General features: G+C 33.3%; 8 protein-coding genes, 2 long non-coding RNA genes and 1 pseudogene across 12 annotated transcripts; 4 read left to right on the top strand and 7 right to left on the bottom strand.

Moving 5' to 3' along the window:
• The first annotated feature begins 656 nt into the window (after positions 1 to 656).
• Positions 657 to 4,307, top strand: LOC103834665 (protein PAT1 homolog 1). 2 transcript variants are annotated; one of them, XM_009110740.3, is made up of 5 exons: positions 657 to 931; positions 1,280 to 1,443; positions 1,542 to 1,598; positions 1,708 to 1,783; positions 1,890 to 4,307. In XM_009110740.3, the coding sequence occupies exons 1-5, from the start codon at positions 880 to 882 to the stop codon at positions 3,860 to 3,862; spliced, it is 2,322 nt and encodes a 773-aa protein (XP_009108988.1). In that variant the 5' UTR covers positions 657 to 879; the 3' UTR covers positions 3,863 to 4,307. The 2 variants fall into 2 exon arrangements, with proteins under 2 accessions (XP_009108988.1, XP_009108983.1); XM_009110735.3 differs by having other exon boundaries at positions 659 to 931; positions 1,277 to 1,443.
• A 3,732-nt stretch (positions 4,308 to 8,039) lies between these two features.
• LOC103834655 (myrosinase MA1) lies at positions 8,040 to 10,964 on the bottom strand. Of its 2 annotated transcripts, none has more exons than XM_009110723.3 (12): positions 10,726 to 10,964; positions 10,545 to 10,605; positions 10,391 to 10,452; positions 10,205 to 10,280; positions 9,939 to 10,104; positions 9,590 to 9,845; positions 9,391 to 9,506; positions 9,078 to 9,298; positions 8,955 to 8,989; positions 8,745 to 8,865; positions 8,550 to 8,652; positions 8,040 to 8,456 (listed from the first exon to the last, which is right to left on the bottom strand). In XM_009110723.3, the coding sequence occupies exons 1-12, from the start codon at positions 10,897 to 10,899 to the stop codon at positions 8,216 to 8,218; spliced, it is 1,632 nt and encodes a 543-aa protein (XP_009108971.2). In that variant the 5' UTR covers positions 10,900 to 10,964; the 3' UTR covers positions 8,040 to 8,215. The 2 variants fall into 2 exon arrangements, with proteins under 2 accessions (XP_009108971.2, XP_033142783.1); XM_033286892.1 differs by having other exon boundaries at positions 8,216 to 8,456; positions 10,599 to 10,605; positions 10,726 to 10,945.
• A 3,090-nt stretch (positions 10,965 to 14,054) lies between these two features.
• LOC117132528 lies at positions 14,055 to 21,187 on the bottom strand (annotated as a pseudogene).
• On the bottom strand, positions 17,867 to 19,671 carry LOC103836370 (DEAD-box ATP-dependent RNA helicase 53, mitochondrial). Its single transcript, XM_033276303.1, has 6 exons — positions 19,600 to 19,671; positions 18,978 to 19,313; positions 18,775 to 18,834; positions 18,431 to 18,655; positions 18,180 to 18,341; positions 17,867 to 18,088 (listed from the first exon to the last, which is right to left on the bottom strand). Exons 1-6 carry the CDS (start codon positions 19,669 to 19,671, stop codon positions 17,867 to 17,869), a joined length of 1,077 nt encoding a protein of 358 aa, XP_033132194.1.
• On the top strand, positions 21,187 to 24,389 carry LOC103834627 (DEAD-box ATP-dependent RNA helicase 53, mitochondrial). The gene is made up of 7 exons (XM_009110699.3): positions 21,187 to 21,567; positions 21,662 to 21,789; positions 21,868 to 22,279; positions 22,430 to 22,528; positions 22,600 to 22,824; positions 22,914 to 23,075; positions 23,167 to 24,389. The coding sequence occupies exons 1-7, from the start codon at positions 21,187 to 21,189 to the stop codon at positions 23,611 to 23,613; spliced, it is 1,854 nt and encodes a 617-aa protein (XP_009108947.1). The 3' UTR covers positions 23,614 to 24,389.
• On the bottom strand, positions 23,363 to 24,518 carry LOC103834638. Its single transcript, XR_626531.3, has 2 exons — positions 24,271 to 24,518; positions 23,363 to 23,695 (listed from the first exon to the last, which is right to left on the bottom strand). It is a non-coding gene; the product is annotated as an uncharacterized LOC103834638 (long non-coding RNA).
• Positions 24,519 to 24,557: 39 nt separating this feature from the next.
• On the top strand, positions 24,558 to 29,705 carry LOC103834617 (ubiquinol oxidase 1b, mitochondrial). The gene is made up of 5 exons (XM_009110687.3): positions 24,558 to 24,912; positions 25,032 to 25,160; positions 25,787 to 26,275; positions 26,360 to 28,013; positions 29,487 to 29,705. Exons 1-4 carry the CDS (start codon positions 24,616 to 24,618, stop codon positions 26,417 to 26,419), a joined length of 975 nt encoding a protein of 324 aa, XP_009108935.1. The 5' UTR covers positions 24,558 to 24,615; the 3' UTR covers positions 26,420 to 28,013; positions 29,487 to 29,705.
• LOC103834607 (ubiquitin-like protein 5) lies at positions 27,711 to 29,717 on the top strand. Its single transcript, XM_009110679.3, has 2 exons — positions 27,711 to 28,013; positions 29,487 to 29,717. The coding sequence occupies exon 1, from the start codon at positions 27,791 to 27,793 to the stop codon at positions 28,010 to 28,012; it is 222 nt and encodes a 73-aa protein (XP_009108927.1). The 5' UTR covers positions 27,711 to 27,790; the 3' UTR covers position 28,013; positions 29,487 to 29,717.
• A 12,334-nt stretch (positions 29,718 to 42,051) lies between these two features.
• Positions 42,052 to 44,493, bottom strand: LOC103834599. The gene is made up of 2 exons (XR_626521.3): positions 43,045 to 44,493; positions 42,052 to 42,563 (listed from the first exon to the last, which is right to left on the bottom strand). It is a non-coding gene; the product is annotated as an uncharacterized LOC103834599 (long non-coding RNA).
• Positions 44,494 to 49,225: 4,732 nt separating this feature from the next.
• LOC117126995 lies at positions 49,226 to 50,851 on the bottom strand. Its single transcript, XM_033276302.1, has 2 exons — positions 50,543 to 50,851; positions 49,226 to 50,368 (listed from the first exon to the last, which is right to left on the bottom strand). Exons 1-2 carry the CDS (start codon positions 50,849 to 50,851, stop codon positions 49,226 to 49,228), a joined length of 1,452 nt encoding a protein of 483 aa, XP_033132193.1.
• A 6,470-nt stretch (positions 50,852 to 57,321) lies between these two features.
• On the bottom strand, positions 57,322 to 58,698 carry LOC103836353. Its single transcript, XM_009112603.3, has one exon. The coding sequence runs from the start codon at positions 58,696 to 58,698 to the stop codon at positions 57,322 to 57,324; it is 1,377 nt and encodes a 458-aa protein (XP_009110851.3).
• Positions 58,699 to 60,318: the final 1,620 nt, after the last annotated feature.

Here is a 60,318-nt window from a genome sequence, read left to right as displayed (position 1 = left end):
CAATGGCTCTTAGAGCACAAGAATAAAAGAATCAAATGGGATCGAACAGAAAGCATCATTTGCTTTTACTAATCTAAAGCATCATTTCTAGAGAGAATCAAAGTGGTAATGTGCTCTCTATATAATGCAGTTTTGTGGTCGTGCATGAGTGGTTTCTCTCTTAGTATGCTTAACTATTGATTCCATTATTGAATTGTGCTCTCGTGTGTTGAAGTTAGATTAGATTATTACCCTCTAGTAAAACTGTCATTTAACATGGTGAAGCATGTTAAACATGAATGAAAAAACATGAGTGTTGATGAAAAAACGATTAAAATCACGATTTTGAAAAAGAAAACTTCAAAGAATTCACAATTGAACAAATATTTTTAAAATGTGTATACCAACTTCTTAAATATTTGAAAATCCATATTTTCCAAAAAAAAATCAAGTAAATATGTGATTTTTTTATGTAATTTATTATATGTAAACATCAATATATGGAAATCAAAATTAAAAATCAAGAGATATGTTTCTAAAACAGAAAAATGACATTGATTACATACTTCTAAATTTTGAGAAAAACCAAGAAATCAATTAGGTAAGTTGGATTTATGTATATTTTTCACCATTTAATGATACACATTTAAGACTAGTTTATAAATAAACAGAATTGGGGAAGTGAAATAAACTGTAAAAAACAAAAATAAAAAGGGCCTCCCATCCCATCGCTTACTTCTTCTTCTCCTCCTTCATTCTCTCTCTCGCGGAGAGAGAGATCTTTCCTTGCAAGTTCACTTGCGTTGCGTGTGTGTGTCCCTTGGAAATTGAAAACCCTATCTAGCTCTCTCATTCTTTTTAGTTTGTCGAAAGCCTCTTCTTCTCTTCTAATCGTCGATCATGGAGAGATCCGATTCCAGGGATTTATACAACTTTGCTCGCGCTTCCTCAGGTCTCTCTCTCTCGGATGTTTCTTTCTTCTCCTTTTGTGCTATTAGCTGATCCGCTTTTGTCTATTGCTTGTGAGGAAAATACACAGAAAGGGAGGATATTTATATGCTAAAAAAAAACATATTTAGTTATGTTCTGTATGGTTCTAAGTCACTGTTGTTGTTCCTGTTGCTCTAATTGCATGAATGCTAAAAAGAAAAACTTACTTTTCAAGATTTGATTTTGTTTTGTGATGTTATTGTTATCGCTTTGATTTAAAGTTTTGATTTTTAATGGTCCGCAGGGTCGAGCTTGTACTTGTGTGTGTTGTTGTAACATTGGTTGCTGTGTTTGTTTGTATCTGCAGCAGATCAGAATAGTTCGGTCTTTGACGCGTCTCAGTATGATTTCTTTGGGAAAAATCTTGACGAAATGTCACTGGGAGGTTTAGACGACGATGAAGTGATCGCTCCTGTTCTTGGACATCCTGGTGCTGATGCTGATGATGAGTATCACTTGTTTGATAAAGCAGAGGTAATGTTGTTGTTCTCTTGAAGCTACCATCTTGATATTACATGTATTAAAAATGGTTGAAGATGTTTTACTGATACCTACATGCTGATGATTTCCAGGCTGGAGGTTTTGGATCATTATCTGACATGGATGATCTTGCCACTACTTTTGCAAAGGTTACCATAACTACCATGCCATGGTCATGCACATACCTGTTGCATGTTTTGAATTGTTGTCAGTATTTTTGAATCCATCTGTTCGCTCTCTTTTTTTTCTTTTTTGTAGCTAAACAGAGTTGTTACCGGACCTAAACACCCTGGAGTTATTGGTGACAGAGGTTCAGGATCCTTTTCAAGAGAGAGTGAGTTTAATTCTTCACTTCTTTACTAGTATATATACCTTTAAGTTGGAGATTCTGTATTTGCTTGTCTCAGACATCAAATGATCCTCTCTCACTTTATCTTTAGGTTCTTCTGCTACCGATTGGACACACGATGCAGAGCTCACAAGCTGGTTGGACGAACGAGATCAAGAGGCTAATAGATGGTCCTCACAGTCACAATCATCTGCTCAACCTTTGTACAGAACATCCTCCTATCCTCAGCGTCCACCGCAGCTACAACACCACAATAGTGAACCAATAATTTTACCGGAACCGACTTTCACTTCCTTTCCTCCCCCTGGTAGCAGATCTCAACAGACTTCACTTGGAAATCTCCATCGCGCTCCTTCTCTTCCTGGTGGTTCTCAGTTCAATTTTACCCCACTGTCAAGTTCTAGTTCTCATCTTTCAGGATTGCCGCAGTGGCCTCAGTACAGTGGTAATTTGACTAGACATGCCTCGTGTGGCCCCACGCTTGGTAACATGGCGCAACCTCATTGGTTCACTGATCCTGGTCTTCTGCAACAACAGCACCAACAGTTGCCTCCTCGGAATGATCTTTTGGCACAGCACATGATGGCCCTCCAGCAGAGACAATCGTATGCTCAACTTGCGGCGATACAGTCCCAACTGTGTAGTTCCTATCCTTCACCATCATCACGTAAAGTCCCTTTCGGTGTTGGTGATGTTAGGGAACAACACAAACACAAGTCATCATCTCACAGAAGTCGAAAGAACAAAGGCATCTCCCAACAGGCATCATCGGACGCAGCTAGTCAGAAGAGTGAAAGTGGATTGCAGTTTAGATCAAAATACATGACTTCTGAAGAAATAGAGAGTATACTCAAGATGAAGCACTCTAATTCGCACAGCAATGATCCTTACGTCAATGACTATTACCACCAAGCTCGCCTTGCCAAGAAGTCTAGAGCAACAATCTCACACTTCTACCCTTCTCAACTGAAGGATCACCAGCCTCGGTCTCGTAATAGTTCTGAACAGCATCAACAAGTTCATGTAGATGCTCTTGGAAAGATTACACTTCCTTATATTCGCAGGCCACGTGCGTTGCTAGAAGTTGACTCTTCCCCTGGCTCTGCTGATCAGAAAGGCTCAGGAAAACATTTGGAGCAGGAACCTCTTGTGGCAGCTAGGGTTACAATTGAAGACGCTCTTGGAGTTCTTATTGACATAGTTGACATTGACAGGCATCTCCAGTCCACAAGGCCTCAGGAAGGAGGTGCTCTTGTCAAGAGAAAGCGGCAGATTCTCCTAGAGGTATTAGCCACAGCACTCCAACTTGCTGATCCGTTCAGCAAAACCAATCAGACTGCTAAGGATGATGTTGTCTTTCTCCGTATAGCGACTCTTCCGAAGGGCCGTAAAATGCTTACAAAGTACATACAGCTTCTGGTTCCAGGCACTGAGATTGCTCGAGTTGTCTGCATGGCTATATTCCGCCACTTGAGATTTTTATTCGGCGGCTTGCCTTCAGATGGTTTAGCAGCAGAGACGGTTGTGAGTCTTGCCAAAGCAGTCACGGTCTGCGTTCAAGCCATGGACCTACGAGCGCTGAGCGCTTGCCTTGCAGCTGTAGTCTGTTCCTCAGAGCAGCCACCTCTGCGTCCTATTGGAAGCTCTGCTGGAGATGGTGCTTCAGTTGTTTTGATATCTCTTCTCGAGAGAGCTGCTGAGGTTGTGGTTGAGGTTCCTCCTCGAGTCAATCATGATGGTCTGTGGAGAGCGTCATTTGATGAGTTCTTCAACCTTCTTACCAAATACTGCAGGAGCAAGTATGAGACGATCCGCAGCCAGAACCAAGGGAGTGCAGCTGATGTTTTGGAGGTGGCGATAAAGAGGGAAATGCCTGCTGAGCTTTTACGAGCGAGCATCCGTCACACCAGTGACGACCAGAGGAACTATTTGTTGAACTTTGGCCGTAAACCGTCGGCTATTATTAGTGAGTCGGCGTCGCATGCAAGGGGTGGGCAGATCAACTCTGAATCTGTGAGGGGTTTATCAAAAAGAGAGAGAGAAGTGATAACTCTGAATCTGTGAGGGGTGTATGTGTGGACTCAGGAGCCAAACTTGTAAGTAACCTGGTGGTGTAGGAATCTTTTCACAAGGGTTTCTTTTACTTTGAACTCTTTTCTTATTATAATGGTGGACAAATGCAAACACTGCGTGGTTGTGTATTAATGATAATGGGAAAGAATGTGAAAGATGGTGTAGGTTATGGGAAGACGATATGTCTTCTCCTAGGGGAGCCATATTTTGATGCTCTTTACGTTGAAAACTCCAACATTGTTAGGGAACAAAATAGGGGTGTTTGTGTACAGAATGATGATGAGCACTGCAGGTTTAAGTTCTGGAAGCAGCTGGGAAAGGGAGTTAGAAGCTTGTTATCTGACATTGTTTCTTTAATCGTGTAATAATAATCACAACACACAAAAACCCTCTTTTGAAAACTATTGGATCCATCTCTTTCTTTCTTTCTTTCTTTCTTTCTTTACCTCTTGCATCTCTCCGTGGTTGTTTCAAGATTTCATTCTCTGTGTTCTTTTTTTTGTGAAGGAGTGGAGACTACAACACTAAATATAGAGCTGGTTTACTAGTTCCTACTAGATTCTTTGGTATTGACAGAATCTTGAAACTACCGTCTTATAATTGATTTTGTTGTTTTGAGTACAATTCTACAAAATTTGTGTATGTTTTAGCCTTTTAGGTGTTTTCAAATATTTTGAAGATTATAAACCCCTAAAATTCATCAAAAGATTATAGGAAAATTCCAAACACTCCAACTACATTTTCTTGAACTTTTTCGCTATCTAGTTTAATATTCCAACTAAATATTTTACTCAATTTATTACACAAACTTTTTTAAAATGTACCCTTTTAATATCCGATTTTTTTTATTTTAATTAAAAATACTTATAAGTTTGAACGAAATTTAAAAAATCTCCAAATTCTAAGAAAAAATATCACAAATTTCTAATTTTATTTTTAAGATTTAGGAAAAAAGTAAATAAATTATGGTAAAAATTATTGTTTTTAAAAAAAAAAATTTGTGAAGGAAAAAAATATTTTTTTTTAATTTCAGAAAACATACTAAATTCAATATTTAAAACTTAAAAATTTATTACAAATTTAACATTATACAAAATTTAGTTTTTTTTTTCAAACACAAAAACAAAAATTCTGAGCTTTTTTGTAAATTTTAGAGATTTGTTTTAATTTTTTTTTGAAACTTACTGATATTTTTATTAAAACTAGTTGATGGCCCGCACCTTGGGCGGACTATATTCCTAACAATTGTTAATCCTAATATTTATTTGTATATAAAAATTTATTTAATTAGATACACTTTTAAATTAAATACTATAAATTATAAAAATTCAATATATATATTGGTAATCAAAATATTAAATTATATTCATTTGTTTCATAGTTTTATATATGAAATGTGTATTTTGGATCAAAATCTTTTCTATAGTAATAAATAGGAAATTTAGATTTGAAATTAAAAACTTACTGTATTTGTAGACTGAAAAAATTCAGTAGTACATAAAGGATTATAAATAATCACAACCCATAAAATATCAATGTTATATATTCTCTATAATCTAGTTTTTTAAAACAGTGGAACAAAACACAAAATAATAAATTATAAAACATTATCTCTCTATTTTCTTATATTATACTTATTTTTTGTTAGATTTTTAGTGTTATTTAATGTTTTAATCTTAGTTTTTATGCTTCTATATATATTTTTTCAATGTTTATTTAACATAATTATATAATTTATATTTACGACATATTTTCAATGATGCTTTACCTTTAATCTTAACTTTAATATTGTCATAATCTATATTTGGATCAATATTTTCAATAAGAATATTAGTCATTAAAATCATAAATTAATATAAGATAAGCATAATTATGAGGAAAGGTAAAATACATTTATATTAACCACTTTTACACTCACTTTTAATGATAATATATATATATATAGACTTTTACCCTCACTTTTAATGAAAGGTAAAATTTATTTATACCCCTAAGATTAACTAATCTAGACTTAGGGTTTATAGTTGAGGAGTTTTTAGAATTTGAAATTTAGGATTCTAATAAATATATAAATAAATACTTAAAATATTTTGAAAAATTAAAAAATAAGTTCAAACATAATTTTTGATTTCAAAAAGAAATTTTGAAAAAAAAAATTCAAAAAATTAATTTATAAAAAATTTCTAATTTGAAAAAGTATAATTCAAAAACATAAAAAAAAATATATTTTTTTGATTTTTTTAATTTTTATTCATTTATATAATTATTTATTATATATATAGAGAACAAGAGTATAATAGTCTTTTGCCATTTAATGAAAAAAATATTTTTAAGAATGTCTCTTTTGTGGTGGTAAAGATAAATAATGAAAGTGGTAAACATGAAATTCCTCCATAATTATGATAATACCAGTAGATATTGTTAATATCAATTGTTAATATTTATTTATTAATTAAATGTTTTAAATATCATGATAATTATATATATTAAATATATATTTTTTAAAATAATATTATATGTATATCAGTAGAATAGGTTAATGTTTATTAATTATCTTAAATATCATGATAAATACATATATTAAAAGAAAATTTAAAATAATAATATTAATTAAACTAATAATTTATCCTAAAATCATGGAGAATATGACAACTAAGCAAATTCACTTCTCAAATAATAGTATAGATAAACAAAGTTTGGATGTTAAAATAAGCACAAGTTTTAAAAGTTTGTGTTTTAAAATGAGCAAAATAATTAGTTGGGGTATTAAACTAGGTAGTGAAAAAATTTGTGTATTAAAAAGCTTAACAAAATTTAGTTGAAATATTATATGGAATTTTCCCAAATATTATCAATAGATAATATCAGTCTATTTTTATTATGTTTTGAAACCGCAATCCATATTCCGTGGGATTTTTTTTTCAAAACTGTGTTTTGGCCGATTATAATTCATGCAGAGAATAAACTGAATTTGTCAGTCTGAGTGAATTTATGAATTTTCAACGAATAGGATATATTCATATATCGAAAATAGTTAAGTAATTCAATAAATAAAGTTTATCAGAAATTCTTTATATTTTTTTGAAAATTTGTCAGAAATTGAAATTTGTCCGGAAAAAAGAATCACCTAAACTTTTGTGAAGCACCAAATTAAAAAATTTCTAATGGATTGCAAACTTGATTCGTCAAAATATTTTAACATAAGAACCAAATAGTTTTCTTTTTCTTCTTCATTTCAACTCTCCCTCTCTCGAAAAACAGATGTGAATCCTTCCCTACAACTCTTATTAAATCATGTTAGTCATATGTTATCCTCTTAATAATCATATATGTTAATTTGTATATGTGTTTGGTTATTAGAGTTGATAGATTTTAGGGATTGAAATGTTAGAAATGAATTAGGTTGGTTGATTTAGGATTTATATGTTATATTTGTGTTAGAATTGTTTGTTTTAGGATTTCACATTTTAGATTTAGGATTTGAAAACTTATTTTATATTTTTGATGTTTTATTATTTATGTTGTTTTAAAATGTTCTTACGGTTTTATAAAACGTAAGATTTTATAAAACATTTTTATGTTCTGTAATTTATAAAAAGTTTTTATGTTTCTGGAATTTATAGAAAACATTTTTTTCACTTTCTAAAAATGTTTCTGTTTATAATATTTTTACTATTTTATAATTTATACAACTTTTTTTCACTTTTCGAAAAACGCTTTCAATTTATAAAACGTTTAATGGTTTTTCTAGAATTTATAAAAAAGTTTTTCACTTTTTAAAAAGCGTTTTTTTTTTAATTTTAATAGTTATTATATTTATATATAAGATTAAAAATTATTATAAACAATTTTTATCTAGATATGTAAATTTAGTTTGTTAAATTGTTAATTAATTTAAATATATCTTTTAATAATTTACAAAGGTTTTGACAAATATTGTCCAATTTCTGATGGATGATATTCGTTGAAAATATTACCGAATTCTTGATAATGTCTTTCGGCTATTTTTGTCAGTATCTCGTCGGGAATGCATATGTCGGAATCTGCTGGAAATTCGTCGAATTGTCCAAAAAAGTTTTATCGAATTTTTTAACGAAATAAAACCAAACGAAAAAATTTCGTTGGAAATTGCTTCTTTTTTTCCGATGAATTTCCGACAAAATTATCCATACAAAACATTTTGTTTTCTTGCAGTGTCCACTTATCCCAAATCCATATCTTCTTTTATTGAGATTTTTTATTTAGTATACAGTGGTAGGTAGATGAAGCTCCTTATCTATGGAGCAAGTAGAAAGAGGGAACATGAGATGATCTTGATGAGGTAAATATAGTGGACTGGATCTTTCATGCATCTGCGAACTTCTTCTTCTCAAAGGTGAGGCTGGAGCGCAGAAAATTTGGCTTTGCAAGGTTCTTGGTTGCAATGAACTTCTTATACCATTTGCCAGACTCTTTGAGATCTCTATCAGTGACATTGTTCCAGTCAATGTAAGTGAGTCCGAATCTGACGGTAAATCCTAGCCCGAATTCATAATTATCCCCAAGAGACCACGCACAGTATCCTTTCACCTTGACACCTGTCTCCCTAAAAGCAGGAACAATAAATCATTAGACGCCATACGTACATACAAGTATATACATAAAACACAAGAAGCAAAAGAGAGAAGCATCAACTCACTTGATGACTTTACTGAGGAAACAGAGATGACTGCAGAGATAATCAATCCGCCTGTAATCAAACTTAGCCTCCTCACGGGTTTCATCACCGGAGGTACTGAATCCTAGTTAACCGTCATAACATGAACAATTTCAACAAATTTCAAATTACATTTAACATGTAAAGATGAATTTAGAGATGAGTAGTAGAACCCACCGTTCTCGGTTATATAGATTACAGGGTCATTGTAATTGGTTTTGAAGTGATCCATCACATAATAAATGCCTTTTGGGTAGTAATAGGTGTTTTTGGTCTCGTCATCTTTGTGTTCAGTGAACTTAGAAAGGGAAGCAAATTAGTATCAGAAAACTGAATTTTGCTTAGAAAAAAAATGAAAGAATAGGGATGGTTGATGCATATATATACCACTGGGCCAATGGCATGATTACTTGCATTACGATCTGTTAACACAAATTATTGTAATTAACAAAAGGCGTTAGGTAGATATAAATTAAGGTTGTAACTAAGTCGAAATATATAGATGGATACATGTGAGCCTTGTGCCAGCGTCCATCATGGCAGTGTGACCATCCGAATCAACATGATTAGGACTTGGCTGGACATACTGAGTGAAGTAATAGTTGAGACCAAGAAAATCATATGAACCCTTTACGAGTTTGGATTCCTCTGGAGTGAACGATGGAAGCCGCTCACCCACAGTGTCTATCATGATTTGAGGGTATGTACCATTTGTTAGCGGCCCCATGTACCTGGTGTACATATAAATACATATTTTTCGTCAGTTCATATATACAGCATATATTCATGTTAAGAATATCATTTCATTTTATAAAACATATACCATCCCAAGAAGAATTCTTTCATCCTCTCGGTTGCAGCTATGGAGTCTGGATCAGTGTCATTATATGGAAGAAACCATCTAGTTATCATCACAGGTCCAATCTTACCTCCTTGATGCTGTGGTCACGCAGATATATATACCCAACGATAAGATTAATTTAGAATCAGATAATACACCTTTCATAAAATGGAGAACCTGCCTTATATTTTGTCCTGTAAAGATCGACCACCGTGGCATGAGCAAGGAGCTGGTTATGTGCAACAATATAGGGTTCCGTTGAAGAATTTCCGGCGTAACATGTAGAATCAACCTTTGGAGAACATCGACCAGGTGCATCTGATCCTAATCCATAGCCTCTCGTAGGCACTGAGTAGAGCTGGTTGATTGTGAACCAGTGCTTTACTTTATCACCATATTCTTCAAAACATAGATCCGCGAAATCTCTGAAATCATCTCTGCGAATATTATAGTCATTTCATTAATCCCAGAACAAATCTTTATATATTGTCGTCCTTCTTAATAAGCAGCATGGCATAAATATAACATACATGATCTGAGGGTCCAAGAAACCTTCATAGTCATCTTGTAGTACTTGAGGAAGGTCCCAGTGAAAGAGCGTAACTAAAGGCGTTATACCCTTGTCGATGAGGCCATTTATGAGTCCGTGGTAGTAGTTAATACCTCCTTGGTGTACTCCCCTGCTCCTCTTTCCTCCTGCTCATATGTATCCTATATTTAATCTTTCGAAAGAATCATAATCGAATATTACCATATATGATTTATATATATACATGGATCAATAACGTTCACATACTTGGAATGATTCTTGACCAGGCAATGGAGAATCTGTAGCCAGTAGCTTTGAGTTCATCCATTACCTCTATATCTTTCTGCAGTTCACATATAATCGCATGTCAATCCACACTAGGTTGGTAGTTGATAAATAATTCAGTGAGTAATATTAATATGCACACACATATATATTGAGGAATTTAATTACCTCCCAGTACGAATATGAGTTACAAGTAGTGTCTCCATTTCCATGATCGGGTCCTGCTTTATCTGATAGTAAATAAATACATAACTATAAATGCATGGAGACATATAACCGACATAATATGTATATGTGATGAGTAACCATGCAAAAAACAAACGTGGGAATCGGTGAGTGAAGCCATCCCAAACGTTAACTCCACGATTTATGCTACCTTCGATCTGAAATGAAAAGAAACAACCATGCAACGTTAGATTTTAATGTTTATATATGATGTTTTATACGTAAAATATGACGTCTGGCAACATAATACTAATGGTTGATATATATATGTTACATGCCTGGTAAGCAGAAGATGCAAGACCGAAGATGAAGTCTTTCTCGAAACTGCTACTGTTGAAACGATCAGTTTGACCACATGTGAATGGCAGGTTCTCTTCGCAAGTAATTTCTTCATCAGCTTTGCAAGTCGCCAAAGCCAATAGAAAAGCTAATGTGAGCCAAAGATGCTTCATGGTTAATTTGTAGATGTGTTTCTTATGTTGTATGGAACCTTCTGCCAATCTAGGGTTTATATAGCCATTGCAACGGAGGGTGATCTATGCATTTTTTTTTTGCAACTTGGTGATCTATGCATTTTCTTCTCTAATAAGTGTCTTGATCAATATTTTGGGAGAGGGTTAGGTGACATGAAACCCGTGGCGTTTTACAGTGGCTTGCTCTTCAATTGATCATTTCATTAAGAAAACTTTTGACTATTTCTTTTATCTCAATTGTGATTGCTAGATTACTATCATTTTTCGAAGTTAATCTGTAAATAACGATGGGGTAGATTTATTTGTAGAACGACAAACGTACTTTTTGAGTTTCTTAACCATTGAGGTTTCTCTAATACTCTTTTCTTATCAAAGAGACAGTTTTTTTTTTTACCAAAAAAAGAGAGAGTTTTTAGATCCTAGTCCTAAAAATGCATGGCATGTAATTTGCAAAAAAGAAAAAACACTTAACATACAAAGAACTATTCGTTAATTGATCGGTCAACAGTGATACGATGCAGCATGTGACAAAGGTATGCGCAAAAGCAGGCCCGGCTTAATTTTTGAGTGGACCTTGTGCAAGTTCTAACTTTCAGAAACAATAAAAGTAATTTGCAAAAAAAGGTCCTAAATTCTATAAAATTAGATCTTAAATTCTAACTAAATTTTATTTATTTTTTGGGGACCCTGTGCAAATGTGCCTTGTGCACAGGGTAAGAGCCGGCACTGCGCAAAAGTAAAAGGACATGTCTCAAGATTCCCTATAGTAAAGTTCCAAAAAACGATTCCTTGTAGTAGATGATGCTCAATGGCTCTTACGTTTGACTTGGAGTTAGAACTGACGCCCTAAGTTATTGAAAAAGTCTCCAGTAATATTATCAAGTAGTCTGGAGTAACAATGACTAAGAAAAAAAAACAATTATCATGTCATCCAAAAAGCCACACTCATCACGAGCCTCGCCGCTCACCATCACCGCATATCTTTTTGATTTTCGTTGCTCCCTGCTTTATCATACGAAAAAGGTGGACACGTATCGAATATACGAGATTTTTAAGATATTTATGATTTTATACATTTTGTTTGAATAATCAGTTATTCGATTCGATTTCCATTTACTTGAATATCCAGAAATTTTAAATTTTTAACTGGATATCCAATTTGAACAATACAAAAAAAATTAAAATTAAAATATAAATAAAAATAAAAATCCAAAAAATAATAATAATCTCATTACAAAAATTATTTTATTTTTAAATTATAATAACTAGTATAATATATTTAATACATAAATATTATAAAAATGTATAAAATATAACATTTATACAAGTTATATATATAATCCTTTAAGCATGGCTATATATATTATAATACTTCTTTTTGTTCTCTCTAGGAAGATTGTCTAAACAACATATTTTATATTAAAGAAGATTCCATTTATCATTAGGCGGTAAAAATCACTTGACCTGAAAGCCTGAACCCGGAGGCCGGAGGTCAGAAGTCGGAACCAAGATATTGGCGCCATGTTCTAACCCGCAAGCTCTTATTGTGGATAAATTATCCCCATCAATATATATATATTTAATTGTTTTCATTAAAATAATAGTTATTTTTTAAATATTGACAAACTAGTAGAAAGTTATACATGGACAAATTTATTTTAAATATGACATATTTTGCCAGTTTCCTCAAACCTCTCATTTAGGATCTAACTGGTTTATATGCTATCACTCGCAAACACATCTTTTGCGGCTGATATCAGTTGTTGGTGTTTCACAACAATCACAAAAAACAATATAAACCGCTTTACACCGTTCTAAACTTCACTAAATCAAAAGCTGGTTACAGCTAGCGTTTGTGGTTATGGGTGGTTGTGGTATGGTAATTTTTTATTTATTGTAAAATTATAAAAATATAAAAACAAATAATTTTAAATATTTTTTTAAATGAGATAATATAAATACTAATATATATATATATTATTTTTTAATACAATAATTTTATTAATATATTTTTTTATATTTACTATAATAATATGGTTTATATATATAATTTTATATTTTATTATTTTATTATTGTTTTTTAAAATTATCAATTTTATAATTAACTTTTTGTCTATTCAAAATAAATTTTTATTAATTAATTTTTGTATATATTGGATAAATCAGTCACAAATGACATGCAAACGTCATAATTTTCAAACGTTGTGCCAGTCATATGAAACATTTAATGACGCTTGAAACCGCAACCGTAACCGCACGTTTGAAGTAGTCATGCCCTAAATCTCATATACTAAACATACACCTTTTTCATATGTGATTTTTTATTTGAACTGTTTTTAAAAAACTTTATCCATTGTATTTTGTATTAACTGAATAATATTCCAACAATAAATCATGATCATTAATCAAAATAATGAATTACTAGGTAGTAACCCGCGTCTTGCGCGGAATGAGGCATATGTATCATTGTTTGAAGTTATATACTATGATTTTGTAAGACATAAGTATATATTTGAAGAGAAAGTGAAAAATACCGGAATTTCTGGTTTTTTAGTGGAACAATAACATTTGAAAAGTAATACCATAACTGCCTTAAATAAATAAAATATAGTTATTTTTATTATATAAAAAAATTTAAGAGAAAAGAAATTGAATGTGATTCCACCCTTTAAACACACATAATTTGTTTTAATATAAAAACCAAAATAACATAATTAATTGATACGATAAGAAATTATAGTCTAAATTTTTTTTGAAGTTTAATCAAAATGCACGGAATTGAATCCTGAAAGTAAAAAAAAAATCATATCTGTTAACATATAGTAACTATATCAAATTTTAAATAATTTTATACTCACATTGATTAAAAAATAATTCTTTATTTGAGCAATCTGAGGATCAAATAAAATATCCGAAAAATCTTCAAAATGTATTAAATTTCTGAAGCTATCTATAAGAAATTCAATTCTGATCCTAAACATAAATTTTTTTTTTTGCCATAGTTACTAATAGAGATAACTAATATTCATTAAAAAAATCTTACCATTACCCCTCTCAATTGACCACCATAGTTTGAGTACACAAATTAAATATCCTACGATTTCTACACTGCGATCTATAAGAAGTCATTTTAGTATATTGTCCTTATCAGTGAGATTTATATGTAATGGTCAGTTTATTTTTCTTGCATGATAATAAGAAAACAATCGTCATATCTTGAATTATGGTTTCCACTCTCTAGCTTTTGAATCTCACGAATAAGTTTTCTTTGCGCCACAACCCAAAAATTTGAGCCTTACACTATCATGGCTTAACTTATTATTCTCCATCCAGACAATAAACTTGGATTTTACTTTCTCGTGGATAATTTTTTCGAAAGGCTGCTCAATGACTGTAAATACTATATATGTCACTGTTATATTCACATTGTTCGGCCACTTTAGTCTTGCTGGAATTCGCAATTTTTTTGGAGTCCTGATACATATTTTATGAGATACATCAGATTTAGATCTATAATGAAGAGTATAATAAGCATAGAGAAAGGAAGATCACTTACATCTTCGTACAGAAAAGTCACAGTATTATGTGTAGAAGATGGCTCAATCTTCCATGTGTACCGTACCTTCACAGAATAGAAAATATGATATGACTAAAAATATAAAAAGATAACGGAAAGAAGGATCCAAACCATACTTTTTTTTTATTTCCCAAACATACTTTGACGGCTGCATGGTTTGAGTGTTTTTAAATAAGCTTGGGATAATTTGCGAACAATTATGTAGTTCTTTAGAAATGATCACCAAATATTTTGAAGAAGACGGGTATATATATCATCTACCATTGCTAAATATTCTCTTGATATATTGCGTAAATCTTGTATAATTGATACAATAATTTTAGACACTTCCCCAAGTTAAGAATATTTTAGTTTATAATAGGGGATAAGATTATTAATAGTTTAAATGCACGTACAATAATATTATATTCGATTTTAAAAAGGACAAAATATATTTGATCTCTTCTGTTTATTGTACTTGTATATAGTATGTGCTATAACAATTTGTATAGGATATTTTATAATAAGGGATATATTCATATTTACAAAGCTATAGACTATATCCATGGAAAATAAACTTTACATAAATAATGATTCCTTTTAAAGTATTTTATATTGCCCAAATATATTAGATAACTTCAACCAATTATGTCATATAAAAGTTTATATACGATCTGTAAATTAGTATAAAATTGACCAGATCAGACAAAATATGATAAGAGGGTTTATATTAAAAACAACCAACATATGCTTAGAGTACGTAAAAAGGTTAAAAAATAAAACACTTCAGACTTCCAAAATTGTTAAACAGAACCCAAAAACCAAGCATAATACGAAGATTAAAACAATTAAAATACTTATAACAATAAAAGAGAAAAGCATATCTTCATTGTAGACAGGTTTTCAATAATTCTTCAGCCATTATTTTTAGTCTTCACTTTCTTAATCGAATCCGAATGTCGATGTTCGTTAACAGTGCCCCTGTAGATAGCTGCCTCTAAACTTTCGATATGGGATCCTTCACGTTTAGCCGTTGTCTTCAGATTAGACTTAGAGCCATGCACAGAACTACCAGCTATCAGAACAGAACCCTAAAACACACGAATTTTTATGTAGATAATAAAAGGTCTACAACTTAAAACAAAATTTATAATAGACAATAAATATATTACCTCTGAGTCTTCAGAACAATTAGAAAATCTGGGTAGAACGTATTTGAACGTCCCTAATAATATCAAATTAAAAATCAAGATCATAATATAAAATCACTCTATTAAGTCCTTGGGTAGTTACTCATAAGAAATATACCTTAAGATAAGATGACACGTCAAGAAAGATTCGTATCTCTTTATGTAAATAGTATTTTCAAAAACACTCCTTACGTACGTTTCGTGATGTTCCTAGTGGGCAAGCGAGATGGTGAAGAAGGCGTCGTTTTAAGCAATCCAAGACGGTCGGTCCCAAATCGCCTGACGACTGACGTTCGAAATATACCGGAGGAGTCGCCAGGAAGTCTCCTGTAGTAACCGGAAGTTGATGAGAATGATGATCGCTGAGCAAAAGTGACGAAAAGCTTCCTTCTCTTTTATACATGACCATGGCTTTGTACAAAAATGGAATCAAGCCTTCCATTTCTTCTCTTTTTTTCTTTTCGATGGGGATTCTTTGATGTTTTCTCTTTCTGAAATAGAAGATCGTCGATGCGCCTGCTTTACTAAATCTCTTTCTTTATAGCCTTAGTAAAGAACGTCGATCACCCTCATATCGTCTTCTTCTCTGCTTCCGATACCCATCGGTGCGCCTTGTATCAAGGACATGGAACGTTGACTGCTCAAAGACTCTGTAGTCGGTCTGACAAAAATTAAAAAACGTCGACTGCTCAAGGACATGGAAAAATAGTTTGCAAAAAAAAATCATCAAAAAAGGAAACATTTAATGGTTTCACATTAAATGATTTTGTGAGAATTGATGTGAGCGCGACACATAAAAAAAAAAAATAACAAACATATAGGGGATAATTAAGAGATAATTAAGGAAAGCCTTAAAAAATACTTCTCCTTTAATATATAGGGGATGATCACATTATTAAATGCAGATATGTTCTTAGAATTTTTTGTGCCATTACTAATTTACTTATTTGCAAAAAAATTATGAAAAGTATAATCGAAAGATAAAATTTTGCACAACAAACATATTTCTGAAAAATCACACTACTTTTAACTATGATTAGAATTTTCATTAAGGTTTTTTTTAGTTTTTGGACCAAGATTAAGAAAACTTATCCAATTTAATTCAGTTCACGTAAATGATCTAATGGAACTATTCAGGAAGTTGCATCATATGTATGAACAACAAACGTCTAACTTATTTTAGAATATATAGGTTACAACTTACAATAAATAACTATTAGATATGGGTTCATTCTGAAGAAAAATAAATGTTACTCATGTTTATAACAAAATCGTTGAGGCCCCATTAACACATTACTTACTCTACATAAAGACTATCAAAACAACTTACATCATTCTAAGAATACACAAACCCATATGCCACCATAACTCTACAGGTTATTATTCATTTTCAGTTTAAAATTGTCCTTGCGCCATTCTAATTATACACCAAAGGTGAACGGAACAGACGCAAACACAACAATGGTTTCAATACAGCACCAGAGCTTATTAAGAAGATCGACAAGATTATTCGAAACAGAGTGTCCTCCTTGCGTCACAAGTATGTTGCTTTCTATGGCAGCATGATGCTTGAGTGGCTGGGAAGAACAACATAAGTTTTACTTTGTTCTCTAGTTTACCATTCTAGCTCTACAAATGTTTCCAAACTCTATTGTGCTGTAAACATTTTTTTTTTGTTGATAAATAAATTTAACATTTCAACAAAAAAAATTATGCACCAAAGCAATGCAATAATTAACTCTACAGATTATAAGGACACTTATTAATATTATCAGTTACAACATTCATAACAAATCAAGACTTTGTGGATCCTCAAATATTTTAAATGATTTTTTTTTCATTTCCTGGTTAATGCAAAATCAAAACTCATATTTTGAATACATATGATACAATTCATGTTTTATCAACTCATTATCAAACATATAAAATATATGAATATCTTACAAGTTATAATTATTTTAAAATTTTCAATATATTTTAAGACGATAATTTAGGAACCCATTAACTAACAGACCAATATAGTTACAAAATATTTTCGAATATTGAACATTGACTAATTAATTACTGAATAAAAAATTTGTTAACAAAAAAATAATTCACCGCTGCTCAAACTCTAGTCATCTATTAATATCGGTTCATACTCAGAAATTCGTTTTGAAAAAATGGCTATAGGGTCGGGTCAAAACATACCCAACACTTCTTAGTAAGACCTTTTACCATCGTTTGAACCAAAGCCACCACCAAAGCTGTTCTTTCCACTTGACTGAGAAGAACGATCTGAACCACCAGAAGAATAATGGTTGCCTGGACGGCCACTGGTACAACCGTAACCACCACCTGAACAACTACCAAAGCTTGAATCAGATCGACCACCTATTCCTTCAAACATGCTTCCACCACGTTCTACAGCAATGCTAGGGAGCTGAATATAAAACCCAATATAAGATACAAACAGTTAATCCAAGCATTCAACATAAGAAACAAAGAATACAAAGATTCACATATTATATAACCTCAGTGAAACGGCTCCCGACTTCTCCCTCAATTATTTTAATAGCCCTGGACTGATCTTGACTGTAGATGAGAACAGCACTTCCTTTCTTCCCAGCACATCCTGCTCTCCCCGTTCTGTGGACAAACGTCTCCGTGTTTTTTGGAAGCTCATAATGAATCACCTAATCAGAATCACAAAAAGATATAGTTTAGTATAGATGAGGAACATTATCTCTCGTTCAGAAAAGGTACTAGAGTAGTCTTGACTAACCAAATCGACATTGGGAACGCCAAGACCACGGGTAGCAACATCAGTGGCAACAGGAATATTGAAATGCTTATCACGGAAACCAGCAAGTGTTCTTTCCCGCTGACTCTGAGATATATCACCGTGTAAAGTTTTACATTTGAAGGTTCTTGCCAAGCCATATGAAAGGCGATCAGCATCCCGTTTTTTCCAAGTAAAAACAGTGCATTTTTCTTCTTTAGCATGCTCCTGCAAAAGAAACAATATTACAAACTATCACTATAAAGATACAAAAAAATCTTATATCGGTTAAAAGGTGACGCCGAGAAAGCATACTGTTACAAGAGGACCGATGATTGAAGCTCTACCATAAGAATCAGCCATGATAGAATACGTTGTAATTCCATCTTCTGATCAGAATCTCCAACCTATACAACACATGACAGTTGGGTAAAAGATAACACAAAAGTACACATTTTCACAAAAGATAAGGCACCTCATTAACAACCCTTATAAGCCCCAAGATCAATCATTAAAGGCTCTGAGAAATTTCAGTTACGAGGCAACTCACCATATCAATTGTCAAAGGATCATTCAGATACTTCTTGATAAGGGATCTGATCCAACTTGGCATTGTTGCAGAAAACATCATGCTCTGACGTTTCTCAGGCAACCTTTCCAATATAATCTCGACATCCTCAGCAAATCCGACTTGAAGCATCTGATCAGCTTCATCGAGAACCACAAACTGAACCTCGGAAAGATTGAGAGCTCCTCGCTTAATGAGATCAATGATACAGCCATTGGCATCTCTAATGCCTTTCTTAATTGTGATTTTGAAGAAAAATATATATGAAACTTCCACCAAGTTACACAGAGATTCATGGGGAACAAGTTTCACCAACTGCTGTTTGCAAACTTCACAAATCTATGTACGGTTTGAAATAAGCTTCTCGCCAGTGGTTTATCAAATTTATTTTCTACAACCTTATGTTGCTCTTCGGTTTGAGAAATGCCATGGTGTTCATACTTTGTTTCTTAAGGAACATGAAGGTAATTTTTTGGTGGTGAGTTTGTGTGCAGATGATATTATTATTGCAAGCTCTCAATCCACAGATGCTACAGAGTTGATAGTGAAGCTTGGTTTAGCATTTCATTTAAGAGATTGTGGTCCTCCTAAGTTTTTTCTTTACTCTGAAACAGAGGAAGTATGTATTGGATTTGTTTGAAGCTTCTGGTTTTTCTGGATGTAAACCATCGTCCATACCTATGGAACCAAACCCTAACATGTTCAAAGAATATGGGATAGTTTTTGCATGATTAGAAACAGTACAAGAGATTGATTGGAAAGCTTCAATATCTCACTATAGCACGGTCGTACATTGCTTTGCCCCTTGCTTAATAGTCGTTTCCTCCTCGTGATATTCATTTAAAAGCTCTCCACAAGATTCTGAGATATTTGAAAGGAACCATTGGACAAGGTTTATTCTATGGCAATGACATTAACTTTGATCTCAGAGCTTATTAGGATTCTGATTGGGGTGCTTGTCCAGATTATAAAAGATCAGTCACAGGCTATGCTATGTTCTTTGGTGATTCTTTGATTTCATGGAAGTCTAAAAAGCAAGGTATGTTGTCTTTGAGTTCAGCTGAAGTAGAGTACATGGGGATGTGTATGGCTACCAAATAGATTATTTGGTTTACTCAAATTCTTAAAGCTCTCTGTGTTCCTTTCTCTCCTCCTGCTTAGATTTATTGTGATAACACAGCTGCTCACATTGCAAACAACTATGTTTATCATCAGAGAAAAAAATACACATCGAGTTTGATTGCCAAAAGGTCTGTGAGGCGACTGAAAATGGAATGTTAAAGACAATGTTTGTTCACCCGGATCATCAGCTTTCAGACATGTTAACCAAAACTTTGTATCCAACTCTATTTAGGGAAATTATTAGCAAGATAGATGTTCAATATTTTACACCTCCAAAAGGAAAATATCAATTTATATTATTTAATCCGATTTAGTCTAGTTACATTAGCTAATACCCTGATTTCGTTTGGTTTACGGACTTAGATGGAGGTATTCAGTTTAGAAGTTCAATTGAATTTGACAGAATTGAAGTTTCCGTAAAATTCTTTTGTTATTCAATTATGTATTTCATCAATTCTTATAAATTCTTGTGTTATTAGATTATGTATTTGAAATCATTCTTTTAAAATACTTTAAATTCTGTAGTGTTATTCAATTCACTAATTTTCTAATTCTATTAAATATTTGTTTTATTCAATTTTCGATGAATTTCATGGTAATTGTATTTGAAAAGAATTTAATGAAAAAATTAATTATAAAATATAAGTAACCATTCTTAAGGTTTAAGTTAGGAGTTGAAGATAATTCTTTATAGAATTTTTTTATTAGATATGTACGTCAAACATATTTGAAATGTAATATTCTCTATCGAATTTATATTATATTTTGACAAAATGACGAAAGTATATTATTCGATGTAATCCATATTATATTGATAGTCTTAATATATAAAACAATCGGCTTTTTTATTATTATTATTTTTGTTAGTGGAGTCTCCAAGGCCTTATTAGGCCTCTCCGTTTGCATATGGGCCTGAAAGCGCGGGATAATATTCGAGCGACCCGACCCTGAAAACCAACATTAAACCCTTGAACCCGCACAGATCTAAACCCTTCTTCGCCCCCTTCTCTCTCTCTAAATCCCCAATCCTCGATTCTAGGGTTTGCCGTTTCCTTATCTTGAATCCGAAATGATCGCCACCGTACTCCGCCGATCTTGCGTTGACGCGTCAAGGCGGACTCTCTCCGCATCGCTGACCTCCATCAACGCGGCTCTATTTCACCATTTTACTCCTTCTGCCGCCGCCAAAGTCTCCGATGTCAAGCCTAGCTTCGCTCTCGGGAATCAGTTTGGCGTTAAATCGAGGGGATTTCATTTTCAATCTGGGCCGTCGGAGTTCAGATCGACGATGGTGTCTCCTGCGGGGTTTGCGATATCTGAGACTAGCGACAGAGCAATTGCAGATTCAGAGAGCAGTGGTGATGGGCTCGCGATAGCTGAGCTTGGGATATCTCCTGAGATCGTCAAAGCTTTGAGTGCTAAGGGTATAGAGAAACTCTTCCCGATTCAGGTAGATTTTTTCAAAAAAATTAGACTCCTTTCGTGTTTCATGTTCTTGAATTGTGTGTAGTAATGAGATGAGTTTATGTTTGTTGGTTGAATAGAAAGCTGTGCTTGAGCCAGCGACGCAAGGCCGTGACATGATCGGTCGTGCTAGGACAGGAACTGGAAAGACTCTTGCTTTTGGGATTCCCATCATTGACAAGATCATCAAATTCAACGCTAAACATGGGTTTGTCTCTATAACGATCATTTGAGGTTTCATTGATTTCATTTGGGTCTTACGTTACCTTTTTGATGTGATGGACAGACGTGGGAGGAATCCTCTTTGCTTGGTTTTGGCGCCGACAAGGGAGCTTGCTCGCCAAGTTGAGAAGGAGTTTAGGGAGTCTGCTCCAAGCTTGGATACTATTTGTGTTTATGGAGGTACTCCCATCGGACAGCAGATGAGGCAGCTTGACTATGGTGTTGATGTCGCTGTTGGTACTCCTGGTCGTATCATTGATCTCATTAAGCGAGGAGCTCTCAATCTTTCCGAGGTTCAGTTTGTGGTTCTCGATGAAGCTGATCAGATGCTTCAAGTCGGGTTTGCGGAGGATGTTGAGATTATATTGGAAAGGTTGCCTGAGAAACGTCAGAGCATGATGTTTTCCGCAACAATGCCGAGTTGGATCAGATCCCTTACCAAGAAGTACCTCAATGATCCTTTGACAATTGATCTGGTGAGTAGCCTCGTAACTGCTTGTGTTGGATACCTGAAGTTTCTTAGAGCCTTTAATGATTGATCTTGGGATTTATAAGGGCTGTTAGTGAGGCCCTATCGTTTGTGAATTTTTAGGTTATCTTATACCCAACTGTCATGTGTTGTATAGGTTGGAGATTCTGATCAGAAGCTCGCAGATGGAATTACAACATATTCTATCATGGCAGATTCTTATGGTAGAGCTTCAATTATCGGTCCTCTTGTAACGGTATGCTTTCTTTAACGGATATGTGATTTCTCTTTATCTTGCAGTATTTGTAATATCGTTTGCTTTTGCAGGAGCATGCTAAAGGAGGAAAATGCATTGTTTTCACCCAGACAAAACGGGATGCTGATCGCCTTTCATATGGCTTGGCAAGAACCTTCAAGTGCGAAGCTTTACACGGTGATATATCTCAGAGTCAGAGGGAAAGAACACTTGCTGGTTTCCGTGATGGGCATTTCAACATTCTTGTTGCCACTGATGTTGCTGCCCGTGGTCTTGATGTTCCTAATGTCGATCTGGTTAGTCTAAACTACACTTGTACTTTTTCTGAACGAGAATTAATGTTCCTCATTTATACTAAACTTTATCTTCTTGTGATTGTGATTAGGTGATTCATTATGAGCTTCCGAATAACACTGAGACGTTTGTCCACAGAACGGGGAGAACAGGACGTGCCGGGAAGAAAGGAAGTGCTATTCTCATCTACAGTCAAGATCAATCCAGGGCTGTTAAAATAATTGAGAGAGAAGTCGGGAGTCGCTTCACTGAGGTTAATATAATCTTGTGAATCTTTGCATGCTTTGTTGAATGCTTGGATTAATTAAAACTGTTTGTATCTTTTATTGGGTTTTTGTATTCAGCTCCCTAGCATTGCTGTTGAACGTGGTGGAAGCATATATGAAGGAATAGGTGGTCGATCTGGTGAGTCTTTTGGAGGAGGCATGAGAGATCGCGGTTCAAGCTTTGGTGGCCGTTCAGGTGGTGGTGGTTATGGTGGTTACGGTAGCAGCAGTGGCCGTTCAGGTGGTTCAGGCAACCGTTATTCTGGTGGTTCGGAGCGCTCTGGCTTTGGGAGCTTCGGTTCAGACCGTTCCTCTGGTTTCGGGGGCTTTGGTTCGGATCGTTCTTCTCAGTCAAGCGGAAGGGGAGGCTTTGGTGGTCGGTCAGATGATTATGGCAGCAGTGGTGGCCGTAGCAACCGTTCTTCTGGTTTCGGGGGTTTTGGTTCAGATCGTTCTTCTCAGTCAGGTGGAAGGAGCAGCTTTGGTGGTGGCTTTGGCTCAAACGATGGTAAAAGGTCTTACTGAGAAGCGTTGGGTATGTTTTGACCCGACCCGGCAATAAGTGGTGTTCCTAGGAAGATTTGTTTTATCGGGTAGAGTAGTTTACCTGTGTTTTAAAAGGCGAGCGCCTTTTGCGCCAAGGCGCAAGGCGCACTCAGGCGACAGCCCCATCGCCATGCACCTCCCAGGCGAGGGTATGGTCCCTAAGGCGTGCGCCATGGTGCGCTTTTAGCTTAAATCTAAGGCATCTAAGGCACTAAAAGCGCTTGAAAGGCGCACCTTTTAGATTCCTATCAAAACATAATGTTTTGACCTAACTTTATTCATGTCCTATGTTCTAATCGTGACATGGCTGCCGTTCTGTTACATACTCTAAGTGAAGAAGACGACTAACTGTAACCTAATTAACTCTAATAATAACTCAGCCCGGTTTAATTCACTAAACCATGTGAATTTCAAGTTATTTTAATGAACCAACTCAATTAATAAACTAACTAACCAAGAAGAAGGTTTATTGAACCAAGTATGAAAGTTTTTTAAACCAATTTAGAACCAATTGAAACAACTTTCCGGAACTGAGAAACGTCCCAAAGGCGAGCGATTTAATGCGCCATGGCGCAAGGCGCAAAGCTAGGAGCATATCGCCTTAGTGCGCCTAGCGCTTTTTAAAACACAGCTTACTAAGGGATACAAGGAGTCGGGCTATATATATATAAATCTGTAGTTATGTAATCAAACATACTATTTCTAAGTTTGTCTCTCTTTGGTTTGATATGTTTTTTTGCGCATAAACCAAGAAATGAATACTTGTGCTACACGTCTTTTTAGTCAACCAGGAAATAAGTACTTGAAAACGTTTGTTGCGGTTTGTTTGGTAAATGTTTTATTTTCGTGTTAGACAAGTCTTTTGGTCAGATTGTTGGCGATTTTATCGTTATGCATATCCGTAATTGCTATAAATAAATAAGTTATAAAATTCCAAAAAAAATCAAAACATTTTTGATCAAATTTGACTTAATCTGCACAATGATGATGAGTCGCTACGGAGCCAAGGTAATGGTAACTACTGGACCAAGGCTCTTCTCTTCCAGTGCCGTGTCTCCCAACCATCTTTTGAATTCTAGGGTTCCGGCGAGAGAGTTCAGCAAGATGACATTTGAGAAAAAGAAGAAAACGGAGGATAACCAATGGGAGAAAGGTTCAAGTGGTGGCAAGGGTGATCAAGGGAACAAAGGGGAGCAATTAATCGTTAGCTATTGGGGAGTGAAGCCTATGAAAATCACCAAAGATGATGGAACTGAATGGAAATGGAGCTGCTTTCGGGTATATATTACAAAACAAGAATATGTTTGTTCCGCATTGTTTACTCTTGGTTGGTTTTATTTTGTAATATACTTGTGTGTATGATTCGATTATTTTTTGTGTGGTATAATAATGGTAAGCCATGGGAGACGTATAAAGCAGATCTGACAATAGATTTGAAGAAGCATCATGTTCCATCGACTTTACCGGACAAATTAGCTTACTGGACGGTTAAATCTCTCCGATGGCCTACCGATTTGTTCTTCCAGGTATCATTCCCTATCAACCACGTTTTAGGTTTCTAGTTTTTTTCTACTTTGGTTCTCAGATACTCTGGACCTTAGGTATAGACAGTTCTGGGATGAGATTATTCGTTTAGTACCCTCCATCATGTGAATCATTCAGACTTTAGGTCCATAAGCCATCTCGCCTAACATGTTTGTATGTTTTAGATCAAATTAGAGAGGCGATTACTTACGAAGCTTTGGCACCCTTGCTCCCAAACACTATACCATAGCAGATGGGTTGTTTCTATCATTTCAAACACTATTTTGTTTTAGGGTCTGAATGGTAACATGAAGAATAATTTTGGTGCAGTTTTAATAATAACAAAAACGTGTAAATATATATTTATATGTAAAGATTTTTGATATTGTTAACTAATATGCTTCTATCCATCACCATTTTATGATTTAGTTTGTCTTTTTAGTTTTAATGAAAAAAAATTCATCAATTTTACAAAACAGATACATTTCTTACAACATTTTGCATAAAAAGCAAACCCATGGAATCAAAAAAATATTTATTCATTTCAGTTTATTCCTATTTCATTTACCATTTGGAGCCTTTGTACGTTTGTTTAGACTAATAATCTTTATCAAACGATTCAATGCAGAGGCGGTACGGATGCCGAGCGATGATGTTGGAAACGGTAGCAGCGGTTCCAGGAATGGTCGGAGGAATGTTAGTACACTGCAAATCGCTGAGGCGGTTTGAACAAAGCGGCGGTTGGATCAAAGCACTCCTTGAAGAAGCAGAGAACGAGAGAATGCACTTGATGACATTCATGGAAGTCGCAAAACCCAATTGGTACGAACGTGCCCTCGTGATCGCCGTTCAAGGCGTTTTCTTCAACGCATATTTCCTCGGATACATAATCTCGCCCAAGTTTGCTCACCGTATGGTTGGATACCTTGAGGAAGAAGCAATCCACTCTTACACTGAATTCCTCAAGGAACTTGATAATGGTAACATCGAAAACGTTCCTGCACCAGCCATAGCCATTGATTACTGGAGGCTCCCTGCTGATGCAACGCTTCGTGATGTTGTCATGGTGGTTCGTGCTGATGAAGCACATCACCGTGACGTTAACCATTATGCATCCGTAAGTGTGTTTTTTATTCTCTTGTAATGTTATTGGAAGGAGACAAAAATAATGTGTAACTGATGAATATTGTTTTCTTTGCAGGATATTCATTACCAAGGTCGTGAACTTAAGGAAGCTCCAGCTCCAATTGGATATCATTGAATTTATTTTTATCTTATTGAATAAGAAAAGAGTTTTTTTTTTGTTCTTTAACGCTTTTGAGCTTCGTATTTTTACTATATATAAATATTCAGTCTCCAATTTAGTTTATTCGTTTCTGACGTCTATCTTATTATTTGCGAAGTAAAATTTTGGAATCGAGCTCTCACGTTAAAAGTTAGAGTGGTTAATAACGTTTATATCTTAAATGACTAAAAAGGGATTACAAGTGATTTTAAATGACTTTGTACAAATCATGTATTGAATAACTTCTGATTTGGAAAATAATTTAAATAATTGATTGAATAACAAATTAAGACAACAAAAAAAATAACAAATTAACAAGAGAACTAGATTTTGACCCGCGCTTAAGAAGCGCGGGTTTGAGGTTTTTAATCTTTAATAAATTTTAAATCTAGTATAATTTTTTTTGTTTCACATTATAACTATTGACTTTTAATGTTTTTATTATTCATTATTTTTTATAGTGTGAGATTAAACAATTCATTATTTTTTATAGTGTGAGATTTGTTTGAAATAGATTTAAAGATCATATGTATGTTTTTAATAGTAAAGATATTCATTATTAAAAATATATATTTTAATTATTGAACTGTATTAACCAATATTTTGAAAATCTGATTGGACCGTACGATCGAACCAGTCGGTTTCTGACTCGCTCTTCTAACTGGTTCTGAGTTGTGCTAAAAACCGAATTTGAGTTAAATCAGACCTAGTTCAATATTAAAACCCACTTTTCGCAAATTCAAGTTCAAAAATAAAAAAATGCAAATTTTAATAAGATTTCATCAAAATTTAATATTGTTTTCTACTACATATATAAATAAATTAGTTTTAAAATGGGACATTAATATTTAAAAATATGTACATTAATATTAATCTGTTTGTTATGACTATTTCCTTAAGTTATTTTCTGTATTAAGAAAATAATAATAAAATCTTTAGGTAAAATATCGTTGTTAGCTACAATATCACTTTTTGTACATTAAGGAAATTATGAGTTGATATATGGAATATTACTTTGGCTTAAAAATAGACTGAATTATATGGTGTTAGTCTAACTAATAGGTCCAAACAACCTTGCATAAGTAGATTTTTTAATAGTATAGATTTTAACAAAATCTCCTAAAACTCATTCAATACACCTGCTTGTGTTTATTTGAGACTGGGCCTAGACCCATTTGTAAAAACTGAAACCTTCCCGTTTGGGCCTTTTAATATAAAGATTGACCGACCATAAAAAATCGACTTTTCTCTATATATATATTATTCTGGTCAGATAGAATAAAAATAAAAGTCTGCGTTGATATCGAGAAATCGAGAGGCTAGGGTTTGTGATTCCAAGAGCAAAAGATGATCGAGGTGGTGCTGAACGACCGTCTGGGGAAGAAAGTAAGGGTCAAGTGCAACGAAGATGACACGATCGGCGATCTGAAGAAGCTCGTGGCGGCTCAGACCGGAACGCGAGCGGAGAAGATTCGAATCCAGAAGTGGTACAACATCTACAAGGATCATATCACTCTCAAGGACTACGAGATCCACGACGGCATGGGCCTCGAGCTCTACTACAATTAAGGTTTGTTTAAATCTTTAAATTTTCTGGAAGTCTTAGCGATGTTGTTTGTTAGTTTTGTGTTTCGGGAATCGAATTGAATCAATTCTTGGCTTTTTTTTGTTCTTAGAGCATCTCCAAAAAGGAATTCTATTTTGAAGTTTCCAAAACTTTATATTTGAAGTTTCAATGTGTTCTTCTCCAAAAGTAAAACTTCAAACCTAACTTCAAAATTATTTATATTTTACACTATGATCCTTATGTTTGTCATAGTTGATGTAAATTCATAAAACTTCTATAAATAACTAATACATATATATAAATATTACAGAAATATTAATTAAAAAAAAATCTTACACTAAAATATAAAATTATAAATAAAAGTACATAATTAAATATTAAACTGCAAGCAAATATTACATTATTGCATAAAATTATTTCCATAATGCTCCCATATATGATCAACTATTTCGAAGTAAGAAATGATTCTCTTTATTTTTTATTTGTAGATTACGAGCCAAAAATTGTTGAAACCGGATATCCTCATAATATGTCTGCTGATAGTTTGATATCATCAAACGAAAAAAATCCTTGATCTTTTAAACGAAAGTACAACAAGCAGGAAAAAAGGTCATGAGATGATTGAATTACGACTGCAAAATGAAGCAAAAAAGTTAGCTTTTAAAGAAATAAAAGAGGAAAATAAAATATTGCTAAAAAACTTAGCTTCTATCGATGACGTTAATATTCGTGAATACATTCGATCTGAACAAGAAAGAATCATACGAAAAATGCGTCAAGAGCAACAACAACAATCATCTTCGGTTACACAAAATTTGTTGAACAATATTTTGGAGATTTTGGAGGTTCCGGAGCAAATTTACCAGACTATTAGTGTTGTTATAATATTTAAATTTGAGTAATAATTATGTCTTCATGTGTCTTTTTAATAAGTTTTTATTATGGTTTTTTGGTAATATTCTTGTTGTTTAATTCTAGTTTTAAAATATTATAAATCTTGTTTTAATTTTTTTTATTTAATTTCATGTGTAAAACTTAAGTTTATATAACAAATTTGAAATATTTATGAGATATAAAAGTTTTAAGGATTAAAACAATAAACAAAAAAAATATTTAAGAATTATAAATATGATGTATAATTGTAAGGACTAAAATGCAAATAAAAAGATGAAACTTCAAATTTGAAGTTTTGAAAAGTGAAACTCTATATTTGGAGTTTCACTCTTCAAAACTTCAAATTTGAAGTTTTGAAGTTCCTTTTTGGAGAGCAAAAAACTCTATATTTGGAGTTATAGAGTTTCTTTTGGAGATGCTCTTAGACCGTTGTAGTTTGCGGAATCTCCAAATGTTCTCAGAGTTTCGATTCAATTAGTTTTTATTACTCATGTTAACGCTACAATGGTCTTCTATGACATTGTTGTTGTGTTTTTGATTCTATTTGAATTGATCGTGGTTTGATTGTTTCATTTGGTCAAGGCGAACCGGAGGTGCTGAGCAAAGGAGAGCAAGTGAATGTTGTTGATTTGCACACCACCCCCAATTAAATAAAAAAACAAAAGTATTGTCTGTAAAATTGGCTAATTGGTTTCTGATTATGTATTATGCTTTCGTAAACTAAAATCAAATGTGTGGTAATAAGCTACTCTTTCAACTTTTGTCTACGGTACTTTAAGAAGTCTCTTGGTGTTTTCCCCATCTTTCTGGAAATGCTTTTCTATATTTTGTTCGTTTAGATTAATTATCTATGGTACGTAATTTCGATAGAGTCTCTTTTCCAACTAACTTGCGTTAGTAACTTCATGTGTAGAGGTGTTAACTGGTCTTTCTAGTGTCTATTTTTTGTTCAAACTCTGCATTCATTAATCAGTTTAAGGTCCAGTCTCCAACATTTGAGTTAGAGCTAAAGCTGATTTGTTACAGACGAGGAACATAAACAAAGGAACAAGATTGAAAAGATATCAAACACTATTTCATTGATCTCAGATCGCGACTTTTTAGACTTCAGCAACCCGAACAAGGGTTTTGGGAATCTGCCTTTATAATCAGGAATTCACGTCAGAGGTGGGTTTCGTGCCTTTATCAATGTCCGGTCCAGTTTTAAATAGGCTCAGTAAATTTGAAGATCTACGGCCGAAGAATGCCTGGCCAAGAAAGCCCGACTCGCTGAAATGACAAAATCTGACGATGAAAATGACGAGCTAAAGCCATATTTGACGGAAAGTGTGCTTAATTTTTCAAGATCTTATACCGTTAAATTTATGTATGTCTTGTTGAATAAAAAGTTTTTGTAGTGGGTTTTGGGCTTTCGGCTTTCGGCTACTGGAATTTGTATTTATCTATATTATTAAAGTAGAAATCCTAATAAGATTCTGTCTATATGTTTTTGAGTTATTTACATCGAAATTTGTATGCCACTGTTTTAAATATTATTTTAATTTTTTTTTTAAACACAATCTTATTATAAGTACAATCAAAATCAAGTCTTTATGACCATCACCATTTAAATCCAAACTAATTAAAACTGATGTGTATTTTTTTTTCTAAAATCGGCCAGTAGATATTCTACCCAATCGAATTAAGGTTATCTATGGCTTTCTCATTTCTCTCTACCTGTTAACGAAAATCAATTTATTTATACATAATTAACTTAGAAATATATGGTTTTGGTAGACAAAATTAATTTATGGGTCATCCTCTTCAGTCTTCATTATCATCAGGTAACGTTTCTTACATGTTTTAACCATTCGTTAATGAACGTAAAGCCATATTTACACAAACTTACAATATTCAAGAAATTTCTATTATTATAAATCTATGAGCTTATAGTAACTTTAATCATATTGGTACATTCTTTCAATTTTTCCTTAGAACCAACCTTTCATATTATTGGTCTATATATACTCCTAGATTAAACGGACCAGTTCATTCCAAAATATTATATTCAATACACGATGAACATCATCCGTCTGTTAATTACAAATCTTACTGGTTAGTATGTGGTTCAATCAAAGTTTAAATTTTAAAATCAAATATAAAATGAAAACCTATATAAAATAACCGTGTGATCTAAAGCATTCTACATTTGAGGCAAACTACTCTAATAATCAAGGTTCTAAAAATCGGTCTAGGCGGCGGCAACTCGGTCATATCCAAAATGATTTTTTTTTAAATATGATTTATACTGATTTATATGATTCAAATTGGTTTAAACTGTTCTAAATCGGTTAAAATTGGTTAAAATCAATCTAAAATTTTCTATATATGTTAAATTAAGCAATGATATTATTACAAATCTATAAATTTGTCTACCTTCTTCTATTTTGTATATCTAATTTTGATAATTCATCACAATAATAATTTTATAATTAAACTTAAAAACTAAAATGTCATATAAATGTATAAAATACATAAAATAAATCAATTATTTTCTATCGCCTCGGCCTCACCTAGGCCCTGAATAATCCGCCTAGTCGCTAGTCCTCTATAAAGCGCCTAATTACCGCCTAGCGATTTTTAGAACATTGCTAATAATTATGGGAATATTCTTTACACAAATGATGCCAACAATCACGAAATATTTAATAGAAAAATCATTTTACAGTTAAAAGGGAAAGTATTTACAACGAATCAGTTTGAATCTACAACACGTTGCATATAGTTAATTAACTATTTGTACCATATTCAACAAATCTAATATAGGTTTATTGAAGAGTTTAAAAAGTATAATAAAAATCTAATATAGGTTTTACAAATAGTTAATTGAATAACAAATTTATATTAGGTTTTACAGAGTATAATAGTTTAAAGAGTATAATAAAAATCTATATTAAAAAGCCCAAATGGAAAAGAGTTTTATAAATATGTTATTATACTATTAAACAAATTTTTATTATACTCTTTAAACTATATAGATTTAGTATACTATTTGTAAAACCTATATTAGGTTTATTCAATTAACAAATCTATATTAAAAAGCCCAAATGGAAAAGGTTTCAGTTTTTACAAATGGGTCTAGGCCCATTCTCAAATAAAGATAAAGGAGGTGTATTGAAGAGTTTTAGGAGATTTTGGAATTTTGTTAAATTTCTTGTTAAATTGTTATTCAATCAATGATTTCAGTTTAATTTTAAATCAAATATTATTCATTATAGGATTTGTAAAAATTCATTCAAACTCATTTGCAATCTTATGTTATTCAATTAACTATTTGTACCATATTCAACAAATCTAATATGGTACATTATTGGAAAACCTACAATATTGGATACTCTAAGCATATATTACAATATTATTTATCATATTAACAAAATAGATTAAAGAAAATCTAATAACTTAAAATTTATCTTAATCCCTTAAATATTAATCGATAATCATTCAAAAAGTTGTAATCTTAAGTTTGTATAAATTAAAAAGAGACTATGCTTAGGTGTCACGTAATTAGGATGTCAATTCAGCTTATGTGGCAGCTTAAAAATCAATTGAAAAAACGTTGGTCTAAATTCAATTACTAGAAAACATTATATTAACCCAAAATATAAGAAGCGTGTATTATTTCCTTAAATAAAAGCTACGAAATTACCTAATATGATTAACATATATATACAAATTAATAACTATAATAATTAAGATTTGATAACAGTTTATGTATCCATTTTCATTTTTGTTTAATTTTATATTATTAAAAAAAAATTAACAATCACATTAACCATATAATAAAAATTATATTTTTCTTATATGTTGTATTTTGATTTTTTTTTAAATAACTTTAAATTTTAAAAACGAGGAAACTTTATATGTTATATTTTTATTTTTAAAACGACTTTAAATAACAAAAATGAGGAAACCTTATATGTTATATTTTTCTTATATGATAGATTTTTTCTTATATGTTATATTTTAAATTGTTTAAAACGACTTTAAATTATAAAAATGTAAGTATTCCTTAAGCATACGATTAAAAGCATTAAAAAGACATGTATCAATTCAATGGTTGATCTGAAACCTTTTAAAACTATATGGAAGATAAATGTCAAAATAACTCAACTGTGGAAACAATACTGTTCACATTTTTTCAAAAATGTGTTCGGTGGAAAAAGATAAAGTATTTGTGTCATACTTTGTTTAATTTCTAATCTGATCAATCCATGATATATTAATAAAAATTGATCCAGTCCATCGGAAAGAAATTATATAATAACAAAAAATATTGTATATGTATAAATAAAATGATCAAATAAATTAAAAATTGTTGGTAATATATACAAATAAACTCACATTCCGCAAGACGCATGTCTTATCCTAGTTAAAGTTTATTCATAAAACCTAAAATGAAAACAGTTTTTTTAATGTGTTTAAAATGTTTTTGACTAAGAAAAACATATCTCATTCTTCTTCATAAATTAAAATCAAAAGTTAAATCTTCTCATCTATTATCTATAGCACAAGTAAATATTTTTTACACTGATAAAAAAATATTAAGGAAAAGTAAAAATAACTATAACGTTATTCACACAATTTTGAGTGAAAATAATATAAAAATAATATAAAAATAAATTTAAAAATAAATTTAAAAATAAATTTAAAAATAAATTTAAAAATTAAAAGATTTAATATTTAAAATATATTATGTTATCCAAAATATATTTTACATCGATCATAATAGTTTTGAAATAATATAAATCTTTGTATTTAGGTTTATGTATATATAAAGGTTTTCAAGTTTATTTTAATAAAATATATTTTATTAGAGTAAACAAATTATTGTACACAAAAAATTAATATTTAATTAAATATTAAAAAGTTAAAAAAAAAGTTTGATGGTTTTTTAATTGATAATATATTTATTTACATTTTTTTGTAAAATTATTAGGTCCACACTAATCCACCCAGTTGTTAATTATGCGAGAAAAGTTGCTATTAATTTTTCCACATTCATGTGACATTAATCTTAACCGCTATTTTCAAAGATTTACCGTAAATTTTAATTTATAATGCAAAGGTAATAATAAATATTTTTTAATATTATTGGCAAAAGTTAGGACATTTTAAATTGCATACTATACTCTTTAGTCTTTACACATGAAAATATAAAAACAGAAAACTCGATGGATCTTTTATTTAGGATATGAGTCTTTATTTTCTTCTTTCCGGCCCACAAACCTTTCGAACATAAAGTAAAAAGGTTTCTTATTATAAAACCATCAATTATGAAAGAACCTTTCGAGATGATGATTGGTTAGATTGTAACTATGAAAGCTTTACTGTAGAATTTAGGCTGTATGATTTTTATTTAGCTTTAAGTGATATATTTTTAAAATTGATTGCTACAGCAATATATTTCCTACTACCAAAAAATGGGACTTTAGAAAATAAAGTTTTTACAGCTATTTTTTTTTTATTTTTTGCTATAGCTTTAAAAACAAGATAAAGCATGATTGGTAATTTAAAAAATATAAATTAATATTAAAACTAAAATCAACTCCTACAATCCAACCAATCACCCCCCAAATATATCAAAACGCCTCTCTCTAATAGCACCGAATTAATAATCAATAGATGTGTAAAATAAAAATATCTATCATGGCTCTTCTTTTGATCTAATAACATATCTATTAGATTTATATCCGTGCTTCAAAAGCGCCAGTTTTCTTTGGATTGTAAATAAAAATTGTAAATTAGTATTTTGAAATTATTGTACATTATTATGTTACAAAATCATATTATATCGAAGAAGATAAATTATTTTAAATTATATAATTTATTAATTAGTTTATTTATAAAAATATCTATCATGGCTCTTCTTTTGATCTAAATAACCTATCTATTATGGAGTAGTTTAGGTCAAAATAATAGCAATTTCAATTACCAATAAACTTAATTAGTAGTATTATTGAACAAATAAATAAAAAATTATTCATATCTAACACCAATGTTGGTATAAAAATATTTTGAATTTTCTGTATCTAAATATATTCAAGGGAATTTGCGATAGATATACAAACTATAAGGCAATATTAGGTAAACGGATATAGAGACTGTACATTTTTTATTAATACAAATATGCCCCTATATTAAAAAAAGGTGGAATACGGATACAACCGGTACCCTATCTACTCTAACACTAACATTTTGTCTCTCTCCTTGTGATAAATATTTTATTTTCTTTTTCTTCATCTCTCTGAATCATTCTCTCGAATGCTGCCAATTTTTGAAAGAGTTCCGAGTCTCTTTCGTTTCTCAATTATCTTCTCCATCATCTTCGCCAGCTCTCCATTAACCGGTTTGACCGCAATACACAAACTTCCACCGGTTTAAAGATAAAGAAACGACGGTGAGTTCCGTCGATATCTCTGTATTTTATTGTCTTTTTTACACAACTGTGTTTGATCAATACAAGATCTTTAACGGTAAATCTTTATGTGTTTTTGATCGGTTTATGGTATAATCTCATGCTTTGATTAGGCCCCACAATGGTGATTAATTAGCATCTAATAGCTTTTTTAATTCGTTGATTATATAAACGCAGCGTTTTGCACGAACAAGACACAAGCTCGTGTTCTTGATCTGTTTATGGTATAATCCACCGCTTTGTCCAGGCCTGAAAATGATGTTCAATTAGCATCTAATAGCTTTTTAATCTCTTTATTTCTAGATTGTTAAAACGACAACTTCTTGTTCTTGATCTGTTTATGGTATAATCTCATGCTTTGATTAGACATGACAATGATGATTAATTAGCATCTAATAGCTTTTTAATTTCTTTATTTACAGATTGTAAGAAACAGCAGCTTTTTGGAAGATATTCGAACAAGACGCAAAGCTGTTTAGCTTCTGGTCTACATGGTAATAAGATCTTGTGCGAATATCCTCGACGGGATATAAATTTTCATAGTCATCTTACAATTGACAAGTTAAACATATATGTTGATTCATCTTTTTTGATAGATAATATTAATTGAAGATGGATACTAAAAATATTCAGTTATTTAAATAATAGTACCATTTGTTCGAAGAGTGATTTACACTGCAGGGCAGTTTACAAGTTTCAATATCACAATAAGGCAATTATTGCTACTTGGACAGTTTCTGAGTGAAATGTCTTAACTTGTCCCTGAAAAAGGTGTAACTGGTGGGGTAAAATTGGAAAAGGGTTTTTAGTTTTCTGGTTACGTTTTTAAATTTTAAAATGAGTGAGTGGACCTAATGAAAGAGAATTTAGGAATTACCAAGCGTATGAAAAAATATTGTATTTTGAATTTCTAACTTTTGTTGGAGGAATTTGAATCTTTAGAAAATAGTTGCTTACAATTTTTTTTAGGTTGGAGGATGAAACAACAGAGATAGAGGACGTGATAGAGAGCTATCGGAGAAACTAATTTTTATATATATATTTTTTTTGGTTTTGGGTTCTAATCTATTAATCTATATAATATGTATAAGTTCTAGAGGTAAAACACAAAAACAATGAAAATTGCATGATAAAAATCAATGGCGGTTGTGAGTTATATTTGCAGGAAACACAGAAAATCCTAATAGGAAGAAGATGAAGTTATTACAAAATTGCCACTCATTAAAAAAAATAATTGATGACCACGCGGATGTGTACATAATGCTAGTGTACACATGTTCCTGTACAAGGATACATTGGATGACTACGTAGATGTGTACATAATGTTAGTGTACGCATGTATATGTGCACATAATGTTAGTGTACGCGTGTACATAATGTTTGTTTTTGTAAATATAAAGATAAGGAAGTGTGGTTTACGTGAATTAAACAACATGATTATATATGTACATGTGTACATATTTACATGTGCACAAACACAACACATATATATCTTTTACATGTGTACATTGTATATTACTAAGGCAATGTTCATAAAATTGTGTATTCTCACTAAAATCTTAAAATCATGTTTTAATTCTTTAATGCCCTGAAAAATAAATTAACTGAACTAAAATCAAAACCAAAAATCATAAGATATGAATAAAACACAAATCATGTGAAATATTAAGAATCAAAAATATACATATGAAAGTAGTTTTGTGTTATTCAACATACGTTTGAAGACACGTCAAGATTTACAAATGCATCAGTGTTGTGTTTAGAAAACGTACAAATGAACCAAAGTCATGTGGATACCTATCGATGTACACATGGACATTATCAGACAAAATGAACACATGTACACTATAATATATATGTACACATAGACATCCTACTAAACATTGGATGGTTAAGAAACCGTTAATTATGGCCTGTAGAAGAATTCATTAATGAGTCTTGTTTAGATGGTTAAGAAAACCGTTAACTATGGCCGGTAGAAGAATTCACTAAGGTTATAATCCATGTGAATGTAACATCTTTTTTTTACTCGCGTTCGAGATCGTGACACAATCACTTCACGCTGGAGAGATTTACCATTGTTTTTTTTTGAAAGGGATTTACCATTGTTGCTTAAGCTTTCTCTCTCCTATGATAGTTTAGACGATGGCTGAGATTTATAGAAGAGCTCGATTTAAGCGGAAGAAACGCAGAGGTGAAGATTATGAAGAAGATGGCGACGGAGCTTCGACGGTGGATTCAAAACGGTAAGTACCAGAAATTAAAAGTGACTTGAAAATCTCCAGATCTATCTTTGAAATAGCACTTTGCATTTCTTTAGTGGAAATTAAAACCAAATGGTTCACGACCAGAGAAAATAAGAATAAAACTATGAAAAAGATAAAACTTTGATTTGGAACGTTGTTGGTCTGATTCTTATTAATTCCTAAGAAGTCAAGCTATGTGGTAATTGTTGACATTTTTGTCTGTTTTTTTTACTACATATGACATTTTTGTCTGTTTTTTTTGCAGAAGCAGAGAGAGAGAGAGAGAGAGAGAGAGAGAGAGAGAGAGAGAGAACAAAAAGTGGTTGTGACCATAGTTTCCTTTTGGCTAATAAAAGAAAATAACAATATTTAGTTAACTTATTTAGTTAGGAGTTTTAGTTAGTGTATAGATATAAATTGGGTTTGGTTAGAAAAAACTGCTCTAGTAGCAAGAACTGTCTAATAGTGTTATAAAAATCTTAAAACTGTCATTCAATGTAATTGTTTCTTGTTCGAAATCGGTGACATAGAAGTGTTTATGGGAGAACAGTGGTTCAGCTTACTGCACACACCAACCTTTTGAAAATATATGCACACTATTCCTCTTTTAAAATATTATTGAAATACCCGGTAGAGACGCATGACAACAAATATTGTGACGTATATGTCCAAATGTTCACTCGATTTTTAACCTGTCACTTATCAAACTTAAAAGAAAAAAACTCATAAGCCGGTTGAGGGGAAGAAGTAATAGGTAGTAATGTTAGATTGTCTCTAGGCCAAGTTCGTCATTTTAGGTCTCTATTCCTACATGTTCGCAAATTATTAAAAACAAAGCACACTTCTCTAATTTCCAATCTTATTTTGTATATTCACCAAATTGACCCTATATTCAAACTATATGTATAACAAATAAATTTAAATACATCACAATCAGTTGCCTACCCTCTATCTATCAATTGTTTTCTAATACAAATTATTGTTTTATACTTCAAAGATTAATCTAGTTTCATAGTATAAACTATTATTATTTGCTGCAATGTGTACCTCCTACATTTTCTAGATTTGAACCGATAATATGGAGGAAAGAGTCATGGTGCCATGTTCGCCGTATATTATTTAAACGCCTCTATCGCTATGAATATCCAATAATTTTTTTTCTTTTTGGTAAAATATCCAATAAATTTTTAAACAACCATAACGATTTAATTATCAATATAAGTATATAAGAATACAATAATCTCTCCATTATCGATATACCTTAGTGCGTTAATGAAGGGATTTTACATATGTCAAAGTATTTTCGGATACGACAAAAGCATAGTAAACTTTGCTTCTCATAATTTTCGTATACTATATTCGTATTTGAGATATAAGGAATCCACAGAAAAGTCATTTGGTGGGACTCCATACTCTGACGTGGCATTGTCAGTGTTTATAATTTTATTATCTTAAGAATTTACATGACCGCTCATCAACGAGATAACGTAATCCCACCGCTTTCATCCAGCCATGTAAGCAGTTAACGCGGCTGTCACGCATACCATCCTTGAAAAGCCGTGAGGTTAGCTTTTCTCTTTTTAAATCTGTCCTTGATAGTATTTATATCTAGAGTTATTAACACAAATGGACACTTTATGTGTTTTTATTACAGCATAGAACACATAGTGCCTCTGTTCGAAACTACGCTAGGCGTTAGTCAGGCGCTCGGACAAGGCCTAGCGCCTAATAAATAAATCGGGAAGTAAGCGGAAATTAATCGGCGATTTGTTTTCAGTTTATATATTATATTATGTACGTAAAATACAAAAAGTATGTGTGGTCTGGTGGTTTTGATATTGTTTGGCTTCTTCCCAATCCGGGTTCGACTCTCTAGAGTCTCAGTTTTTCCATTTTCGATATTTTTTTTAAAATGAGTGGCATTCATGTAAATAAGTCATCGTTCTCCTCAAAACATTATTAGGGCTTCGGGGTCTCTGAAACAATTTTTTTGCAGCCACCATAGTTTTTTTTGCATAATCTTTAAATCTTTTGGATTTTAACTGCAGTTTTGCACTTTAATCTTTTAGATTTATCACATATAACCCATATAACTGATTCTCGACTTCAGATTAACAAAAAAACTCAACTTTTTGTACCACACCGCCTAATCTTCCGCATACAGCCAAATCGCCGCGCCTGGAGACCCCCGACCGTTTAATCGCCGGATAGTCGCCTGCGGCGGCCGCGTTTTCGAACAGAGCATAGTGCTATTGAGACACTTTTAAGTGGTTAAAGACCTATTTCTCCTCCCAAAAGCGAAACCAGATATGGGCATTTCAGTAAAAGCATATTTTTGTTCTGGTTAGATTGGTTAGTGGCTTTGAATTTTGAAAAAAATCAGGGTTGTGGTGATGGTCTCGAGAAGAAGTTTAATTTGTTTAATAAACAAACTTGGGTCCCCTAAAAAATTAGTTTCCATTATTTTTCATTTCTCTTTCATAAACTGAAAGTGCGTTTCCGGGAGAGAAATCGACGGACGAAGTTGCTGACGTCCGACGATTTAATGGAGGATTCATGCGAATCAAACAATGACGGCAAGAAGCGAGCAGGAAAAGAGAAATCTGATAGAGAGTTTTAATATGTTTCCATATTGGCTCAGATTTAGGGTTTCTCCTGCTCATTCCACGCTGCATCGTCCCCTCCGTCGTGCTCTGCAAGCCGTGAACCGCTCTTCTGTTATCACCAGAAGCCGCGACCTCAGAGCCTCTCTCTTCAGCATGAAATCAAGCCACGATCTCTTCATCTCCGCCGCGATTCTGAATAGCAATATACCATTTCAGATTGACTCCATGCTTTTTAATTGTTCAGCCTAGACCTTCACACAAAAATTGGATGATTTAAGATGAAACAATGGTTGACGGCGGTGGAATTTTGCAGAAACCCTAAAGCAAGTCATGAAGGAGAAGATGAGTTGATTACAACTTTGCCATCAATGAAAAAAAAAGTAAAAAAAAATGATTAATGTGAATTGTAAGATTAATGACGATTTGCATAAAAGTAATTAGATATTAATGAAAATCAAGATTTACGAAAGATCACACAAAAGGTAGAACAGGAAAATGTGAACATATGTACATGTATATATGTGTACAACAATTACTTGTGTATATATGTACACATGTACAGATGTTCACATGTGTACAACGATTAGTTGTGTATATGTTACATATGTACACAATGGTAGACTAGTAGTTTAGTTTCTCCTCTAAGTAAACATATGTACACGATGGTGAACTTGTAATTTAGGCAACATAATCTTGATAAGAAATGGTTAAGCTTAACTTTAATTCATCATTCAGCTTAACTGGTTAAGAATGTTGCATATCAAAGGTTTTATATTTCTGCATTTCATATTAGATGTAATAACTAGTTAAGAATGTTGGTCGCTCTTATTTTGTTGTCTTTGGTTTTGAAACAAGACTTACCAAATGTGACCTTTAACCTTTTGAATTTGCACCAAAAGTTGAAAGTATGTACTCCTGCCCCGATTAGATGTCAAGAACGACCAAGAGATATGTAGTTTTGGGTTCTGGTTGTAACAGAATAGATGTGTGCATGGTGGACTTGTGTACACATTAAAATATTGTATACATGGATACTAACGATAGTGTACATCATGTTCATGTTTTCTTTTACAGTTACTTGTACACATGGATACTAATGAGTAATGACATGTAAATGAGTCTCTTAGATAGTTATTTAACTTTTTTTAAAAATTCATTAATATAAGAATTACTGACAAAAACTCAAAAATAAAGTGTAAAAAATGAAAGCATACATGTATTCTATACAACAATAAATAGAAAAACTTGACATCTACAAAGAAAAATAAAACGTTTACGTAGATAAGCAAACAAACAAAGAAAAACCATCTTTTGTAGGCTTGGTAAAATATGAAAAATTAAAATGATGTCCATGTGTACCTGAAATTTAGTGTACATGTTCGTGTGGACATATGACAAACTCAAGATAATTGTGTAAACTATTTTTTAACATGTTATTAACTCTGTTTAAATTTCAGTAATATAATAGTTACTGACAAAAACTCAAATTATATGTATAAAACAGAGGAAAAGAACATGTGTTATGTACAAAAATAAATAGAATAACTTAAATCTATGAAACCAATTAAAAACATTTACATACACAAGCAAGCAAACAAACATATTTGTGAAAGAAAAACCATTTTTGGCAGGCATGATATGACATAAAATCATATTTTGGATACGAGATAAAACATGTGCATGATGAAATGGCATATAAAACCATCGAATAACATATAAAACTATCTTTTACAGGTTTATGATATCCATGGTTAAATATGTACACCTTATATGATGTCTATGTGTACCTGAAAGTTATATTTGTACATGCGTACATGTGTGGACATATGAAAAACTCAAGATAATTGTGTAAACTTCAGTAAAATAATAGTTACTAACAACTCAAATTTCATGTGTACAAAAATGGAAAAAACATGTGTTGTGTACAACAATAAATAACTATAGCAACTTATAATTTATGAAGCAAATTGGAAACTTTTACATAGACAAGCAAACAAAACAAATAAAATATGAAAGAAAAATCTTTGTAGAATATATGTGACTTGAGAAATCTTTGTTTCCATAAATATCCAAATCTGAGATTTCATCGGCTTCATAAGGTGTGTCCTCAAAGAGATAGGGGATCTCAAGTTACTGATATCAGAAGGTTCCTAGTAATTGGGGCATTGTTGTACATGGGCTAAGGTGTACAAATGGATGGGGAAGCTTGTCCCTAGAGTGAATGTACATGTGGATACTCTTGTTGATGGACATCAGCAAGTTTGGTGGGATGAGAAATTCCTGCTTTCAGTGAATGGAGAGTTCACCGGACGTGAAAGCTAAACAATCCACCTTTAATTTGATGTAGATTATACTGTATAATCAAAATCAAATGAATGCCTTAGCATAATATGACCAATTTCATTATCAATGGCAACTAGCACTTTACTCAAACTACATAAATACTCCAAAACTGAAATTAATCATCTATTCTCATACACTCTTCTCAGGAGAATATGGACATATTTTTAGTGTAAAAGGATCAAGCAATTACAAGATAAAACATAATAAAACTACTGTATAGAGGCCAAGTTTTCAAAATACAAAGCATAATCAAACACTTGTATAAGATACATAAATTATCTTGTGAGGCCAAAACATCAAAACTGAAAGTTAACAAAATTTTAAGTAAAACGACCAAACAAAAGAACAAGGAATTGATTTAACTTTCAACGTTGTTTCACAAGTCAAATAACCAAACACATAATGGGCACTACTGTATCCTACCAAACCAAAGAGAACAACTTGAAATCTAAGACGTAATTATGAACATTTACAACTCTCGAACTTTGTACCTGTCACAATTCTCGAGCCTTGTTATAGTCGGGAGACAGCTTCTCCGCCGTTGTCTGCATCAGCTTCGTCTGCCTCGTCGTCACCAGTCATCGTCACCATCATCGAGGGTTTAAGAGGAAAATATGTTGTTGAGATAAAATATAAATGAATCTGAAAGGATACAAAGTTTTCTGATAATGACTGTTTTGAGATTTGCTTTGTTTCTATCTTGAAATTTTAGTCTGTAAAATCCTTTCAGATGTGGAGGAAGAGAGTGAAAACTATTTGTGGTTGGTAGAAGATGCAATCTGAGCCATCAATTTTGGTTGGATATCAAATGATCTAATGGTTAGATTTATATGGCAGATATATGTCATATCACATTTTTGTCTGATGAATCTAGTCCCTTCAATCTAAATAAAATCAATGGCCAAGAATACAGCCCGCCAAAACGAAAAACATTGATTTTTTAGTTAGTGAAATAGTCATTACAATCAAACTAGATAGGTTAAGAATCAGCTGATGTTTAAGAAAAAGTGTCCTTGTAGATAGAAGTGTCCCAGCATGTAATATAAAGATGAAATGTGCTTTAAAGTGTAAATCTTCTTATATCTACGGAGAGATATGAGAATATTACAGTGAAAGACAGTTTTAAGTTTTTTATAACAGAATAAGACACTTTGTTATACCAAGGTAGTTTTTCCTAACATCTTCCTTTTAAGCTAATCAAAGTAGTTCTCTTCCAACTAATATTCTGACCAACAAAACTAATGTTTTCACGGGAACCAACCTACACCACTCATCTAACACCCATCTCAACGGTTCAGTTTATTTCTCAGATTTATGACAAAACTTATATATGTTTCATATCTCAATCGTTAGATCTTCATACCTTTTATATGGACTACTCAGATCTGCTCAAGTATTCATCTTCTTTATCTCACTTTTTACACTTCTGTTTTTTTTTCACAGATCTGTCAAGTTAAGAGATTAAGCTGCTATTATCTTGAAAGGTTGATGCATGGCGAATAAGAGCTATGGCATTTTGGTTATAAATTGTCAAACTCAAAAATTATGAAAAAACTTGTTTTTGCTTTGTTTTGGATCTAATTGGTTAATTACTATAATATTTTTAAGTTCTAGATGTAAAAACGCAAAAAAAAAAAGATTGCACGAAGAAAATCAATGGCGGCTCTGAGATTTAGTTGCAGAAACGCAGGATACCCTAATAGGAAAATGATGATCAAATTACAAAATTGCCACTCATTTAAAAATAGCAAAATGTGTACAATTATATGTGTACATGTGTACATCTTCACAAGTGTACACTCTGTATTATTAAAACAATGTACACTCTTCACATGTGTACATTATCAATTATTAAAGCAAAAAACAAAATTTACATGTGTACAATTATATGTGTGCATGTGTACGCCTTCACAGGCATACACTCTTTATTATTAAAACAATGTACCATGTATATAAGAAAGAAACTGATAAGAAAACAAGTGACTCGTAAACCTCTTTCCTTCTTCCATGAGCGTCTGAAACCCCTCGTCATCACCAGCTCATTCCAAAGTGATCCACCACAGAAATTGATAATATTCGTATAATACATCATTGGAACTATTGGAAAACGCAAACTAAATGTTAGGCACAAATGTTTGATAAAAACTCTGGTCCACCATGATTATCAATAAGAATATTGCATGGGAATTTCAAAGCTTGAGATGCATCGTTTCAAAATAATTGTTACATTCACATGGACTATAGCCTTAGTGAATTCTTCTACCGACCATAGTTAACGGTTTTCTTAACCATCTAAACAAGACTCATTAATGAATTCTTCTACCGGCCATAATTAACGGTTTCTTAACCATCCAATGTTTAGTAGGATGTCTATGTGTACATATATGTTATAGTGTACATGTGTTCATTTTGTCTGATAATGTCCATGTGTACATCTATAGGTATCCACATGACTTTGGTTCATTTGTACGCTTTCTAAACACAACACTGATGCATTTGTAAATCTGGACGTGTCTTCGAACGTATGTTGAATAACACAAAACTAATTTTGTATGTATATTTTTGATTCTTAGTATTTCACATGATTTTGTGTTTTATTCATATCTTATGATTTTTGGTTTTGATTTTAGTTCAATTAATTTATTTTTCAGGGCATTAAAGAATTAAAACATGATTTTTAGATTTTAGTGAGAATACACAATTTTATGAACATTGCCTTAGTAATATACAATGTACACATGTAAAAGATATATACGTTGTTTGTTTGTACACGTGTAAATATGTACACATGTACATATATAATCATGTTGTTTAATTCACGTAAACCACACTTCCTTGTCTTTATATTTACAAAGACAAACATTATGTAGATGCGTACACTAACATTATGTGCACATATACATGCGTACACTAACATTATGTACACATCTACGTGGTCATCCAATGTACCCTTGTATAGGAACATGTGTACACTAATATTATGTACACATCCATGTGGTCATCAATTAATTTTTTTTAATGAGTGGCAATTTTGTAATAACTTCATCTTCCTCTTATTAGGGTTTTTTGTGTTTCCTGCAAATATAACTCACAGCCGCCATTGATTTTTATCATGCAATGTTCATTGTTTTTGCGTTTTACCTCTAGAACTTACACATATTATATATTAATAGATTAGAACCCAAAACCAAGAAAAACATATAAAAATTAGTTTCTCCGATAACTCTCCTATCACGTCTTCTATCTCTGTTGTTTCATCTTCCAACCTAAAAAAAAACGCAAGCAACTATTCTCTGAAGATTCAAATTCATCGAAAAAAAGTTAGGATTTTAAAATACAATATTTTTTCATACGCTGGTAACTCATAAAGTCTCTTTCATTAGATCCACTCAGTCATTTTAAAATTCAAAAACGTAACTAGAAAATTAAAAACCCTTTCTCAATTTTACCCCACCAGTTACACCTTTTTCAAGGATAAGTTAAGACATTTCACTCAAAAACTGTCCAAGTAGCAATAACTGCCTTATTGTGAAATTGAAACTTGTAAACTGCCCTGCAGTGTAAATCACTCGAGAGATATTTAAGCGAACGAGTAGCGTCGACATAAGACACAAGATCGAAATCGACGAATCGAGACAGAGCCATCTTCCACCTGTCATGGTTGTAATCAACCGCATCAAACATTTTGTACCACGTGGATTTTTTTGATAAAAAGAAAAGCAGTATATATGAATATTATACTGTTTTGTCTAGTTTATCGACTGTCATTAATATACATGAGTCCAGACGATTGACCAAATTTCTTTTGCTACTACTTTAATTACAGAATCTAATATATCAACGTGGGCCCTAATACACGTCACACTCACTCATTTTACGTACTCGTTTCTTATGTCAATAAATCTATTGAAAGTAAAATTTTGTTTCACAAAAAAAATTAAGATTTTTTGTTTCAACTTATAGATAATTTTTACATTATAATGTAACTTTTACGTATCGGATATTGTATAGCCAATAAATCTATTGAAAGTAAAATTTTTGTTTCAAAAAAAAAATTAAAATTTTTTGTTTCAACTTATAGATGCCAAAAAAAAAACCTAATAGCACGCAGTGCTAGAAAACAACCGTTTTTCGTCGTTCACATAGATGCGGAATTACCAAATTGGTTTGCAGAGTCAATATAAGTCTGTGAATATCTTGCTGTAAAAAAAAAAGATAATTTACGTATTATTTGTTTCAAATAATGTACGTTTTATAATTGTTTGAATTTATCCTCTAAATGACATTTTTCAATTGAGAAATGAGAGAGTTAGGGCATTTCTAACTGAAAATTTTCCGTAAAATAATGGATCATACAATTAAATACGTATATATAATATATACATATATATACATACATATATACTTTTTTTTTTGATAAAAAAATCCATTTTTGGAGATGCTTTTAGGGGTGAACATGAGTTGAAAAATAAAAAGAAGTTTTGTAATAGAGGGAGAAGCAATTCCCATTGGCAGCTAAATGCGGGCCCCACATTCTCAGAAGTTCCGTGACCGCGACTTGAGTGAAGAAGGTCCCACATGCATTTTTTTTTTCTCATCTTAACGGTTGAGTTTTGATTCCATCAACGAATCAGATAAATCTGTCGGGTGCCAACTCAACAGATTGATAGAGTTAATTTGCTGAATGACTATATTGGATGAAGTATCTATACTATTAAAAGAGAAACGGTCTTTAAAAATCTAGTTATAAAAAGTTGTTGGACCCTTTCCTTTTTTTATTTTTTGATCTTCCTTATATATTATATGTTATCCCTATTTAATCTCACTTTATTATCAGCAAAATAAATATTATTAATTGGGCTTTGGGCGTTTAACTTAAAAAAAATAATTTAACTGATACAACCCTTTCAGAAAAGAAAATTATAAATCCAATTAACTTTTGTTACAAAAAAAAAATTAACCAAATTAACTTTAGACCCATTTTTTACAAAATTCTAAATTATGAAGACCATTTTATACATAAATACATATAAATGTAACATTATTTAAATTGTATGGATTTCTAATAATAAAATATCTATCACAAACTGATTTTTTTTTTAAAAAAAATTTGATAATAGTTTGATAAAAAATTAAAAAAGGAAAAATTGCTTCACTATTTTGGTAGATTGATAACTAATATATTTATAAATAAACTTAACAATATTTGTTAAAAGAAATTTCTTATACAAGTCAAATGTATATTAATATATCAAAAATTTATAAAACAAAAAACAAATTATATTTTTCTCAGTGGGTTAATAACGGTCTTTTTGATTTTCAGATACTTTTACTATATTCATTTTATTATATTCTATCCCACTATATATGAGTTACTAGATCTTACGGTTCGACCACAAGTCTGATTTGGATATAAAAACTCAATGAAAACATTGTACCGGACTGAAATAATAATAATAGAATAGCTTTTAAATATTTTAGATATCTAATAATAAATATAAATTCATTTAATATTTGAGTTTACGGTCACCAAAAAAATACCCGAGCTTCTTAAGCGCGGGTCAAAATCTAGTATTGTAGTAAGAAAATAGAAAGAGATAGGAAAAAAAGAGAAAAAATGAAGGAAATAGTTAGTTAATGAAATATAAAAAAATTTGGTTACTGGTTCAAAATTTCCAAAAATATATTCATTTATATAAAAACAGAAATATCTAACGGCTGAATGAGCATTTGGCTGTTGCCATCAAAGGATCTCAGCCATCGATTCATAGTTAACGAGTTAAATTATAATTTAGACTAGAGCTTGATTCGTGCGGCCGCAAGGGTGTTTATTTAACTATTTACTAGATTTTGACCCGCGCTTGAAAACGCGGATTCTTTTGGTATAACAAATTTTGATATGAATTAGTATTGTGTGATTGGTTTACATTATTATGTTACAAAGTAGAATTATATAAAAGAAATAAATTTTAAAAATATTATATAATTCATGAATTACTTTATTTGGAATTCTGTATAAATCTTATGTAATTCTCTTTTACGCATGAGTATTTTACATGGACTCCGAAAAACCAAACCAAAATCAACTTGAAAATTCTGGTTCAGTTCGCGTCGGGTCCAGAGAAAAATACGTATTTTTTTGGAAATGTAGATCTCTGTTCGCGTCTGAGGCCTACCTGAAATCCGTTTGGGAGCCAAAGTACCCAAAATGTTTGTGTAAATTATATATATTTGTGTATTTTGGATATTTTTTTGGTATACATATATTTTTGAGTTTTGGTTTGAAATTCCGGTTATAGTTTTGGATTTCGAGTAAAAAATCAATTTTTAAAAAATATATTTGGGTATTCAGATAAATTTTGGGTATTTTTTGGTTCCTCGGGTCATATTTCAAGTACAATTTTAGGTATTTTGAGTATTTTCTGATTTTCAGGTATTTTTTAGATTTTGGATATTTTTTCGTGTTTCGAGTATATTTATGTTTATCGAGTTTTATTTGAGTCCTAAATATCTGAACAGATCCATACCCGTTACATACAAAAAATAACATATATTTAATAGGTATTTGAATTATGGAGTCGAAACCATCCAGATCCGAAAGAAACCGATCCGAACCCAAATAATTTTTTTCTTTTTTTTTTTTTTTTTTTTTTGTCAGCAAACAAAACAGATTCATGTAGACTCTGCGAACCATTCCGGTAGCTCTGCATCCATATGGACGACAAACGACGGTTGCTTTCTTGCACTGCGTGCGAGACTGTCCGCCTTTGAGTTCTGTGTCCGTGGTATATGAATGATCTCTGAGCTGTTGAAACTCCTCTTTAAAACTTTTATGTCTTCCAAATAGCTTGCAAAGGCTGGCCACTCTTCTGGTTCCGACACCATCTTCACCAACTGAGCACTATCCGTTGCAAAAGTAACCCATGCTTGTCTAAGATTCCTCATACATTCCATTGCCCATATAAGGGCCTCTATCTCTGAGTGTAGTGGCGACTGACTCGCTCTCGTGTTCCTTGCTCCCATTAGTCCATCGTAGCCTTCCAGGGTACTATACCATCCTTGTCCTGAAAAACTATCCTCATTTTTCCAAGATCCGTCTGTAAAACACCATCTACCTGGTATACTCGTTATTATCGAAGATACATGAATTTGGGTGCGTTCCATGTCTTGAGTCTGAGAATTTTGTGCTTCCACCCAAAGTAACGATTCCGTTTCTGCCAGTTTGAGAGTATCTCTCGGGTCCATATCCAAATTGCTAAAAACTTTGTTGTTTCTACCTTTCCATATATACCAGAGAATCCAAGCAAATGAATGATCCTCCATTTCAGGAGAAACTCTCCAAAATAAATGATCCATATTGGTAAACAAAGATTGAGTGGGAAAAATATCTGGATTCATCGGGATCCGTGAAAGTGCCCAGACCTGAACTGTCGGTGGACATTCAAAAAACACATGATTAGCTGATTCCTCGGGAGCACCACATCGGTCACAAACAGTATCTCCTTGCATTCCTCTTGACCTCAAATTTTTCTTAACCGCTATACATCCCGTCAATAGTTGCCATAAAAAATGTTTCAACTTGGGTGGGCAGCGTAACTTCCAACAAAACGCCTTCAAAGGTGTTATCGAAGGGCCAAACTGGGGTGGCATTATTTCTCTATCCGGATATACTCGTTCCACTTCATAGCCAGATTTAACCGTGTATTTACCATTGTTTGTAAAATGCCATCCATTCCGGTCTTCTAGATGAGATCTACTGATAGGAATACTTTGAATAATTTTCACATCTTGCGGATCCACTAGAGCCCGAATAACCTGTAGGTTCCATGATCGTGATGTTCCATCAATGAGAGCATCCACTGTTAGGTCCGGGTAAAGATTGTGTTGATTTTTATTTGCTGGTCTCGGGCGAGTGGATGGAAGCCAAGGATCATTCCATACTGATATAGATGATCCTGTTCCCACCCTTTTGATTAGTCCTTTGCTAACCAGAGATCTAGCAGAGACAATACTACGCCAACCATAAGATGACGAGTATGATCTAATGGGTTCCAGGGGTGAAGCATTCCTGAAATATCTCCCTTTGAATACACGAGAAAATAAAGTATTCGGTTTGTCCATTAATCTCCAAAATTGTTTCCCAAGCATAGCTGTATTAAAATCTGTGAGATCTTTGAATCCCAAACCTCCATCGTCCTTAGAGCTACACAGTTTGTCCCATGATTTCCAATGCATACCTCTCTTGTTACCCCCTGGACTCCACCAGAATTGTGCTACAGCACTAACTAATTTCTTCATTACCGTTTTGGGAATTCGAAAGCATGACATCACATTGTTTGGTAAGGCTGTAACCACAGATTTTATAATCACTTCCTTACCCCCTCTGGTGAAAAACTTAAAAGTCCAACCATTTACTCTGCTATTTAGACGCTCCTGAACAAATCCAAAAACTTGCACCTTTGATCCTCCCAGATTTTCTGGGATGCCCAAATAAGACCCCATTCCTCCTAAATTATGTATACCTAAGATATCTCGAACTTCCTGTCGTGTAGCTTCTGCAATCTTGTGTCCAAATTGAATCGAAGATTTTTCAAAATTTATTTGTTGTCCTGAAGCCCCTTCATATTCCTTGAGAATCCTAAGAATTGTCTGACATTCTTCCTTCTGAGCTTTGCAAAAGAAAAGGCTATCGTCTGCAAATAATAAATGGGAAATTGGGGGGCAGGCCCTAGCAACCTTTAGACCCGTTAGTTGCTTATTTCGTTCTGCCTTTTTAATATTTGCGACCAATGCTTCCGTACACATAATAAACAGATAAGGGGATAGAGGGTCCCCCTGACGTAATCCCCTCTGTGGTATTATATGTCCTTTTGGTTGCCCATTCAATAAAACCTTATACTGAACCGAGGAAATGCATTCCATCATTAAATGGATCCAATGCTGGCCGAATCCCATCTTGGTTAGTAATTCTTGGATAAAGATCCATTCAACTCTGTCATAAGCTTTGCTCATATCCGTTTTTATTGCCAAAAATTTGTCCTGGCACGATTTATTAGTTCGCAAACCATGGAACATCTCCTGAGCTATAAGAATATTATCTGATATTAATCGTCCAGGCACAAAAGCCGATTGCGTCTCCGAGATCAGTGATGGAAGACAGACCTTTAATCTTTGACATAATACCTTAGATATAATCTTGTATCCTACATTACATAAGCTGATAGGTCTGAGTTCAGTCATCCTTGTGGGTCTCTCCTTCTTAGGAATCAGACAAATATTTGTAGTGTTTAACCTTGTGTCCAAATTTCCCGATGCCAAAAAACTATTGACCATTTCCAATAGATCCTTTTTTATTATATGCCATGAGTGTTGAAAAAAGAGAGCCGTCATTCCATCCGGCCCAGGAGCTTTCTCCGGATGCATCATGAATAAAGCCTGTCGAACTTCCTCCTCAGTTGCCAACCGAACAAGCCGTTGATTTGTTTTATAAAATTTTGGGTGAAAAATACTCTCCAGGTTTGATCAATAATGTTTAATAGGACATGGCTCATTTATATTTCAAAAGTTGATCTCATAAGAAAATTTTGATCTAATGAAAGAGGATGGTATATATGACAATGACCCCTACGTATTGAAATTTTGGTGCCGTTTATATCAAATATATATATATATATATATATATATATATATGTTAAATTGATAATCATGATATTATTAAAGTGGGTGAGATTTATTTAAATGTTAGAAGATATTATTTGGTTTCTATATAATAGGGGATAGTTAATAATATTTAGTTGTATACAATAGTTTGGACTAAAAAATAAATAGGTGCAACAACCTTGTATAAGTAAGATTTTTTAGGACTCCTTCCCTTTTAATAGTATTGATGTATATATTTTTAAGACATAACAATTTAATTAATGGCTTTCTTGTGTTATTTTAATTTATTATTCATATGACATATATTCTTATTGTATTGTGTTATATATTTTTTATTAGATGTGTGTTGGATCAGTTATATAACTATACAAAAAATATTGGATGTATATATTAATTTACTGTTGGATCAAATTTATATTGATATTTCTTTCATATTTAATTGTACGATTGAAATGTATTATTAGTATATTATGTGTTTGGGTCAACCTAAAAATAAGTTACAAATATTAAAAAAAAAACAATAGGACATGATATAATTGACCCGTCTATTTTAACAAAAAACATGGGAATAAAGTTAATATTATATGAAAAATATGAAGCTAACATTGTTGGAATATTCATTTTTTATAAAACAAACGGATGACATTATTCTAATAAGTTTATAATAAGGAAGGTTTAAACACAAGTGAATCATGCCTAATATATATGCTAAATATTTTATTGGCAAGTTATACTAATTAGCAATGATTTTGTTTAAATATGGTAGTGTATATGTGTGAAATATGGTAAGTTTTTTTTTTTTTTAACGCTGGATTCATTCAAAGTAGGTTGAGAACCACTCAAACCAAAGATGGTCACAACAATAATGCAAGAGTTCAAATGAATAAAAAGGAGACAGCCATAAGCTAGAAAACCGAAAAAGAAAGGAAAAGAAAGGCCACCAATAGGCGGTAAAGCAGGACTGAGCTTTCCACAACAACCAGAAGCTCCTTAATGTTGAGGCACTGTAGCTTCTTGACTCAACATAGCTCGCAACCAAGAAGGACCTCCTGATGCGACATAGGATTGATAACGGTGTTCCTTAGTGACACTTGCAGCGATTAGAGAGACAACTTTGTTGTTATCAGGAACCACATGTTCCACTCTCCAATCTGCAAAACCCTTCAAGCTATTTAAAATTGCAGTTATCAACTGCTCATAAGGAGAATTAGCAACAGGGTAGAGGAAAGCATCTCGAAGACAATATGAGGACGTTTCGAAGATGATCTTGTCCATACTCAGACTTCTCAGATCATTGATGGACCATAAAAGTGATGTCAGAGCAGCAGTTAGAGGATCATGCGTATTAGAGAAAGCTCTTCTACTATGTATAAGGGTCACCCCATTGCTATCACGAGCAATCCATGCCCCTCCACTCTTACTTGACTGACTGACCCATGATGCTGCTACATTGCACTTAGTCCATCCAGACAGCGGTTTTGACCATCCAGACGAGCTTGGCAGTACTAAACAAGCTCGAGTAGCCTCTATAGTTGAAGGTTTCTGCAGGTTTAGCCAGATTTCCGCTTCCATAATGGCTTTCTCCAGGATATTGGAAGGGTCCAGTCTAGTAAATTCAAAGCAGAAAGCATTCCTCGCCTTCCATATGTGCCATAAAACCCACGGAAAAACCAACCCTGCCTCAGGTTGTAGAGATGCCTTCTTGCTACATTTAACAAGATGAAATATATTCAAGAAGACTGAGTTGGACCAAGACCCCGATGGAGGCAAAGGGATAGCAGAGAGAGCCCAAACTGCTTGAGCAAAGCGACATTTGAAGAGCACATGATTGATATCTTCACGTCCATTACCACAGGAGGGGCATGAGGGATCAATTTGGATGCCTCTTGAACACAATCTATCTTTAACCGCCAAAGCTCCGGAGAGTGCTCGCCAGAGAAAGTGCCGTAGTTTTGGAGTAGTCTTGGCTTTCCAAATAGACGTCCATAGCTGCTTCTCAATCGGAGGAACATGAACAGCGGGGGGAGAGTTCAGCTCTTCTATAGCTTCAAGTAATGCATACCCACTTTTCGAACTATAGACTCCATTCTTAGTAAAACCCCAAACCTCACTATCAGAAAGGGCTATAAGAGGTTTAATTCTCAAGATGATCTCTGCGTCTCTCTGATCAAAAGTTTGCAAAACTAACTCCCGGTTCCAGATACCACTCTGAGGGTCTATCAAGTCCTCCACTTTCAGCGCCAGATCAATAATAGAATCAGGCCTGTAGTTAGGAGTTCGAGGAACTGAATCAATGATCCATTTGTCCCACCACACCTTCGCAGAAGCTCCATTTCCAATCTTGGTCACAAGTCCTTGTTGCAACAGCTCACGCCCATGAAGGATACTGCGCCAGGCAAATGAGGGTCTGGATCCAACTGAACTCTCCATGAAGGTGCTGTTGCGAAAGTAGCGCTGCTTAAGGACTTGAGCGACTAGTGAATCTGGATTTTCTAAGATTCTAGCAGCTTGTTTAGCGAGTAAGGACTGGTTGAACTTCTCCAGATCCTTAAAACCCAAACCTCCCTGATCTTTAGACCTACACAACTTCTGCCAAGCTACCCATGCAATCTTCTTCCTATTAGTTCCACTACTCCACCAGAACTCGATCATAGCACTTCGTAGACTAGCACAAGTATCTTTTGGGAGTCGGAAACATGACATAGCGTAGATAGGTAATGCTAGGCAGATCGATTTCAGCAGGATCTCTTTGCCTCCCTGGGAAAGAGCTTTAGAGAACCATCCATTTAAGCGATTGTTAAGCTTACCACGCAGAAAGCTTAAGAGTTGTCTCTTAGACCCACTAAAACACTCCGGGAGACCTAGATAAGTTCCTTCACTTCCCTCCTTCTCTATCCCCAGAGTTGTTTTTATATCAGCTTTCAAGTCCATTGGAACTTTAGAACCAAAGATAATAGAGGACTTCTCCAGATTAATCCTCTGCCCTGACGCATCACCATACAACTTGAGACATTTCATAATCTCCATAGCTTCATCAGAGGAGGCCTTACACAGCAGCAGGCTATCATCTGCGAATAATAGGTGATGCACTTTAGGGCCCGCAGAACCAATGCCAATGCCATGTAATTTATCAGAATCCGCAGAATGATTTAAGCAATGCACCAAAGCCTCAGCGCAAAGGATAAAGAGAAAAGGAGACAGCGGATCACCCTGTCTTAGACCTCTCTCTGGTTTAATGAAGCCATGTGAAGATCCATTTAACAAGATGGAGTAGGAAACTGAGCTTACGCATGCCATGATCCAGCGCACCCACACCCTAGCAAACCCCAATCTTTCCAGTAGAGTCTCTAGAAAGCACCATTCTACGCGATCGTATGCCTTGGACATATCTGTTTTTATAGCCATGAACCCTTCTGAAACTCTATCATTTGTACGCAGAGAGTGAACCATCTCGTGGGCAATAATGATGTTGTCAGAAATTAATCTACCAGAAACAAAGGCTCCTTGAGTTTCAGACACCAGAGCAGGCAAGACCACCTTAAGTCGGTTGCACAAAATTTTGGAGATAATTTTGTATTGAACCGCACAGAGACTAATTGGTCTCATATCTTGCATTCGAACCGGATTGGTGGTCTTTGGGATAAGACTAATCTGTGTGTGGTTCCAACCATTGGGTAGAGTAGCAGACTCAAAGAACTGAAGAATTTCAGTGGAGAGGGAAGGACCTACTATATGCCAATACTTATGGTAGAAAGAACCAGTAAGCCCATCTTCACCAGGAGCACTCCCACCATTGACGCTCATAGCTGCTTTCCTTATCTCCTCCACAGTGACAGGAGCCGTTAAACCCACATTCATCTCATCAGACACACGCCTCATCAAGCCCTCGAAGAGAGGTTCCATGTCAAAGGGGTTTGTACTCATGAAAAGATCTCTAAAGTATTCCACTGCTATCTCTCCTTTAGCCCCTTCCGAGAAGTGCTCATTTCCCATTTCATCCAAAAGCATAAGAATCTTGTTCCTTACTTTACGCCCCTTAACCACGTTATGAAAATATTTGGTGTTTTTATCACCTTCTTTGAGCCACTCTTCTCTACATTTCTGCCTCCAAAACCGCTCCTCCTCGCAGTGAGCAGCCGTGAGATCTCTCTTTAGCCTTCTCATAACAGATCTACTAGGGTGGAGTTTGGAAACTTCAATTTCATACGCAGCTTTCAACCTCACTATCTTGTCATGAGAGTTCAGGTCAGAGGTTTTCTTCCATCTAGAAATTTCCTTCCTGCAACTAGCAATGCGATCCATAATGGAAACATGATTAGCCTCTTCCCCCCAGCCTCTGATAATTGCATCCTCAAAACCATCTTTCTTGAACATCCTATTATCCAGGTAGAATCTACCTCGTTGAAGCTCGCGTAACTCCAGCACAAACCCAATCAGTACATGCCGGTGATCAGATCCCCACATACCTCCATACTCTGAACTTGATCTTGGGAATAAATTGAACCATTCATCATTCCCAAAACATCTATCTAGTCGACACTGGACCCAAACCTCATCTCTCCAACCACCCCAAGATAATACATTCCCTGAGCTGCGCAATTCTCTAATTTTACAATCACGCGCCATGTTTCTGAACCCCCAAAAAGTAGACTCTTCTCTAACTGCACCACCCAGCTTGTCATCATTGGACATCAGCTCATTGAAATCTCCAGTGAGCAGCCAAGCTTCATTCCTTCGTAGCCCAATCTCAACGAGCCTGTCCCAAACCTCTTGCCTTCTAGCTCTAACGGGATCTCCGTACACACAAGAGAGAAAGAAAACTACTGATCGACACTGCACCTTCATATCAATAATCCTTTTATCTCCAGAAATAATTTCAATATCGTAACTATTTTTCCAAAGAACCGCCAAACCTCCACTCAATCCAAGAGGCTCAACAGTAAAGATCTTATCATAACCCAACTTCTTTTGCAAACCCACCATATACTCCCACTTCTGCTTAGTTTCCATCAAGAACATAATATCCGGAAAGTGTTTACGTCTCACTTCCCAGATGGTTTGAACTGTCTCCGTGCTTCCTGCACCTCGACAGTTCCAGCTCCACACACTCATTGGGGAGGCAGCGGCTTCAATACGGAAGCCACCGTAGTGTCTGTAGTTCTTGCGGTTTTGTTCTCTGTGGAGGTTGGAGGAGGGGATGATTTTCTCTTTGCCTGGCTGGAGGGTTGAGAAGGAGACAGCGGAGATCCTTCGGAGCTGTTGGCTCTGGCTTTCCTCTTCCATGAAGGAGGCCTCTTCCTCTGCGTTTTGCTTCCATTTATGTTCCCGGAGACTCGCCCTCCCGAAGAAGGGCCAAGCTGAAAACCCGTGGGAAACACTTGTGAAGCAGAAGCAGAAGACGTATTTGTTGCTGAAGAATCAGCTTCATCATCACTCTGAGAAGGTAACTGCCTGTCAGAAAGAACATTGAACCGAGATGAACCCTGGTTATGCACTGCCACCGTGTTCTCCATGTAAGAGTAGACATGGCCCTTTCCTTTATCCAACTCATTAGTGATCTTTGTTAATCTTACTGAAGCCTCTGCAGCACTATCAGCAATACCTTGCCTGACCCTTTCAATCCTAGCTCTGCGTTCCGTCTCATCAGCATGAGAGATATACAACATAGCCATTTTTAGATCTTGCTTCGAGAGCTCAGGAAACAGAGGAGGGAACCCAGGAGGACCTTCTGTTATCAGCATAGGTTTCGGAGGAGGCACAGCGAGGTTCGGCTGGTGATCACTTGGCTCTGCTATCTGCTTGTCTTTAGAATTCCTTCCACGAAGTAGAGGACACCTTATCTTCTCATGCGTGAGACGAAGACAATGAAAGCATCGTTTGTGGATCTTTTCGTACTCGAATTCAATGGTCACTGTTCCACCAGACTTAAGATCCAGCTTCCTAGTAGCTTTAGCCGGATTGTCCAAGTTGAAACAGACTCTAGCTCTAATATAATCCTTAGTATGCGATACCTTCGGATCATAGGCAATTGTATCCACTGTACCCACCTCAGAAGCGAGACGAAACATAGTATCCGTTGTGAAGAAGTTCACCGGAATATGCCTGATTCGTATCCATATATCCATTGTCTTGAGGAAATCTTCGGGAGGGTTAGCTGTCCATTTCTCTAAAGCCATCACCCAGTGATTGTAGGACCAAGGACGATCATTAAGAACCGTTTGCAGATCTTCTTCTCTCTCAAATACAAACTGGAACCTATCTCTTGAGAGAGCGATCCCTCGAACACGACCATAAACCCTCCATGCCGTTGGCATATACTCAATCATTCGAGACATAGATTGACATTCCGGGTTTAACAACCGACCCAAAATACTAATCTCGTTTTCATCAAAAACACGAAACCTAGGCTCGTCGGGAAGTGTGAGAGGAACTTCATCATCTTCAATCGACATAGCCTTAATTGCTTTGTAGAGTTTCTCAGCCATATTCGAAGACGCCGGAGAGGATTTCAAAGCTGAGCCGCCGTTGAGGAGGAAGTTCTTTGGGAGTAGGTCTAGCGTGATTGAAGCAAATTTGCCATTAATAAGACAAAATTCAATCACAATTTTTTGGGAAATCATCAGAAAAGGGAAAGTTACAGAGGAATTGCTTAGGAGAAGGAAGAGAATCGAATGATTTAGAAGAAGAAAAAGGAAAGATGAGCGTGGCAGCTAGAGAAAAAGGAAATAGAATATTATTTCCAAAAATAAAGACCGTGGCCAACGGGCCGGTAATTGAATAAAATGGTCTCAAAGGTCTAGCCGGAAATCGTCTCAAAAAGAGAGAGAAAAAAGAGGATCTTTTTGAATCCAAAAAGAATGAAAAACATGGAAGCTAACTTTAAAATCGTTTCCATATCCCCTATATATTAATTGAGAAGCATTTGAAAAATTAGAACCTTAATTTTGTATTAATTAAAAAAAACCCCAAATCCTAGGTGGCACTCTAAATGCCTCCTAAATTCTCTATTTCAAAGAATTCTAGAGCATCTAATATAAAGTATAGTTTAATCTAATGGTGTCACATTATTTTATAATTATATAACACTAGAGAACATTATATTAACCTAAAATGTAGGAAGTGTGTATTCTTTCCTTAAATAAATGCTACGGAATTACCTAATATGATTTACATATATATGGCAATTAATTATTATGAATAATGGCAATTAATTATTATGAATAATGAGGATTTGATAACAATTTTTGCATCATTCTTCATTTTTGTTTAAAGTTATATTATTAAAAAAATTAAACAATCACATTAACCATATAATAAAAAAATTAGATTTTTTCTTATATGTTATATTTTTAATTTTTTAAAATGACTTTAAATTACAAAAATGAGGAAACCTTATATGTTATATATATATATTTTTAAATGACTTTAAAATACAAAAATGAGGACACCTTATATGTTATATTTTTCTTATATGTTAGAATTTTCTTATATATTATATTTTGAATTTTTTTTAAAAGACTTTAAATTACAAAAATGTAAGTTTACCTTAAATAAACGACTAAAAACATTAAAATGACATGTATCAATTCGATGGTTGATTTGAAAGCTTTCAAAACCATATGCAAGATAAAATTCAAAATAATTTAACTGTGGAAACAATACTGTTAACATTTTTCAAAAATGTGTTCAATGAAAAAAATAAGGTTTTTATGTCATAATTTGTTTAATGTTCAGTAGAGAACATTATATTAACCTAAAATATAAGAAGTGTGTATTCTTTCCTTAAATAAAAGTTACCGAATTACCTAATATGATTTACATATATATGACAATTGATGATTTTGAATAATAAAGATTTGATAACAATTTTTGCATCCTTCTTCATTTTTGTTTAATTTTATATTTTTTAAAAAAATAAACAATCACATTAACCATATAATTAAAAAATTAGATGTTTTCTTATATGTTATATTTTGAATTTTTTTAAATAATTTTAAATTACAAAAATGAAGAAACCTTATATGTTATATATTTCTTTAAAACGACTTTAAAATACAAAAATGAGGACACTTTATATGTTATATTTTTCTTATATGTTATATTTT

Source organism: Brassica rapa, chromosome A01 (genome assembly GCF_000309985.2).
Source record: "Brassica rapa cultivar Chiifu-401-42 chromosome A01, CAAS_Brap_v3.01, whole genome shotgun sequence".
Classification (NCBI taxonomy): Eukaryota; Viridiplantae; Streptophyta; class Magnoliopsida; order Brassicales; family Brassicaceae; genus Brassica; species Brassica rapa.
This window is presented reverse-complemented; position numbering and strand designations above follow the sequence as displayed.

Coding starts and splice junctions, on each gene's coding strand:
- LOC103834665 (XM_009110735.3), top strand. CDS start 880: ATGGAGAGATCCGATTCCAGGGATTTATACAACTTTGCTCGCGCTTCC. Junction 932..1,276: donor CTTTGCTCGCGCTTCCTCAG/GTCTCTCTCTCT, acceptor TTGTATCTGCAG/CAGATCAGAATAGTTCGGTC. Junction 1,444..1,541: donor ACTTGTTTGATAAAGCAGAG/GTAATGTTGTTG, acceptor GATGATTTCCAG/GCTGGAGGTTTTGGATCATT.
- LOC103834655 (XM_009110723.3), bottom strand. CDS start 10,899: ATGAAGCATCTTTGGCTCACATTAGCTTTTCTATTGGCTTTGGCGACT. Junction 10,281..10,390: donor ACTCATATTCGTACTGGGAG/GTAATTAAATTC, acceptor TGTGAACTGCAG/AAAGATATAGAGGTAATGGA. Junction 8,653..8,744: donor AATCTATATAACCGAGAACG/GTGGGTTCTACT, acceptor ACGGTTAACTAG/GATTCAGTACCTCCGGTGAT.
- LOC103836370 (XM_033276303.1), bottom strand. CDS start 19,671: ATGGACGATGGTTTACATCCAGAAAAACCAGAAGCTTCAAACAAATCC. Junction 19,314..19,599: donor CATACTTCCTCTGTTTCAGA/GTAAAGAAAAAA, acceptor GTTTGCAAACAG/CAGTTGGTGAAACTTGTTCC. Junction 18,656..18,774: donor TATCATGGCTGATTCTTATG/GTAGAGCTTCAA, acceptor TTTCTTTTGCAG/GAGCATGCTAAAGAAGAAAA.
- LOC103834627 (XM_009110699.3), top strand. CDS start 21,187: ATGATCGCCACCGTACTCCGCCGATCTTGCGTTGACGCGTCAAGGCGG. Junction 21,790..21,867: donor AAATTCAACGCTAAACATGG/GTTTGTCTCTAT, acceptor TGTGATGGACAG/ACGTGGGAGGAATCCTCTTT. Junction 22,280..22,429: donor ATCCTTTGACAATTGATCTG/GTGAGTAGCCTC, acceptor TGTGTTGTATAG/GTTGGAGATTCTGATCAGAA.
- LOC103834617 (XM_009110687.3), top strand. CDS start 24,616: ATGATGATGAGTCGCTACGGAGCCAAGGTAATGGTAACTACTGGACCA. Junction 24,913..25,031: donor GGAAATGGAGCTGCTTTCGG/GTATATATTACA, acceptor AATAATGGTAAG/CCATGGGAGACGTATAAAGC. Junction 25,161..25,786: donor CTACCGATTTGTTCTTCCAG/GTATCATTCCCT, acceptor GATTCAATGCAG/AGGCGGTACGGATGCCGAGC.
- LOC103834607 (XM_009110679.3), top strand. CDS start 27,791: ATGATCGAGGTGGTGCTGAACGACCGTCTGGGGAAGAAAGTAAGGGTC.
- LOC117126995 (XM_033276302.1), bottom strand. CDS start 50,851: ATGAAGAAATTAGTTAGTGCTGTAGCACAATTCTGGTGGAGTCCAGGG. Junction 50,369..50,542: donor TTGTCTCTGCTAGATCTCTG/GTTAGCAAAGGA, acceptor TGGAACCTACAG/GTTATTCGGGCTCTAGTGGA.
- LOC103836353 (XM_009112603.3), bottom strand. CDS start 58,698: ATGGCTGAGAAACTCTACAAAGCAATTAAGGCTATGTCGATTGAAGAT.